Source organism: Prionailurus bengalensis, chromosome A1 (genome assembly GCF_016509475.1).
Source record: "Prionailurus bengalensis isolate Pbe53 chromosome A1, Fcat_Pben_1.1_paternal_pri, whole genome shotgun sequence".
Lineage (NCBI taxonomy): Eukaryota > Metazoa > Chordata > Mammalia > Carnivora > Felidae > Prionailurus > Prionailurus bengalensis.
Genome location: NC_057343.1, coordinates 110,435,425 through 110,501,997, shown reverse-complemented (window position 1 = coordinate 110,501,997; position 66,573 = coordinate 110,435,425). Strand labels below are relative to the sequence as shown.

At 40.2% G+C, this 66,573-nt stretch overlaps 1 protein-coding gene across 1 annotated transcript; it reads left to right on the top strand.

Moving 5' to 3' along the window:
* Positions 1-27,295: 27,295 nt before the first annotated feature.
* Positions 27,296-55,635, top strand: ZCCHC10 (zinc finger CCHC-type containing 10). Its single transcript, XM_043587752.1, has 4 exons — positions 27,296-27,570; positions 46,148-46,312; positions 53,032-53,073; positions 53,723-55,635. Exons 1-4 carry the CDS (start codon positions 27,311-27,313, stop codon positions 53,988-53,990), a joined length of 735 nt encoding a protein of 244 aa, XP_043443687.1. The 5' UTR covers positions 27,296-27,310; the 3' UTR covers positions 53,991-55,635.
* The last annotated feature ends 10,938 nt before the right edge of the window (positions 55,636-66,573 follow it).

The following is a 66,573-nucleotide window of genomic DNA, read 5'->3' as shown; positions in this document are numbered from 1 at the left end:
TCTCAGTCCCACCGCGGTGGTTTTTTCGCTCAGCCGTGCCTCACCATTCTGTAGGAACCTACGTGACTTAAATCTTGAACTCTCCAGCACATTCCAAGCACCTGTCCTGAGCTAAATGCGAGGGACACGGATGAATGACACGCTACCTAGGTCCGTTCAGACCAGCTACTAAATGACAGGATTAGTCGAGGCTAAGGAATCTCACTTTAGAGCCCCTCATTTCCGCAGTGTTTCAGATTGAGGACGGGAAGCCAGCGTGCCATCGGAAACCAGCCCTGTACAATAAGCATTTCTGATGAATTGATTGAAGAGATCTCAGCAGTGGAATCTGGACCTCCAAGTCTTCAGTAATGTGTTGGGATTTTTTTTGGTCAATATTTATTTCATGTCTTTTCCTTAAGGGTGTTAAGTGTGTAATCTTTCAAACCGCCCCCCCCCCCAAACCTGACTCCAAAACTGGTCACAAGGATAACCAAAAAAAGTAAAAGGGATGGAAGTGGAAATTGTTATGCACAAAGTGGTGGAGACTAGGACTTTGCAGAAAAGCAAAAGTCTGCTTTCAAGTTGTTAACAAAAACAGCAATAGAGTCTGGGTTGCTGAGAACTACAAGAATTTCTGTATTGTTGGAACCTAGCCTGAGTAGAAGATCTCAATCTCAAAGCTAGAACAATTGGACCATTTAATGAATGAGCCAAGAAGAAAGTACATTTTCTCAAATCTGCACCCCACACACACGCACACCTCAGTCTCCTGGAGCCATGCCCAAAGGCCAGATTGTTTGCCTTTACACTTGCAAATTGCCGCACAGTTCTTACGTTTTGGCTAAACCAAATGGGCTTTGTCTTTAAAAACTAGTACTGTGGGAGCGCCTGGGTGGCTTCCTCGGTTGAGTCCGACTTCGGCTCCCGTCATGGTCTTGCTGCCTGTGGCTTCCAGCCTGGCGTCGGGCTCTGTGTTGACAGCTTGAAACCTGGAGCCTGCTTCGGATTCTGTGTTTCCCTCTCTCTCTGCCCCTTCCCCAGCTCACACTCAGTCTCTCTATCTCTCAAAAATAAATGAGCATTAAAAAAAATTTTAAAAATAAAAAGTACTGGGTGCTACCTGGGGTGGGAGGTTGAAGTAGTGGGTAATGGGAGCAGAAGCAGCAAGTTTTTTTTTTTTTTAAGTTTATTTATTTATTTTGAGAGAGAGAGAGAGAGAGCAGGGGAGGGTCAGAGAGGAGAGACAGGATCCCAAGCAGGCTCTGTACTGTCAGCACAGAACCCAATGGCTGGATCCCACAAAAGGTGAGATCATGACCTGAGCCACCCAGGCAGCCCAGAAAGAGCCTTTCAACAAAGAGCAGAGATGAACAGATACTCTACACCCACGTTCATAGCATTATTCACAATAAGCCAAAAGGTGAAAACAAACCAAATAACCACTGATGGAACAATGGATTTTTAACATGGTGTATGCATGCAATGGAATATTATTTAGCCGTAAAAAGGAACAAAACTGTTTTACATGTTACAACATGAATGAACTTGAAAAAACATTATGCCAGGGGCACCTGGGTGGCTCATTCGGTTGAGGATCCGACTTCGGCTCAGGTCATGAACTCACAGTTTGTGGATTTGAGCCCTGCATCGGGCTCTGTGCTGACACCTCAGAGCCTGGAGCCTGCTTAAGATTCTGTCTCCCTCTCTCTCTGCCCCTCCCCAACTCGTGCTCTCTCTCAAGAATAAAAATGTTTAACAAAAAAAAATTTTTTAAACATTATGCCAAATGGGGCGCCTGGGTGGCGCAGTCGGTTAAGCGTCCGACTTCAGCCAGGTCACGATCTCGCGGTCCGTGAGTTCGAGCCCCGCGTCAGGCTCTGGGCTGATGGCTCAGAGCCTGGAGCCTGTTTCCGATTCTGTGTCCCCCTCTCTCTCTGCCCCTCCCCCGTTCATGCTCTTTCTCTCTCTGTCCCAAAAATAAAATAAAAACGTTGAAAAAAATTAAAAAAAAAATAAACATGCCAAAAGAGGTAAATATGAAGCATCCTCACATTATAATTGCCTTTTATGAAGAGAGACTACCTTGGCATTCTTGTCCAGATGATGAAGCTCAATAATTGTTTGTGTTGCTTCTCATATGTATTTATATTGGAATGAATGTTGAAATAACATTCTAGTGAAAATCAAGTTTGGTATGTTTATTTTGAAGTAGTATTGGGGGAGTTGTTGATTTTTTTGCATCTATACCACTGGTACTTTGGGTTTTTTTGTTTTTTTTTTTTTTCAACATTTTTAATTTATTTTTGGGACAGAGAGAGACAGAGCATGAACGGGGGAGGGGCAGAGAGAGAGGGAGACACAGAATCGGAAACAGGCTCCAGGCTCCGAGCCATCTGCCCAGAGCCTGACACGGGGCTCGAACTCACGGACCGAGAGATCGTGACCTGGCTGAAGTCGGACGCTTAACCGACTGCGCCACCCAGGCGCCCCATATACCACTGGTACTTTGAATAAAAGCTTTCAGTAGTTGCTTCCTTCATCAGAGAAGAATCCTTGAGACTGGTATACTTACTATTCCCCTGCATTAGAGAACACGTTTTCTAAATGTTGGGTGAAATCTTCATAGTTGTTACTCAGTCAGAATTTGTGTTTAACTCCTATATATCTAAGGACCATTCTGCAGTTTTTTTGTGTGTATACTTAAAATACATAGGTAAATGGTTTTCTTCTTTTTTTTTTTAACATTTTCCAAAATAAAAACAGCCCTTTATAACCATGAAAAGTAAAATAGAATAAAAGATATGCCAAGTAAAAGAAGCCAGACAGGAAAGGACAAATTTTGTATGATTCAATTTATATGAGAAAACTAGAGGCTGCATTCAGAAAAACAACTTGAACAATGGAAACCTGCTTAAGGTAAAAGGGCCCACAGTGACCCTGGGCTGAATACAAACATGTCCTTTAGCGGACCCACATCAAAATATCCATAAGCCCTAGTTGACCAATAGGTTACTTATACCTGGGCACAAGTACCAGAAAAGGAAAATTCTACATGTTCTCATGCCTCCTTATCTTCCCATTTTAACTATCGCCCTCCACCCCCACTGCCTTTTGGCAGACAGTCTCTGCTTTGCTGTCCTGCCCACCACTTCCCTTTCAGTGTATTCAATAAACTTCTATCTCCTTTGCTCTGCCTTGGGTGAATTCTTTCACCGACCATGCCACAGGCCTCTTCCTGAGTAGGTTGCCCCACATTTGGTGGCCCCAATCCAATCAGGAGACCCCTCAAAAACCAAAATAGGCAAATTCATAGAAACAAAATAGAATAATGGTTAGCAAGGGCTTGTGATGAGGGGGGAATGGAGAGTTACTGTTTAATGGGTACAAAGTTTCAGTTTGGGATGGTGAAAAGTTCTGTTGATGGATGTAGCCACACAACAATGCAAATATACTTAATGCTACTTTTTGGCATTTGTATATTTGTATACTTTGTATACTTTAAGATGGTTAAAATGTTAGTTTTATGTTTTGTGTATTTTACCACCATAAAAAGTAAAAACAACAAAAAAAGGTTGACCTTGGGGAGGTTGGGTGGCTCACTCAGTTAAGCATCTGACTTTGGCTCAGGTCATGATCTCACGGTTTGTAAGTCTGAGCCCAAGCATCAGGCTCTGTGCTGACAGCTCAGAGCCTGGAGCCTGCCTCAGATTCTGTGTGTCTCTCTCTCTCTCTCTCTCTCTCTCTCTCTCTGCCCCTCCCCCACTTGCTATCTCTCAAAAAATGAATGAACCTTAAAAAAAAATTTTTTTTAAAGGGTGACTTTGACCTTCCTTTTTCTTCTATTTTTCTCCTACCTAGGAGGATATCAGTGACACCAAGAACAGTATTGGCCTTTGTAATGACAAAAAGTCTTCTGCCTGTCTGCTCTGGATTGTAAGCACTGGGCAAACAGAGGCGAGACTGCCATAGGCTGAAGTGATTTTCTACCTAAACTATCACTAGGTCTGGGTTATGGACTGTCTCTGACTTCCTTCCTGTGGGAGACCTCCCCGAGCTTTAACTAAACTGGCAAAAAAGTACTACATCCATAACTTTTTATGTTCCACCTTCATATCTACCTACCTTATTTGCCTTGGCCCTGCTTTCAGTTTAAAATACCATGGGCCCTATCTATCTTTTTAATGATTTGTCCTTCTCAAAATAAAACATAACATCAGTCACAGAGAGTACTCATCCTGCTATAAATAGTTTCCTGGATCATCCAACTTATAGTTCAAGAGGCTATTCTCGGATATTTAAGTAAATGAAGTCAGAAAAAAGGTATTTAAGAATTCCAAAGAATCTAAAATGACAAGTTTCCAAGAATCACAATTGTGAAGGAATGAAGTTGCCAAAACATTTCTTGTTGGAGGCATTGTGGTTGAAGCACAAGTTACTTTGATTCAGCAAAGCATCTTGAGAATTTTAAAAGAAGGAAGTTGTTGCATTCTTTTCTCTGGTACAATGATCAAATTTGGTTCTAAGCAATCAAGAAGATGTTTGTTTTAAATATACAGTGTTCATTAACTGCCCACCATGACACAAGAAGTTCTCAGTTGGGAATTCATCATCTCCCCTGCCAAGTGTCTAACGGAATCCTGTCCTACACTCTGGGGGAGCTTCTGGAATTCTTTCCTTCAGGAGGAACCTACAAGCTCTGATAATGGTATTTTCCAGCCCCCTTTATATCACAGTGAGTGGACCAGTGCCTTAACCAAACCAGTACTCCTTTCTTAAACTCTAAAATTCTAGTAACTCCCTAATAGTGGTAATTACATCATCTCTAGATCCTACACCATGTGCCAGACATTGTGCTGAGTGATTTGGATATCATAATTCAATTAATCTTCATAGTAGATGAATAGAGGCTATTCTGGGATGTTAGGTAGATGGGTAGATCTACCCATTAGGTAGATGTTACTTTCCTGTTTAATAGATGAGAAAACAGACCTGAGACCAGGTTAAGGAACTGGTGACACAGCTTTCAAAACTCCTGACATCAACATTGGTCTCCTACAACTATATCACTCTTTTCTTTCAGTACATGTTCTTTGTAAAGTCTTATTAAAGTAAACATGGAAACACAAAAGAGTAAGAAAAAAGATAAAAGAGTAAGAGAAATGATTCAACAAGTATCATTCACTGTTTACATTTTAGAACACATTTCTTCCTTTCAGTATTTTTGTTACATACGATGGTTGAATTGGGTTGTGCCTTTTTAACATTAGGTTAACCAGCCTCTCCCAAACTGTGTTCCATGGGATAGTGTTCCATCAGATAATAGATTAATATTGATAGGGTTTTGGGGTGGTGGGGGTTCAGGGCTGACGGTCAAGAAAGAATTCTTGAAGAAGTCTTTGGTGCAAAAAGGTGATTTTATTATAGCACGGGGACAGGACCCATGGGCAGAAAGAGCTGCATTGGGATGACTGGTTATATACTATGGAGTTGGGGGAGGTAAAAGGCAAAGGGAAGGCCTCCAGAAGGACTTTGATATGCTAAAGAGGACTCCTAAGATCCCTGAGGCCTTGCTATTTTCAAGCTAAGGTGGTTTTTCCTCTAGTAAGGCATTAACATTAGGACAGTAGGGGTTTCCTTGAGAAATGTTATACTCTGTAATTTGTCAATGGACTGCAGGTTATACAGAAATTCAGGGGCGCCTGGGTGGCTCAGTCGGTTGAGCGTCCCGACTTGGGCTCAGGTCATGATCTCACAGTCTGTGAATTCGAGCCCCGCATCGGGCTCTGTGCTGAGAGCTCGGAGCCTGGATCCTGCTTCAGATTCTGTGTCTCCCTCTCTCTCTGCCCCTCCCCCGCTCATGCTCTGTCTCTCCCTGTGTCAAAAGTAAATAATAAAATAAAAAAGAAATACAATGTTACCTGCCATTTCCTTCTTGCCTTTGTTCTCCATATCACTATGTGGGAGGGTGATGTTGGGGATCCAGGAAACTGAGTCTATAGGTTTCTGGAGATAAGGCTATTGATAAGATTACCTTTTTCTTGTAATTTACAGATATTTGTAAACTGATGGAGACTCATGCCCTACATGACTGTGATCTCTATCAATTAACCATTTGTTTTCTTTCCTTTCTTTGTTCTTGGGGAGCCAGGAGTGCCTGAGGAATATCAGACACATCCCACCTGGTTATGGGGGGGGTGGGGGGAGGTGGGTGAAAGTGCTAGCTTGTGCTTTGTTCTCAGCGTGCCTTATGCTCCCTCATCAAATATTACCACTTTAAAGACAATGAAAGTCCTATAGAAAATCTGTTTAACTTTGTTTAATCACAAATACAGTATAAATATAAGAAATACTATTTAGGGGCACCTGGGTGGCTCAGTTGGTTAAGCGGCCGACTTCAGCTCAGGTCGTGATCTCGCAGTCCGTGAGCTTGAGCCCCGCATCAGGCTCTGTGCTGACAGCTCAGAGCCTGGAACCTGTTTCAGATTCTGTGCTTCCCTCTCTCTGACCCTCCCCCGTTCATGCTCTGTCTCTCTCTGTCTCAAAAATAAATAAACGTTAAAAAAAATTTTTTAATAAAAAAAAAAGAAATACTATTTAAAGAATAGTAGAGCACAATTTAGTCTCCTTTTATCCTCAAGAATTTTCCCTTTTTAAAAAAATTTTTGTTATATTATATATAAACAAATTATATATAGTTATATTTTTTAAAGAAAGAAAGAGCAAGCCAGGGAGGGGCAGAGAAGGAGAGAGAAATCCCAAGCAGGCTCCATGCTGCCAGTGCAGAGCCCAACAAGGGGCTCATGAACTGTAAACTCATGAACTCATAGACTCATGAGCTGTAAGACCATGACCTGAGCCAAAACCAAGAGTTGGACGCTCAACTGACTGAGCCACCCAAGCAGCCCCTCAAGCATTTTTCTAATCTTAATGTGCTTTTGATATAAAAACTACCATTAAAATTCACTTGTAAGTCCAAATTGTCTGAAATTTTAGGGTCCTTCCTCACTCTATCAAACCATCTGCTTATATAGTAGCACCATGATCTCATTCTGAAGTCCTTCCCCAAACCCCCACTTTTTTGCCCTTATTTGGTCTGATTACAGTTATTATATGGCTTGCAGTGTCATTATCAATCCCAGTCCTTTCCCTCTGTATAAACTCAAAATGCTGGATGAACTTTGCACAGATTTCTGCAGGCTACACAAGCTGATATGATCATGAAAATTTAACTCCTTTATCTAGATCCCGTAATCAACAGTAATTTTTCTGGCTTGGCTCACAACTTCCTTATCCATTGACTCAAGCCTCTCCTCAACCAGTGCAGATTCAGTCTTCTTCCACTTCTAGTAGCTGACATTCCAGCTCCACCCCAAAGTGCTCCCTGTTGAACTGGTCTGCTGAGAGCAGAAACATGACTCTGACCACACAGCCCAACTGTACGGGGCCTTCCTGTTCCTGAGCATAGAGGGACCCCCCCCAACCCCCACCCCAGGGAGCTATCTTGCCATAGTAACAGCCACCATCTCATTTCCACAAATTACAAATCTTTCTTAACAAGATCTTTAATTTTAACAATCAAATTCATCAGGACACAGTGTATACTATGCTAGTGTCCCTTCAGCTGAATACAACCCATTTGTCAAGACAGATGCCCTTTGCTTCTTGCACTAAGACTCAGAGAAAATGATTTTTAAAGGCCCTGTGGCCTCTGATAATAATTCACTCTTCAGGTTTCCTGATTTAAGAGGAATCTGGAGCATAGAGTGTGAATACTTATAATTTGATTAAGAATCACTGTTACGGGGCGCCTGGGTGGCTCAGTCGGATAAGTGTCTGACTTGAGCTCAGGTCATGATGTCACGGTTCATGAGTTCAAGCCCCGTGTCAGGCTCTGTGCTGACAGCTCAGAGCCTGGAGCCTGCTTCAGATTCTGTGTCTCCCTCTCTCTGCCCTGCCCTCACTTGTGCTCTCTCTCTCTCTCTCTCTCAAAAGTAAAGAAATAAACATTAAGAAAACTAAAAACAACAACAAAAAAGGAATCACTGTTACTATGAACACCATTAGTTACTAGGAACAAGCTCATGTGGCAGTCTGCCCATACATTGCTTCATAACCAGAGGGGGACCATTTATTTTCTTGTTGACGTGTAGTTAATGTTCCAATGCAATGTGAGTTCAAAATCTAAATATATCACAGGCGATTACAGTTTGACACTAAACGCCAGCAGCGCAAGCCCTAACTCAGAGGAGAATGACTAACATGTTTTCCTGGCGACAGCACAGGCTTCCATCCTATGGTCAAAGGCAGCAGCAGCAGGCTAAAACAAGAGTGGAGATGATATGAGCTCACTAGAAGCATCAGAGTTTCCTTTCCAGACAAGACGAAGACAAGTCTGGGAAAGGTGACCAGAAGAAGCTTCCATTATGGAGATATTATGAAATAAAAAGCATAATAAGGACAATTGTGTATTCTTGAAATACTTTGAAAGAATAAGGTACGCACCAGAGAATAGAAATGTGATTAACCAGTCATTCTTCAAACTGGATGACCAGCCCTTTTAGAATACTATTTAGTCCTGAAATACAGCTATATTTTGTGTCATTTCCACTAAAGGCAGAAGTTTATTTTTAAAGAAAGAGCAGTGGCTTAGAGCTTCTTCTCTAAAAGTGAAATGCCCTTCCAAAGTCAAGGGAACACAGTGACAATCTGGCATCCCTACATAAATGAACATGAAGTATAACCACGCAAATGAGGGGAAGTTCATGAATGTCTTCACCACCCCCACCCTCCATCTTGGCAGGCAAGTGAGCCCATGCACATGCACCTGTGTACAGAAACACATGTGTACATGGACACACACACACACACACACACACACACAACATTCCACATTTACTCTGACTGCTTAGGTGAGAGTCTTGCCCTAGAATTTTCAATGGAATTTTCTAAAGCATGCAACACATTTTCACTGCAACATTTCAAAGTGGCTGCTATGTGAGAAGCAGGGGTAGCCACATGCCCCTCATCTGTGAAGAGTAGCTCTCTTCACTAAAGGTGTGATTGCTGGGTAGCAAATCCATCTTGTCAGAACTGGAATTAAAAGCAAGGACTCAAACAGATATTTGTAGAGCAACCTTTACAGCAAGAGGGAACACAATATAATGAAGCAGTAAAAACTCTGATATTTGTACCAGAAAAGACAAAGATAAACCGAAATAAAAGTCCAGAAACAAACCCATGTATGAAAATTTAGCACAAGACACATGGTATTTCAAACTAGTTGTGAGGAAGGTGATTTGCAGACATTAGCTAACCGTTTGGGACAAATTTTTATTTTATTTTATTTTTTTAAGTGTTTATTTTTGAGAGACAGAGACAGAGACAGAATGTGAGCTGGGAAGGGGCAGAGAGAGGAGGGAGACATAGAATACGAAGCAGGCTCCAGGCTCCGAACTGTCAGCACAGAGCTGGTCACGGGACCCGAACCCACAAACCGTGGGATCATGATCTGAGCCAAAGTCAGATGCTCAATTGACTGAGCCACCCATGTGCCCCCAAAATTTTAGATCCCTACCTCAAACCACATATAAGAACAAATTCCTGATAAGTCAAATATTTAAAGGTTTATAAGTTAAATTTCAAAATAAAAACATGTATTTACCAGAAAATAAAGGTGATTATATAACATATACACTTACGCAAACACAGGCGCATATAGTGAACTTTTGTAAGCAGAACACCAAAAGACAAAAACAGTGAAAGCAAAGATAGAAAACACAATGCAAAAAAGACCATAAACAAAAGTAAAGTGAATAAATATAAAATTAAGAAAGGTTACCCAGATTTAGAGATAAGGCCAAAAGATTACTGCTTGCACTTTCAGTAACATTTTAAAACAATGTTTACCGAGCCTACCTAAGGGATCTATGATTCTCTAGAGAAAATGTAACTTTGTTTGACTTGCCATTTTTTGTTGATTAGGGCCCAGACTGTAAAATGAGACATTAACTTAAAAGGAGATTGATAAAGTGCAAATGGTGTTTGGGGGGGGGGGGTAGGCAAATGATTTCTGTTTAGTGGAAAAGATATCTCCAAAGATAATGCTTTTATTTCCCTGTAGAATAATGACAAGTTTTGTATTTAATTTAGCAATGTGACCTCAGTATTTTTGCCTTCACTTCAGTCTCGTGAGTTCTTCAATGAATCAGCTTTCCGATCCTACTGGTCCCCTCATTTATGAGCTATATATCATTGACACATTTTTAAATTTTCAAAAACTATACTTTGTCCAGAAAAAGCTAAACATAAAACTGCCAAATGATCAAGCAATTCTATTCCTACTTATACACATAAAGGAATTAAAAGCAAGGATATCAACCAGATATTTGTAGAGCAATCTTTATAGCAGTATTATTTACAATAGCAAAATGTGGCAACAAGCCAAGTGTCCATCAACAGGTGAATAGATAAACAAAATATAGGCTATACATATAATGGAATATTATTCAGCCATAAACCAGGGATGAAATGCTGAGACACACTACATTATGAATAAACCTTGAAAGCTTTATGCTAAGGGAAATGACCCAGACACAAAAGAACAAATATTGTATGATTCCACATACATAGGGTACCTAAAAGAAGCAAATTCACAAAAGTAAAATAGGGACTACCAAGGGCTGTGAAGAGAAGCAAATCCATAATTTTTTTTTTAATGTTTATTTATTTATTTTGAAAGAATGTGCGTGTATGAACAAGGGAGGGTCAGAGAGAGAAGGAGAGAGAGAATCCCAAGCAGATTCCGTGCTGTCAGTGCAGAGCTCCCTTCAGATCCTCTCTCCCTCTCCCTCTGCCCCTCTCTGGCATGCTCTCTCTCTCAAAAATAAATAAACGTTTGTAAAGTAGAGGGAAAGAGAAGGAGTACAATAGACTGTTTTAGATTCTGCAGCCCTACCACCTTGGCTTGAGTACCACTTACACCATAATCGCCTGAGTACATTTAGGCAAGTAGCTTAACAGTCTCTAAGCCTCAGTTTCCTCCCCTGATAAATGGGGGAAATAATAGGCCCTACCTCATAGGGTTGATGTGATGATTAAACAAGACAGTTAATATAAAATGAGCATTGCTCGGGGCACCTGAGTGGCTCAGTTGGTTAAGAGTTCGACCCTTTTTTTTTTTAATGCTTTTTAAAAATTTATTTATTTTGAAAGAGGGAGAGGTAGAGAGAGTGAGTGGAGGAGGGGCAGAGAGAGAGGAAGACAGGATCCCAAGCAGGCTTTACACTGTCAGCACAGAGCCTGACACAGGGTTCAAACTCACGAACCATGAGATCATTACCTGATCTGAAACCAAGAGAGAGATGCTGAACTGACTGAGCCACCCAGGCGCCCCAAGGGTCCAATTCTTGATTTCGACTCAGGTCATGATCTCACAGCTTCATGGGTTCAAGCCCTGCATCAGGCTATACACTGCCAAGGTGGAGCCTACTTAGGATTCTCTCTCTCTCCCTCTCTCTGCCCCTCTCCCACTTGGAGCATGCGCTCACTCACTCTCTCTCAAAATAAATAAAGTTTAAAAATAAATAAATAAATAAATAAATAAATAAATAAATAAATAAATAAATAAAATGTGCATTACCTGACACATAGCAATTTATCAAGAAATGTTAGAGGGGTTCCTGGCTTGCTCAGTCCCTATAGCATGCAGCTCTTGATCTCAGAGTTGTAAGTTTGAGCCGCACGTTGGGTGTAGAGATTACTTAAAAGTAAAATCTTTAAGGGGCACCTGGGTGGCCCTAGCCACCTAGCTGGAGCTAGGATCTCTCTCACTGGGGAACTTTGGAGTAGGAGGTGCCTCTGAGGACACCCATACTGGACACCTGCCACCCACTGGGCATTAACACAGACACTTATCAACATATGCTAGAGAAGCAGAGACAATGAACAAAGAGCATGTAAGTTAAACATCGAGTCTTCATCTCAGGGTCTTGATGTCAGCAGGGTTGTGAGTTCAAGTCCCATGTTGGGCTCCACAGTGGGTGTGGAACCTCCTTTAAAAAAAAATGTGGGGGGGGGGTTCCTGGGTGGCTCAGCTGGTTAAGCATCCAACTTTGGCTCAGGTCATGATCTCACAGTGTGTGGGTTTGAGCCCCATGTGGGGCTCTATGCTCACAGCTCAGAGCCTGGAGCCTGCTTGGGATTCTGTGTCTCCCTCTCTCTTTCTGACTCTCCCCCTACTTGTGCACTGTCTCTCTCTCTCAAAAATAAAGCATTAAAAAAATTAAAAAGAACACTAACTTTAACAAAAAGCTTTAAGAAATAAAAAAGAAATGTTAGGGATTGTTGTTATGATAGTTATTCTAACAGGATATTGCATGAGATTTTTCTCACTTGTCCCAGAAATGGTGATTAGGGCCCACAGACGAAAACCAAAGTGCTCACTAATCCACACCCTTAAGAAAATTGCCAGCCAAGATGGAGCCAGTCAATTCCCCCAAGAGAGTAGGCAGAAACAGCCAGCCTGCTTCCCATTCCAACCACCCCAACCCTCCAGTCTCTGTAGGAGAAGTGGGGAGGAGTGAAAGGGAGATGAGGAATTTGCTTTGTGGAGAGTACAGAATCACTTCAAGGTGAGAAGAGATTTCCTGCCAGTAGGAGAGAAGTGGAATGTGCTGTCTCAGAAAAAGACAAGTGAGACAGAGAAGTGCATGTGAAGAAGGGAAATCTCCATTCTACGCCTCTGTTGGCCATCTGCCAACACAGTGCACTAGCCAATTTCCTTCTGTGAACAAGGGAGGGACAAATAGAACAAAAGAGAAGAAAATTGGGGAGAGCTAGCTACCAGAAGGTACCAGGAGAGTAAAGCAGTGTGTCACGATAAGGGAATGTATATTTTCCCCGGATCTACTGCACAATGGAATAGGTGGCTGAACCTGACCTATCTCATTAGACCCCACCCAAGAAGACGGCTAGCTACAAGAGGGGACCCGTGAAGCAAGAGGCAACAGTTGAGAAGGAATGGTCAGGCTGGAGCTAGGATCTCTCTCACTGGGGAACTTTGGAGTAGGAGGTGCCTCTGAGGACACCCATACTGGACACCTGCCACCCACTGGGCATTAACACAGACACTTATCAGCATACGCTAGAGAAGCAGTGACAGTGAACAAAGAGCACTACATACTCAGGCAAGTATGAAAGCTTTTGAGAAGAGATTTCTATGACTTTCAGCTAAACGTATCTTGATATACTTCTTCCTCTGCAGAGCATGTACTGGGTGCCCTCAACTTGCAACTTACATATTTCAAGCTCAGCCCTACACAAGGATGAAAACTGTAGACCTTCAATTCTTTTTTTTTTTTTTCAATGTTTATTTATTTATTTAATTTACTTATTTGAGAGACAGACTGTGAGCAAAGGAGGGGCAGAGAAAGAGGAAAATACAGAATCCAAAGCAGGCTCCAGGCTATTAGCTGTCAGCACAGAGCCCGACGCAGGGCTCAAACCCACGATCTGTGAGATCATAACCTAAGCTGAAGATGAACGCGTAACCGACTGAACCACCCCAGTGCCCCAGTTCTTTTTATTTTTGTTTTAAGTTTATTTATTTATTTTGAGAGAAAGCAAGTGGGGGAGGGGTAGAGAGAGAGGACGACATAGGATCTGAAGCAGGCTCTGTGCTGACAGCAGAGAGCCCAATGAAGGGCTTGAACTCACAAACCATGAGATCATGACCTGAGCTGAAGTCAGATGCTTAACTCACTGAGCCACCCAGGCGCCTATTCTTTTTTTTTTTTAAAGATTTTATTTTTTTAAGTTCATTTATTTTCAGAGAGAGAGAGAGAGAGAGAGAGAGCGAGCATGGGAAGGGCAGAGAGAGGGAGAGGGAGAATCCCAAGCTGACAGCACAGAGCCTGACTAGGGGCTTGAACTCAGGAACCATGAGATCATGACCTGAGCCAAAATCAAGAGTTGGACACTTAACTTACTGACCCACCCAGGCACCCCTCCAAGATTTTATTTTTAAGTAATCTCCACACCCAAACTGGGGCTTGAACTCACAACCCTGAAATCAAGAGTGGCACGCTCCACCGACTGAGCCAGCCAGGTGCCCCATAGACCTTCAGTTCTAATATAAAATTTCCAGGTGAGAGATCCTAATTGCTTCAGCCTGGATCAGTCCAGCTAGTTCAGTCAAGTATAACTGAGAATACAGGGTCACTAACACCTAGTCTCAGAGGACCATCACCATGAGGTAGAAAGACACCCCAAAAGATGTCTCACAGTGTCGATGTAGCGTAAGAAAATGTTGTGCCCCAGAATACTAGAGAGCTGAGGAATCCAGACAGGCTTGAGTAGGCTTTGAAACCAACATTACATTGGTGGAGAGGGGAATGGGCATTTACTATTCATCAGTTTCTGGAGTTTCACAAGGTGATGTGTAAGAACTGTGGGTTTTGGAAGGGGCAGAGGGGTCTTGATCTGAGATGAAGTCAGGGAGGTCAGTGATTGCCAGAGAGAGAGAGAGAGTGGGGTCACCTTCCATTGAAGCCCATAAATCAACCATAAATCACAAGATGCTTGGTGTGATGGGATTTCTGGTGGGCACCTGCAACGGGAATGCAGCTTCACACATCCAAATATGACCTGGGGTAGGAACAGAGACAGAGACGCCTAAGAGGAATCAAACCGTTAAATACAGAGGGTAATCTGTGAGTTACCCCAGAGCCAGGATACTGGAGCCAAGTTTACTAAACAATCTGAGGGCACTGAAGGTTATAGTTTTACTGGCAAGTAAGTAAATAAATGAAACCATGAAGATTTCACTAACAGCAGCATGATTAAATCACTTGTGACTAAATTAAATCCAACTAACTACATGCTGGGATTATGATCCTTCACACGAGGGGGTTTTTCTCTGCTAGGTTTCCCTATCTGCAATTGGTCTGGTCAAATGGAAAGGTGAGGCATTTTAAAACCCTTTTGTGTAGTTTAGACTCTAAGATTTCCGGTCCCTATTTGCTTCTTTGGGCAACAGCTGGTCCAAGGAGTCAAATTTCCCTGGGACCTTGTTAGAGTGAGCTGTTTTCTCCCTACGCTCATTCATAACCATTGAGGCCTTACAGCTCCTCAATAGTAGAAACAGAGCATTCTGTGATTCCTAAATCACATTAAGCCCAATTTGGCCTTGAAGTAGAATAGGAAAACGGCAAGTACCTTGAAAAAAATTGACAAAAAACGAAAATAGTAAGTAGAGGCGCCTGGCTGGTTCAGTCAGTGGACCATGCCGGTACTGCTGATCTCAGGGTTGTGGGTCCGAGCCCCAAATTGGGTGCAGAATTTACTTAAAAATAAAATCTTTAAAAGGAAACACAGAATGAGTAACTTGAAATCTTACTAAAGGCTCCTTACTATTTGTGGTTTCAGTTTTAAAGCATCGATTGAAAAGAGGGAAGGGTGATTTTTCTGAGGATGGAAACATAGGATATCATTTGAGACGCCACAAACTGTTTCCAGTTCTAGAAAAAGGATTCATGGTAATTTACCAATACTATTACTATAGCGCCACTATTTAATTTTGAACAAAGGTTGTGTTTTCTTTGGCTTTGAGGAAAAATTCTCAAATTTAGTTCCACTGGAGTTAAACTGTCACCGTTTGCCCACTGTGGAGCCATTTTTTTGCTCTGCCCAGTACCCCTTCTCTTTACCACTCTGACAACAGGGGTGGGCCTAACCCAAGATGAATCATTCACAGCACTTCCTCCCACGGGGCCACAAAGATTGAACCAGAGAGAGGCAGATGAGTGTGAGACTTGGTGGGGAACTTTGTTTCTCTCTTCTCCATCTTGATAATGTTGAACTTTACCTAAGCCCTGTGTTCCTAGAAAATAGAAACGGTTAAGAAATTCCCCTGATTCATGTTCCAACTTATGGCAAAGAACCACTCTTCCTCATGTGACTTAGATAAGCCCCCCAGGTGGTCCCCCTGTTTACCTATGATAAGGCCAGACTAAAACTCTCCAAATTCCTATTCACATTGTCTCATAAACGATCATGTGAATTGTCTGTTCCCCTGAAACTAACTAGACACAAACATTTCCTGTTGAGCTCCCTGAGACCCCTTGATTACAAAAACAATTCCAACTATAAAATCACCCCACTGGGAAGTTGCCTACTCCTCCCTAGAAAAGTCTCCAGACAAAACTACCCTGCTGAGGCACTGATTTTCAGACCTGGGATGCTCTCCCTATTGTAATAGCCTAAATAAATCCAGTTTTCTTATTGTTCAGTATTTGTCTTTGACAGCCTGTGGAATTGTAAGGAAGTTCCCACAGTTCCAGTGGCCACATTCCCACCCATAGAGAGGGGTCTGAGGGAATGAGGCTATTACTCAGATGAAAGCAGACACTAGCTTGGGGCACCTGGGTGGCTCACTGGTCAAGCATCTGACTTTGGCTCAGGACATGATCTCGTGGTTTGTGGGTTCGAGCCTCACATCAGGCTCCGTGCTGACAGCTCAGAGCCTGGAGCCTGCTTCAGATTCTGTGTCTCCCTCTCACTCTGCCCCTCCCCCACTCACTCTGTGTCTCTCTCTTCAAAATAAATAAAACAAACAAACGAAAAAGGTAGACACTAGCTTGTCTCATAAAAGGCATCCCATCCCTGGTTCAAGGCCTAGCTGCCTAGAGCTTCCCTGCTTTGGCATCTACCAGTATTTATTCCTTAAGTCCTCTTTTTTACAATGTTCTTTTTTTTTATTCTTGTTTCTGTCCCTTCCAACCTGAATAGCCCTGACTGATAAATCCACCACATTCAAAATTCACCTTGCAAGTGCAGTAAGTATATTCATATAAGAATACTGGAGATTAAAATTCATTTGAAGATTTATCAGTGATAAAAAGCCCTTCACATGAATGTTAACTAGACTTACTGTGGTCTTTTTGCAATACCTATCTTCCTCAACTCATCATAGCGTTAAGTCCATAAGACTACATCCCAATAAACCCATTGTAAGTTAACAATATTGTAAGTCAAACATTTACTGAATACACCTAACCTACAGAACATCATACCTGGGCCTTGCAGACCTTAAATGTGTTCAGAACACTTACATTATCCTAGAGTTGGACAAGATCATCTAATATAAAGCTATTTTTTTTTTTTTTACTTTTTTAATGTTTATTTTTCAGAGAGAGAGAGAGAGAGAGAGACAGAGCACGAGTGGGGGAGGGGCAGAGAGAGGGAGACAAAGAATCCGAAGCATATTAAGACAGAATATCATAATGTACATTGCTAAAGTGGGAAAAGATCAAAATTCAAAATCTGAAATACAGTTTCTATGGAATGCATACCTCTTGCACACCATCATTAATCTGAAAAATTGTAAGTCAAACCACAGTAAGTCAGAGACGTTCTGTATATATAAATATGGAATCATTACGCTGTATACCTAAAAGAAATGTTATATGTCAATCATACCTCTCCACTAAAAAAAAGTCTTGCTTGACATCTATTTTAATTTTATTTATTGATTGATTGATTGAGAGAGAGAGAGACAGCAAGCATGCATGTGGAGGGGCAGAAGGACAGGGAGAGAAAGAATCTCAAACAGCCTCCAAACTCAGTGCAGAGCCCAACTAGAGGCTCAATCTCACAACCTCATTACCGAGAGATCATGACCTGAGCCGCAATCAACAGTTGGGTGCTTAACTGACTGAGCCACCCAGGTACCCCTGATATCCATTTTTATTCTTTATTTTTATTATTATTTTTTTAAGTTTATTCATTTCTTTTGAGAGAGAGAGAGAGAGTGAGTGGAGGAAGAGGAAAGACAGGGAGAGAGAATCCCAAGCATGTTCCAACTCTTAGTGCATAGCCCTATGTGGGGCTTGAACTCACAAACCAGGAGATCATAACCTGAGCCCAAATCAAGAGTTGGCTGCTTAACCAACTGAGCCACCCAGGTGCACCTGACATCCATTTTTAAATGGCTTCATGAAACTTCACTGAAGGAATGGAAAAGAAACAGGTTAGTACTTTTTAAAAATTTTTTTTATGTTTATTCATTTTTTTTCTTTTTTTTAAATTTTAACATTTATTTATTTTTGAGACAGAGAGAGAGAGAGACAGAGAGAGAGAGACAGAGAGCATAAAGAGGGGAGGGTCAGAGAAAGAGGGAGACACAGAATCTGAAACAGGCTCCAGGCTCTGAGCTGTCAGCACAGAGCCCGACGCGGGGCTTGAACTCACGGAGTGTGAGATCATGACCTGAGCCGAAGTCGGGCGCTTAACCGACTGAGCCACCCAGGCGCCCCTATGTTTATTCATTTTTGAAAGACAGAGAGAGACAGAGCACAAGCAGGGGTGGGGCAGAGAGAGAGGGGGACACAGAAGCTGAAGCAGGCTCCAGGCTCTGAGCTGTCAGCACAGAGCCGACGCAGGGCTCCAACTCACGACCGCTAAGATCATCACCTGAGCTGAAGCTGGACGCTCAACCAACTGAGCCATCCAGGCGCCCCAGTTAGTATATTTTAAATGCAGAGATAGAGCATGAATGTTTTATCACAAAAATCATCCTGGTTTAACAATGAACAGAAAGATATCTTACCTAAAATGGGCAAGACTTACAAATGGTAATACTTGGAAATTTGAAGCAAATCTTAATCTCCAAAGATCATTCACAATTTACCAAAGTCTCAAAAGGCTGATAAAAACTAGATAGTGCAAAAAGAAAGTCTTTATAGCAAATTTACTGACAGCAAGTACAAGGGTCTGCTGACAACTCCAGACTCTGCACTCAATCTAAACTGACATTATACAAAACGCTTCTCAATATTAAAAAAGGACTTTTAGGTTGTATTTGCTTTTTGAGGAGAAAAGCTATCTTACAATTCTTATTCATAGCACAAAGTATAATTACTATTTTCTTTCTGCTTGACATGCCACATAAAATGAATCTTGATTTGATATTTTTCTGATTAGCATTGGAGTGAAAAGTGAATTAGAGGCATTTATTTTCAAGTATTTTTGAGAGTGAGTTTTTTTACTAACACTGGTAACTTGAAAAAATAAAGCTTATTTCAGAAGTTTTATCTATCACACAGAAGAGCATTTAATACAATAAAATATTACTTGCTTCACATTTTTTAAAACTTAAGATATACATTCAAATACATTAATAAATTTTTCAAATGTTCAATCCATATATGCCTAAGGACCTGTAGGTAAATTCTGTGTTTTCCTATCTGTTTTGCATTCACCAAAAGTAAGCTTTGTAAAGGTAAAAAACTTAAGAAATAATTTTGTCTAGGGGCACCTGGGTGGCTCAGTCGGTTAAGCATCTGACTTCAACTCAGGCCATAATCTCACAGTTGGTGAGTTTGAGCCCCACATGGGGCTTTCTCTCTGCTGTCAGCACAGAGCCCACTTGGGATCCTCTGTCCCCCTCTCTCTCTGCCCCTCCACGCTCTCTTTGTCTCTCCCCCGAAAAATAAATCAATACTTTTTAATTAAAAAAAATAATTTTGTCTACACTGAATAGAGAAAGTAGGTCTAATGTGAAACTCAACTTTTCAAAAAGTAAATACATTCTTCAGGGAAAGTGACACTTTTTGGAGATGCTAATGCCTGGGTGGCTCAGTGGGTTGGTTAAGCATCTGACTTCAGCTCAGGTCATGATCTTCAAGTTCCTGAGTTCCACCTCACAATGGTCTTGCTGCTAATAGGTCGGAGCCCACTTCACATCCTCTATCCTCCTCTTTCTGCCCCTCCCCTGCTCATGCTCTGCCTCTCTCTCTCAAAAATAAATAAACATTAAAAAAAAATTGAAATTCCCCAAACATATATTGTCTGTGACAATTTAAAATGTGTTACAGGGGCGCCTGGGTGGCTCAGTCGGTTGAGCTTCCGACTTCGGCTCAGGTCATGATCTCGCAGTCTGTGAGTTCAAGCCCCTCGTCGGGCTCTGTGCTGACGGCCCGGAGCCTGGAGCCTGCTTCGGATTCTGTGTCCCTCTCTCTCTGCCCCTCCCCCACTCATGCTCTGTCTCTCTGTCTCAGAAATAAACATTAAAAAAAAATTTTTTTAAATAATAAAATGTGTTACAATTAGTTAAGGGTCAGTTATGGATATAGGAAATAGCTATATTTCCCAAAAGAAAACTGCAAACATCTCTTTCTGTATATAGTGGAAGGTAATACACATTATTTTTTCTTAATCTCTCTGTCCAAGTTTTTCCATAATGACAATGGATTACTTGTGTTTAAAAAGGAGTGGTGGTGTCGGGGTGGCTCAGTCATTTAAGCATCTGACTCTTGATTTCAGATCAGGTCATGATCTTACAGTTCCTGGGTTCGAGCCTCACACTGGGCTCTGCACTGACAAGCCCCACATCGGGCTCCACATCCACGTTGAGCGTGAAGCCTGCTTGGGATTTCCTCTCTCCCTCTCTCTCTGGACCTCTCTCCAGCTCACTCTCTCTCTCAAAATAAATAAATATATATATTTTTTTAAAAGAGTGGTTTCAAGACTCGTAAATTCAAACTAGAATAAAGTCATTTTAGTCTCAGGACCCACATTGTCAGGAAAGTGCAGTGGAGGGGGTGGGAAGCCAGAGAAGTTCAGTGAATAGGGATACGTCAAGAAGAAATATTAGAGCATCATCATTCTGAATTTCATATGAACTTTAATAAAACATTCACCATATATTTGACTTGTCAATCAAAATGACTGGATTTAGAGTACAGAAGTTTATCACCATCACCAGAAAAGGGAGACAGAAAGAGAGCTGAGATGATGAGTTTCATTTCAGCTAATTTCCTTTTGGTTTGCTATATGCCATTTCTAAATGTTAGGTCACTGTAGGCCTTCACAAAACACTGTGACCTCTCCCACTCTGTCTAGCTGTGAACAATTTACAGAAAAGATCTTGTCGAAAGGTCCTATTACAGGAAAAGTACAGCTTTTGTTTTTTTTCTGCTCAGGATTCATTCCTTAAGGTGTTCCTCTGATCTTCTTCCTTCTGGTGGGCTGCTAATTGTGGGACCCCACCCCTGACTAGAAGGATGGACACATGTCAGTAAGAAGCCAGGCAACCTCTTACAGGGAACTTTACTGTTGACCTAAGACGGGAGGCACACAGACACTGTAGGGGATTGAATCCAATCATCTGCTGGCAATGAGCTAAAGAAGTAGAACACAAGTTTCCCTCTAGCAAGATCTGGACTTTTTTGGTTCAAGACCCTTTCAAGGCTGGGGGTGCAATTTCTCCTTCTATACTATGATCTAGCTAATAACACACTGTCAATAAATTATTTGTGTATTAAGCCAAAGTTTTATTTCTCACAGTTGAATCCTCAATGATATAAGGGAATAAACCAAAATAAACCAAACTGGCTAGAGGGGCGGGAGAGGTATGTAATGGAAAAAGTTCAGGGCCAGGGGCTTTGGATAAATCACTTAACAAAAACATGTGAAGCTTAGCACAGTGGCGGTATTGAGTCAATGAGATTTAACAGGGGCATAATTATTTCTTTTTTTTTTTTTAATGTTTATTTATTTTTGAGATAGAAAAACACAGCATGAGCAGGGAGGGGCAGAGAGAGGGAACTAGGGCTCGAACTCATGAACAGCAAGATCACCACCTGAAGTCAGGCATTTAATCAAATGAGCCACCCAGGCACAATTGTTTCTAACTGAAAAATTTCCCCAATACCCTGCCTTCAAGACTTGAAATGAAGATGCCTGGGTCTCTCAGTCCCTTCATATGTAAAGTGGGGATAAACCCAAACTCTGGTGATAAAGTCAAGTAACTCTATGGGGGAAAAACACAAAAACCCAACTTGAACAATCTTTTTTTTTTTTTAAGTAGGCTCCACGCCCAACATGGGGATTAAATTCATGACCCTGAGATCAATGGTGCCTCTTAATCACAAAAGGGATTTACTAAAGAGAAGCTCTGATAACCCAAAGAAAAAACAATAAAGTCTGCATAGTTATTCTTCTGTCTCTCCTCTCTGCTCCTCTCAGCACATCATTCACCTTCCTTTTCCCCTACAGCAGATAAATTTAAATTACAAGAGAAAGGGAGTGCCTGGGTGACTCAGTGGATTGGGCATCAGATCATTATCTCAGGTCCCAGTGTTTCAGCTGAGCATCGGGCTCTATGCTGACAGCTCAGAGCCTGGAGCTTGTGTCCGATATTGCGTCTCTCTCTGCCCCTCCCCCGCTCACGCTGTCTCTCTCTCTCTCTCTCTCTGTCTCTCTGTCTCTCTCTCTCTCAAAAATAAACATCAAAAAAAATTTTTTAATAAATAAATTAATTAATTAATAAATTACAAGAGAAGGAACCAGCAAATCCTGGACTCACAATCACACAGCTTTATGAGCACTCCATGAAGCCATGTCACAGCAGAGTATTATATCAAGGCCCAAAGACTGTGAGGAGCCCAAGCATCTCTGTCTGAAGATAAGAGAATGTGACACAACTTTTGAGTACTGTATTTAGTTTTCAAGCCATCTTGGAAACTGGGAATAACTGAGGAAGGCAGCTCTCACCGGATTCCAGGGAGCTACTGGCACTGTTCTCACCCCCATGCCCAGAGGCGGATGGAAAAACCATCCTTTTTTCATTCCAGGAACCAGAGCCTCATACCCACCGAATCCCAGAAGCCCTCCTACCAGTCCTCTCGCATGGCCACTCCTCTTTACAAAACCAATAGTCTCCCAGCTCTGGATCTCTCTCTCATTTAGCCAATTTAGTCAAATTCTCTCTCCCTCTCAAAATGGCTACTTTTGTGGTATGCAAAAAAGCATATGAAGGGAGAGCCCGCATATGACTTTGCCCCAGGATCCAACTGTACAACACTGAGGTTTCTTGAATAGTTAGAATAACTAGTTGTAAAATATAAGGATTAAAAAAAAAAAGTTTTTTTTTAAACAATAGCTACCAATCTTTAAGGAAAAGACCGATTCTAAATTCCAGGAAGGGTAGGGTCAGTTTTCTCCCCTCTTCAGATCCTGGTGGGGCTAGTTTGCATTTCACTCAAAATGAAAACACTGAGCAACTTCTGGTGCAGACCAGTTACATAATGTGCAGGGCCCAGTGCAAATTTAAAATGCGGGGCTCCCTGTTCAAAAGCTATTATGAATTTTAAGATGGCAGTAGCAGAGCATTAAACCAAATGTGGGATTTTTCTAAGCACGGGGCCCTGAAATGTGTACCATTTGCCCATGAAACAGGCCCTATTCTGCTGGTCAGCTCTCCAATCACAGGTGCTCACTGACAGGTCAGGGTCAGAGCAGGGAACAACCATCCTGCCCCAAAGCAACCCAGGCCAGAGAGATGCAACTTTCCTTCCAACACATCCCTTTTACATCCATCCCTCCCCCAGTTCTTTGAGACATCTTATATAACTGGAAGACACTTGGGGAGGCTTTCCTAGAATAAAGTAATAGTCTGCCACAAGAATAGTAAAATATTCATTCTTGCCAGATAGAAATTACTTGCAGCTTTCACAAGTTTTTAATTCCTTCAGCTGGTATCCATTAAGGTTTATAAAGCTCAGCATCTGAATTGTAGCCTAAATTCTCTGAACAAAGATGAGGATCCCTCAAGCCCATGAGCCTCAATGGGAAACAACTACACTGGCTTTCTCTTGCCACTGAAAAAGCAAGTTATTATTGTATTTTGTGTGTGTGATGTATGTGACCCCTATGTTGAACTCTCAAGACGCCTTTTTTTCTTAAGTTTATTCTCATTTATTTTGAGAGAGAGAGCTAACAGGGTAGGTGCAGAGAGAGGGAGAGAGAGCGAATCCCGAGCATGCTCTGTACTGCTAGTGCAGAGCCCGAGATGGGGCTGGAACCCACAAACTGTGAGATTATGACCTGAGCCGAAATCAAGAGTTGGACGCTTACCCGACTGAGCCACCCAGGCACCCCATCTCAAGAGGCTTGTAATTAATTCTTGGGCTTTCCCAATGTGCAACCAAATCATCACAAATAATGCCATTTGGAGCACACCTGGGTAACTCACTCAGTTAAGTGTCCTACTCTTGACTTTGGCTCAGGTCATGATCTCACAGTGGGAAGGAGCCTCGCATCAGGCTTATGTTCACAATGCTGAGCTTGCTCAGGATTCTCCCTCTCTCTCTCTCTCTCTCTCTCTTTCAAATAAATAACTGTTTTTAAAATAGTTCTCCTTATGTTACATCTTATTCTGTCTCTTGTCTTTTCACATTTGCTATAATGAAGTTTCTTTTAAAATCAGCTGACAGATGAATCTTATTTGGTGGGAAACTTGAAAATTTGAGAATAAAACCTTTCTAGGGAAATAAATCCCTAGGAACAATGAAGAAAAGTGGGGACAAAGAAAGATTAATTAGGAGGGACTACCTTATCAGATATCAAAATGTCTTACTGAACCATGGAAATTAAAACAATGACACATCCTGGCACAGATAGATCTTGAGAAGAAAACAGAATGCTCAAACAAACTAAACTTATACCTATTTAGTATATGAGAAGTAGTTTTTCAAATCAATAAGGAAGTGATAGATTTAGTAAATGGTATCTCAAAAACTAAAAATGAGGATAAAAAAGTGTTTATTTGAGGATAAAAACGCCTGGGTGACTCAGTTGGTTGAGCATCCGACATTGGTTCAGGGCGTGATCTCACAGGTCGTAGGTTCAAGCCCCGTGTCAGGCTCTGTGCTGATAGCTCAGAGCCTGGAGCCTCCTTTGGATTCTGTGTCTCCCCCTCTCTTTGCCCCTCCCATGCTTACAGTCTGTCTCTCTGTCTCTTTAAATAAAGATTAACAAAATTTATTTTTAATAAAAAAATTTTTTACTTGAGACAGAGAAAGAGAGGGGGAGGAGCAGAGAGAGAGGAAGAGAGAGAATACCAAGCAGGCTCCACTCTCAGTACAGAGCCCCATACAGGGCTCCATCCCATGACAGTGAGACCATAACCTAAACCAAAATTAAGAGTTGGACACTTAACCGACTGAGACACCCAGGCACCCCACTATAAATGAGGAATAAGGATATAACCATAAACATAATGAAAGAATTACAATAAAATATTTTATTTTTTATTCTTTTAAGCATTTTCTATACCCCAATGTGGGACTCTGACAACCCCGAGATCAAGACTCACATGCCCTACCAACTAAGCCAGCCAGGTGACTCACAGAACATATTTTAATAATTTTGGGACATATAAGGCCATTCTAAGTGTTAGTCAAACCCAGGAACCCATAAGGAAAAGATTGTTAAAAATGCCTATTTAACAATTTAATGTCTCAGTACATGGTAAAAGATCACAAAGTTTAAAGACTACAAACAAAATAATAAAAGTATTTGTAAAACATAAAATGAAGTGTCTTTACGTAAAATATTAAAAGTTTCTACAAATCCATATTAAAAAGATCAATATCCAATAGAAAAATAAGCAAAGAGGGGCACCTGGGTAGCTTAGTCAGTTAAGCGTTGCCTCTTGGTTTCAGCTCAGGTCATGATCTCGTGTTTCATGGGGTCTAGCCCTGAACTGGGCTCTGCGCTGACAGTGCGGGACCTGCTTGGGATTCTCTCTCTTTCCCTTTCTCTCTGCCCCTTCCCTGCTTGCGTGCTTTGTTTCTCTTTCTCTCAAAACAAATAAACTTAAAAAAAAAAAAGAAAAGAAAAAAGAAAAAATAGAAAATGAAAAACAAGCAAAGAATCTGATTGACAATTCATGAAAAATAAGTCTCCAATAATCATATGAAAGGTACTTAATCTCATCAATAATGATAGGTAGGAAAGAGTTTAAAAGTTTGACCATTCAGGGCTCCTGGGTGGCTCAGTCGGTTAAGCTTCCACCTTCGGAGTATGTCAGGATGTTGCTGTTGCCTAGTTTGAGCCCCGCATCAGGCTCTGTGCTGACAGCTCAGAGTCTGGAGCCTGTTTTAGATTCTGTCTCTCTGCCTCTCCCCCCAACTCACACTCACGCTCTCAAAAATAAACATTTAACAACAACAACAAAAAAGTTTGATCATTCTCAGTTCTAGTGAGGAAATATGTTTGGGTAAAACCTATTTAAAAGACAATAGGTAATACCAATCAAAATTTAAAATACACATACTCTTTGACCCAGTGATTCTAGAAGATCAGATTACAGAAATAGAAGAGTGCCTGAAAATCTGTTCATCCCATCTTTTTGACAAAAGATCTAATTGTGTATCAATAGGGTACTGGTTGGATAAATTGTAGAATGTCCATGTAATCCAAATAACTTAACGTAGAAAAAGAATAAATTAAATCTGTATGTACTGACATGGGAAAAGACATCCAGAAGTCTACTGAGAATTGAACAAAGCAAGCTGAAGAACAGAACAGATAGTAAGATTCCACTTTGTCAAGAACAAGATGTGCTCAAAGGTTAAGGGTATCTATCACCTTCTCTAACTCTCAGTGCTAAATCACTCTTTATCCCCTTACCCTGAATTCTTTAGAGTATTTATGCTCTTTGGACATTGTCTCGGCTTATTGTTTGTAGAAAGCTCCATGTGTGCAAAGACTTTACCTGTCTAAGGCTCTATCCTCAGTTTTGAAAACATTTTAGGTGCTTCATAAATATTAATTGAAAAAAATGAATGAACACCCAGAAACGTGCATACATACACAGCTCAAAAAGTTATATGTTTCAAAGAATGTAGATTTAAGGGAATCAAATTTCCATGATCTGACACTAAATGCTAAAATAATTAAATTTAGTACCTTTTTCTACGGCGCCTGGGTGGCTCAGTCGGTTAACCATTGGACTTTGGCTCAGATCATGATCACACCGTTTGCGGGTTGGAGTGAGGCATTAGGTTAGTTCTGTGCTGACACCTCAGAGCCTTGGAGCTTGCTTCAGATTCTGTCTCCCTCTCTCTCTGCCCCTCCCTGGCTTGTGCTCAGTCTCTCTCTCTCTCAAAAATAAATGTTAAAAAAAAATTTAAATATATTAGTATCTTTTTCCGGTGGACAAAGTAGCTTTAGTTACATAATTTCATTTGGTCCTAATAAAATCCCTGTGAGAGAGTAAAGATAGAATTAACATATATTTGCACTACAGTCGGTCTTTCAATTTATGGTTCCAATGTTGCTCAAGTCATTACTTTTTATTTTTTTTAAGCCCATTCCTTTTATTTTGCTCTCCAGACTCGTTTCTGAACACTGCACACTTTTATTCATATATTTATGTGTGTGTGTGTGTATAATATATATTATAATATATATTTCCCTTATTGGAGAATGTTTCTCCCGGCTTCTCCACGCAATATACCTGTACTCATTCTTCAAGGGCCTGTTCATGCAAGACAACCGGCATCATCCTTCTTTCTTAAACCAGAGACCTACACAGGAAACAAGACACACACCTACCCACCCACTGCTTACCCCAAAGGCGGCCACAGAGGCCCGCGAGGCCGGACTGGCTCCGCCCACGCAGGCGGCCGCTGGGGGTTCGAAGGGCCCGCCCCTTCCGAGGAGCTTCCCAAAACCCAGCGCGGCAGTCCGCAGCCGCGCTAAGATGGCGACTCCCATGCATCGGCTCATAGCTCGGAGACAAGCGTAAGTGAGGGCCCGAGTAGGGCCGCGGGGCGGGCTGGGGGCGGGGAGAAACGCGTCAGCCGGTGAGTGAGCAGGGGCCGGGATGGCGGGCAGGTATCGGATCCTCAGTGTGGACAGGCGGAGGGTGGTCGTCTCTCTCACTTGTTGCTGCTCCGCGGGGGCTCGGCCCAGGCGATAAGTTTGGTGTCCACGGGCTAGTGATTGCGTGGAAGACGGCTGCGTAAGGTCCCCGGGGCGGGACCTAGGCTGCGAGGTGGGATAGGTGCTGTTCTGAAGGGAGCCTAGCGTTTGGTTTCCGCAAAGGGAATGCCCAGGAGTTGGGCACTAAGTGGTATGTGCCCCTTTGCCCACCCAGCCGCCCACCCCACGCGTGATCCGGGAAGCCTGAAGCCTTGATTCGACACCCTCCAGTCTCACCGACGTAAACCTTCAACTCCCTGTGAAGTCTCCAACCCAGCTGGCTTTTCCTGCCCTCTTCCTATCGCCTTCCCCAGGAACCCTGACTACAACGCCGATTTTTCTCCCCAAGTTATCTTCTCACTTTCTGCCATTCATTCTCTTCAGTAAATATTAATTTATTTTAATTAATATTTATTAAAATATTATGCCGCTCTCTGCCAGAATTTGGGTCTAAAGAAATGGAGGTGTTCAAGACCGGAAATATTGCTTTCAGGAAACTTATATTCCTTTGGTGAAAAGAGTGGAACAACTAAACATTTTAAGTAAATATAGGTGATGATAAGAGCTTTGAAGGAAATAAGAGGTGATGGAAAGAAAGGTCCAGTTTAGGTTGGTTGGACTGAAAAGGAATGCCTGCAGAGGTAGCATTTGAACAGAGATCAAGTGTGAGAAAAGAGATGCTCATGGGGTGGCTCAGTCCTTTGAGCATCTTGACTCAAGATTTCAGCTCAGGTGGTGATCGAGGGTCAGGATTGAGCCCTCCTTGGGCTTCCCTCTAAAAGTGGAGCCTGCTTAAGATTCTCTCTCTCATCCCCTCCCTCTCTCTGTCTTAAAAAAAAAAAAAAAAAAATTAGAAAAGAGCCAGTCATGAGAGGATTTGGGGAAAGACCATCCAGAAAGTGACAATTGCTTTGAGACAGGAAAGAACTTTAATTTTTAAGAACTAAAAGCTGGCCACTGTGGCCATTGAGCGAGAGTCAGTGGCACAAGAGGTTTGCTGTGAATGCATAATGCAGGAATCATCCCAGACACCCCTCTCTGGTAAAGCCTTTTTTCTCTTCTTCCAACATGTACACCTGAACTGCCATTTTTTCATTCTCTTGGCATTTCATGTTGTTACCATTTGCAAGTCCATAATTTATCACTCATAGTTAGCTTGCATATTTATCTGTTTCTCTTTACACTTCTGTTTTTTATTATTTTTTGTTGTTCTTCATGAATTCCACCTGTCACACCTGAGGAAGAGTTCCTTGAGCTTACACCTAGGGAGTCAAGGTAATATGCCTCCTGGAGGAGAAGGCTTTGAAGTCAAACAATTCTGAAGTCAAGAATAGAGTGACTATAACTAGGGTCCTTTATATCTGTCCAACTTTAAGTTGATGGCATCTCATTGTCTAGATTGAATCATGTCTATGGGATTGCCATGCTTTGATTAGCAGATCTCATTCTTTTACCAGCACAATTGGATGGATCTTTATAAATCAATGATGAGCTAGATAGGTAGGTTAGGTAGTGAATGCTAGATTGGTAAAACCAACCAATATCCACTTATATGAAGTGAAAGACTTAGTATCTAAAGAATATTGTTATTTCTTATTTAAGAAGTGTCAGAGAGTTTAGTAAATGTTGTTTTTCTGTGGAACGCCTGTATTTGGTAAATGAGCTATACAGAAGTAAAAGACTTATCTTTAGAAGTAAAAGATTTATCTTTAGGAGTTTCTAATCTTTTGGGGGAAGAAAATAAATGGTGTATGATAAAAAGCGGTCATGGTATAAAGACCAAGTCCTCAGGGAGTTGGAGAAGGAGACCTTTAGAAATTAGGGAAGTCCAGTAGAGTTTAGGGAGTATTTGGGGGCAGAAAGCAGAAGAGTAACCATTATTTTTCATTTTATCTTCATCAAAAAGTTTTAATTTTGTTTATAAAGACCATATATTCCGTAATAACATATTTTAAAGTATTTTTAGTATTTATTTAGTTAGGTGAAGTGAGAAAGTACTGTTGTCATTCTTTTTAAGAGTCTTTGGACTAATAGAGGAAAAATAATTCTTGTGGATGTTGAAGAGATGGTACTGGAATTCAGTGGAAAGTTTAACAGAAAAAATGACCCCAGATAGTGCCCTGTTGATCCTAATTGAGAGGATATTAGTTGGACTAATAAAAAAAAAAAAAGCCTACATTTGAACTTCCCATTCAGCAGAGTTAACTTTAAATCAATTGAAATGAAATCATTTTCACTTTGTAAATTGTAATTACATCTACTTATATGTAAGTAGATTTGTAGAACCTTGCACTATCTCGGATCATTTCTTCTGCTAAACCTTCCACTGAATTCCAGTACCATTTCTTCAGCATCTGTGAGAATTATGTAACTTTGGCTTGGGTATGAAGTACATACTTACCTCCTGAATCAACCTGTTACATTTTTCTATCTATCAAACAGTTTATTTGAGCTGAAAGGAAAATAATATTGATGAAGCTAAACCCTGCTCCCTTCTAACTTTCTAGCTTTGGACCTAAACTGTGATTTTAGTCATGTAAAAACCCTAGATGTTATCCACTTGAATTGCTATCATGTCAAGCTTCCCTGCCTCGTACTTGCATTGATTTTCTGGACTTCAGTGTCAGACTTATTTTTACCCTTGTTAAATTTCATCTTGTTAAATTTCACATTGAGTTCTAGCCTGTCAAGACCTTTTTAGATCCTGATTTGGTTATTCTTTGTATTATCTATCCCTCTTAGCTTTGTGTCAGCTATAGGTTTGATAAACATGCACATCTGTATTCTGTTCTCATCCAAGTCATTTATAAAATGTTGAACACATCAGGGGCACCTGGGTGGCTCAGTCAGCTAAGCGTCCGACTTCGGCTCAGGTCATGATCTCACTGCTTGTGAGTTCCAGCCCTGCTGTCAGGCTCTGCTCTGACAGCTTAGAGCCTGGAGCCTGCTTCGGATTCTGTGTCTTCCTCTCTGCCCTTCCCCTGCTCATGCTCGCTCTCTATCTCAAATAAACAGTTAAAAAAATTGTTTTTTTAATGTTTAGCAAATTCAAACTAAAGACCAAGCCCTCAGGCCATTGCTAGATACTCCACTATACATTTACTTCAACCTATTAAACAGTACTCTTTTGTCCATAATGCTCAACTGATCTATTTCCTAGATGCCTTATTGAAATACATATACCCAGAAACCAATAAGAGTATTAGTCTGTAATGATTTGATACTTCGTGATCGAGCTTCTCTTTTTGAATGGATTTAATAAATCCAGCCAGAATTTTGCCTGGAATAGATGTCAAGTTCACTGGCATAGTTTGTGGAATCTACCTTTCTCTCCACTTTGAAAGTCAAAACAGCATTTGCCTACTCTCAGACTTTCAGCACCATTCATGTATGCCAGGGTTTCTCACATTACCAGTAGCAGTACAGTCATGTCACCTGGAAAATCTGGTATGTTGGGGAGCAGTCACTTGGGCCATGTGACTTAAACACATTCAGATGGATAGAAGGGCCCTGTTACCCACCCCTCACTATCTTGGGATTCAGTTCTACTCTTTTCATTCTACATATAATTGTGTTTGAGTTAAGAATGAAGAAAAATAAAAATAATCCTTCTTGTTCTCTTAGCCTATAACATGACATTGGTGACCAATTTGCCTAGCACCCAAAATAATGAGTCTGTCCCTTTTGGTTTTGTGTGTTTTATTCCACACCCTCCACGGCCCCCCCATCCACCCTCCCCCCAGTTCTTTGTGCTTTAGATGTAACTGAAACACAAAACAATTTTGATGTTCTTGACATTTTTCACTACTCTCAGCTTTTTTCGGTAGGATATTTATTTATTTGTATGAGGTTTAGATATTTCTCTTAGGCCTTTAGCACTCTTATGTACTCATTAGTTATATGTTACTTGAAAAAATATCTTGATTTTTTTTTATGATTTCACAAGCATTCCATGTTCATTGTAGGAAAGTTAGAGAATACAGATAAAGAAAAAATGTATTATAACCCTACCCCAAAGATAATAATTTTATACACTTTTTTTTAAGTTTATTTATTTATTTTGAGAGAGACAAAGATAGTGTGAGTCAGGGAGGGGCAGAGAGAGAATGCCAAGTGGGCTTCGGGCTACCAGCTGCAGGGCCAGGCACAGGGCTCGAACTCACAAAACTGAAATCAATACCTGAGTGAAACCAAGAGTTGGATGCTTAACCGACTGAGCCACCCAAGCACCCCAACCATTTTTTACATTTTAATGTATAACCTTTTAGGTCATTTTTTAACATTATAAATGGCCTCGTAGTGTTCTTTATGGATAAACAATAACTTTCTGGCCATTTCCATTGCTGTTGGATAGTTTACTCTTTTTTTTTTTTCTTGAGAATATTTGACACACAATGCTACTTTAGTTTCAGGGGTACAACATAGTGATTATAGTGATTCCACAAGTTTATACATTATGCTGTGCTCACCTCAAATGTAACTACCATCTGTCAAGTTTATCTTATAAACCATATTATACTTCCCATAATAAATACACAACTAAATTTTTGCATATATGTATCCATTATTCTGGATTAACTGGTAAGAACATTTTTTTAAGTGTATTTATTTATTTGGAGGGGGACCAGGGAGAGGAGAGAGAGAATCCCAAGCAGGCTCTGTACTATCAGCACATGGGGCTCAGTCTCACAAATTGTGAGAATATGACCTGAACCAAAGTCAAGAGTTGGAATGCTAACCGCTGAGCCACCCAGGTGTCCCAGTATGGGTATTTTTTTTAAAAGTCAGGTTTACTCAAAACACATGAACATATGGGAAGGTGGGGGGAAGAGAAGAGAGGGAAACAAACCACAAGAGACTCCTAATGACAAGAGAACAAACTGAGGGTTGATGGAGTCACATGCTCTACCAATTCAGCCAGCCAGGAGCCCCCAAAATTCATCCTTCTTAATGTACAGTTCTGTGAGTTCTGACAGATAACTATAGTCTTGGAAGCACCACCAAAATCAAGATATAGAAAAATTTCCATCATGAAAAATTTCTTCATGACCCCTTGTAAGTAAGCGCTTATCAGCCTCTGGAAACCAATATCGCTGTAATTTTATCTTCTCCATAATGTTGTGTGCAAATAGAATCAGTCTGTGGCCTTTGAGTCCATCATCTTTCACTTGGTTAATTCCTTTGAGATCCACTAAAGTTATTGCACATATTAATATTGCATTCTTTTTTTTTTTCATTTTTATTTATTTTTGAAAGAGAGAGGGAGAAACAAGGGTAGGGGGAGAACAAGTGCGTTAGGGGTGGGGGGGGGGGTGCGGGGAGCGGTGGCAGGGACAGAGAACCCAAAGCGGGCTCTGTGCTGATAGCAGAGAGCCCAATGTGGGGCTCGAACCCACGAACCATGAGATTGGGACCTGAGCCAAAGTAATATGCTTAACCAACTGAGTCACCCAGGTGCCCCTTTTTTTAAATTATTGCCAATATATCCCATTGTATGGATATACAAGTTTGTTTATCCATTTGCCGGTTTAAGGACATTTTGATTGTTTCCAGTTTGGTGTTCCTTTTGAATACAACTGCTATTAAAGGTTCATGTAGTCTTTTGTGTAAACTTAAGTTTTCCTTTTTCTTTCATAAATAGCCTAAGAGTGGATTGCTTGACCATATAGTAACTAGTAATTTTATGGGAAATCTTATTAGAAATTGGCAAACTTTTCAAAAGTTCATATTTTTGCACATTGCATTCCAATTGTTCTGTACCAATTGTTGAAAAGACATTTTTCTCTACTTGATTTTTTTTTTAAGTTTTTAAAATTTATTTATTTTGAGAGAGACAAAGACAGTGTGACTGGGGGAGGGGCAGAAAAAGAGGGAGAGAGAGAACCCCAAACCGGCTCTACGCTGCCAATGTGGATCCCAGCGTGGGGCTTAATTCTACAAAACTGTGAGATCATGACCTGAGCCAAAACCAAGACTTGGACATTTCAACCAACTGAGCCACCCAGGTATCCCCTCCACTGAATTTTGTTTATACCTTTGTCAAAAAAACCGCTGCCCATGTATGTGTATGGATTGTATTCTGTTTCATTGATGTATTTGATTTTGTAAACACCACCCTGTGGTGATAACTGTAGCTTTATAATAAGTCTTGAAATCAGGTAGTGTTCTAATTTTGTTCTTTTTCAGTCATTGCAACTATTGTAGATTCTTTGTATTTTTGTATGCATTTTAGGATCAGGTTATCAATTTACATAAAAGAAACTGCTGAGATTTCAGTTGGAATTGTACTGAATCTATAGATCAGCTTTTGAAGAATGGATACCTTAACTGTTTTGAGTTTTCTTATGCATTAATCTGTGTGTGTATGTGTGTGTATTCATCTTTTTTAGGCCTTTAACTTTGCTCACCGATGTTTTATAGTTCACTGTAGAGGTGTTGGACTTTTCATCAGATTTATCTCTATGTATTGTAATAATATATTTTTTAATTTCAATTTTCCAATTGTTTCTTGCTAGTATATAGAAATACAGTTGACTTTTAGGGGCACCTGGGTGGCTGAGTCAGTTAAGTGTCCGACACTTGGTTTCTGCTCGGGTCATGATCTCATGGTTTGTGGGTTTGGCCCCTCAGTTGGGCTCTGCACTGACAGTGCGGAGCCTGCTTGGGATTCTCTCTCTCTCCATTTCTCTCTGCCCCTCCTATACCCTCTCTCGCTCAAAATATATAAATAACCAAAAAAAAAAAAAAAAAGAAATACAATTGACTTTTGTATATTGACCTTGTATCCTGTGACCTTGCTAAACTCATATATTCTTGTAGCTCTGTTTTAGATTCTTAGGGATTTTTTTAGGTAGATAATGACCATTTATACTATCTTTTTTGTTTTTTTTGGTATGTACATTTTTAAGATTTTCTTGTAGTTACCAAATGGCCCTTCAGAAAGTCTGTGCAACTTAGATTCTTACCAGCAGTTAAGAATGTATATCTTGGGGGTACCAGGGTGGCTTAGTTGGTTAAGTGTCTGTTGATTTCAGCTCAGGTTATGATCTCACAGTTCTCTGAATTTGAGCCCTGCATTGGGCTCTACACTGACAGTGCAGAGCTTGTTTAGAATTCTCTCCTCCCTTTCTCTCTGCCCTTCCCCTACTTGTACTCTCTCTGTCCTTCTCAAAATAAATAAATAAACCTTAAAAAATGAACGTATATCTTACCATATGTGGAGTGCCCATTCTCTACCTCTGCCAACAATAGGTCAATATAGCAGGCATGTCCTACTATTTTAGGTATCAAAGAAGGTCATTTCATATAAAAAAAACAAACAAACCTGTATAACTAGAACACTGCTTTGGGCTTCAGCTTAGGGTATAGAAATGGAATATTTTTTGAATAGAGTATTCACATGGGTAGAAATAAATGCTAATCTTGTTTACTTTAAAATTAAAGGTCTGCCTCATTCAGCATTCTGTGGAGATCAGTATTTTTAGGGGTGGTTAATTAATGGTTAGAACATGTCAATCATAGATGGGCCTTAGATATTTGTGAATGTTCTATTTATAACAACAGAAAACTACACATTGCTGGTGGATAATATTTTTAATAGCTGAGATCTTAAGTTATAAGTTTATTAATTTGGGGAAAATAAACTCTGAGTTGGAGAATACTTTATTTTCTTGATTCTGAGAGGTTTCCTTACACTACCAATCATATTTTCATTGTTAGGGAATACTGTGAAAGGCTTTGAAATGGATTTCAAAAAAAGATTACTAGATGTCGTGTCTAACCCACTCTTACTGGTTGTGTGACTCTGTGAGAGCCTATCCATCACTGTCTTTGAGCTATTTTATAACTTTGTAAGTTGTAGAAAATTGATAGGAAAGATTCTTACCCATACATATATGTTATGATTGATTCTTGCAATGTGACTGTTGACTAGTTTTTAACTGTCTGTAAATTCATTTCAGCATTCTTTTTTTTTTTTTTCTAATGTTTATTTATTTTTGAGAGAGGGCACATGCACTTGAGAGCTGGGGAGGGGCAGAGAGAGGGAGACAGGATCTGAAGCCAGGTTTTGTGCTGGCAGCAGAGGGCTCAATACGAAGCTCAAACCCACCAACGGTGAGATCTCAACCTGAGCCTAAGTCAGACTCTTCACCAACTGAGCCACCTATGCACCCCCATTTCAGCATTCATGATCAAATTCTCTTTTGAACCAGTTACACCATCTTACTAGTTCCTTTATTTTTTTTAATATATGCATTTTTAATGTTTATTTTTATTTATTTATTTATTTATTTTTAATTTTTTTTCAACATTTATTTATCTTTGGGACAGAGAGAGACAGAGCATGAACGAGGGAGGGGCAGAGAGAGAGGGAGACACAGAATCGGAAACAGGCTCCAGGCTCTGAGCCGTCAGCCCAGAGCCTGACGCGGGGCTCAAACTCACGGACCGCGAGATCGTGACCTGGCTGAAGTCGGACGCTCAACCGACTGCGCCACCCAGGCGCCCCTTTAATGTTTATTTTTGAGAGAGAGAGACGGAGACATTGCGAGTGAGGAGGGGGGAGAGAGGGAGACATAAAATCCCAAAGCAGGCTTCAGGATCCAAACGGTTAGCCCAGAGCCCAACGTGGGGCTCCAACCCACAAAGTGTGAGATGATGATGACCTGAGCCAAAGTCAGATGCTCAACCGATTGAGCTGCCCAGGCACCCTGTTACTAGTTCTTTTATTTATCATTAAACCTTTGACGTGTGTTTGTTTTGTGTGTATTTGTTTTTTTGCTTGTTTTCAACAGTTTATTCACAGGCTGTTTTGTATGTATTTGTAGGAGAGTCATGATTATACACTTAAAAAAATTATTTTTAATGTTTATTTTTGAGAGAGAGAGAGAGAGAGAGAGTGAGTAGGGGAGGAGCAGAGCGAGAGGGAGACAGAATATGAAGCAGGCTCCAGGCTCTGGCAGCACAGAGCCTGATGCAGGGCTCAAGCTCACAAACCATGAGATCATGACCTGAGCCAAAGTTGGGCGTTTAACAGACTGAGCCACCCAGGCACCTGATACACTTTTGTTTTCTTAATGTTTATTTATGTTTGAGAAAGAGTGCATGAGAGCTGGGGAGGCGCAGAGAGGGGGGAGGACAGAGGATCTGAAGTGGTTTCTGTGCTGATAGCAGGGAGCCTGATATGGGGCTTGAACCCAAGAACCATGAGATCATGACCTGAGCCAAAGTCAGACACTCAACGTACTGATCTAGGTGTGCCCATGATTTTACACTATTTACAAATTGTCTTTAATGTTTCTGAATATATTATTATTGGGGTGCACTTTACAATTATTTGTTATGTGTTAAATGTGTTAATGGTTCTTTTTGCCTCAAAAGCTAATATTAAGTCCATAGAATGTTTTATGGTTGATGATTTTAAAAGTTTGCTATGACATTACATGTTCAGATAAAGTCTGAAATTATCATCATGGCTCTGGAGGTTGCTTGCTGAAATTTAAGAACTATTACTAATCAAAAATCTGGGTCTTTTTTATTATCTTTTAATACTATATCTACTGAAATAGTCTTAGTTCTTTAATTGTAACATTAGTCTTCAGATTAGGATTAAATTTTGGACAGATGCTAAAACTAAATTATCGTCAAGATTACAGAACCTGGTCCACAATGCAGGAATTAACTAATGAAAAGCCCACTATAAGCAATATATGTCCTCTTAAACACTTACCTATTTCAGTAATCGTTTTACAGACATCTACTGAGCACCAATTATGTGTTCTCCAGGGATAAAAAAGGTGACTGCTCTAGGTCAAAATTAAGAACCCAGCATCTCATCATGCAACCATGTTATGAGAAAATTTAAAGTGCCATGTATCATTAATCCAGATACAATATATAGATTGGCAATAATAACTCCCAATTAATTGTGTGTTACTTTATACCAGATGCCTTACTGCTTGCTATGTATACATCCTAGTCTATAGAGTGGGGATAGTTCTTTCAAACTCACTGAGTTGTTATGGAGAATAGATGTGATTATTCATAACTGATACTTAGCTAAATTCCTGGCACATGATGAATATAAGCCCTGGTTATGGTGTCATCTAATTCTCACAATAACATAGTAAAAGTGGGTATTATTGCATTTTTTAGAAGAGGAATCTAAGATTCCAAAATCAGTTTGCTGAAGAGCATACAGCTATGTAGTGAAAGAGCCAAGATTAAAAAAAGATGTTTTAATGTTTATTTTTAAGAGAGAGACAGAGTGCAAGTGAGGGAGGGACAGAGGAGGGGGAGACACTGAATCCGAAACAGGCTCCAGGCTCTAAAGCTGTTAGCACAGAGCCTGACATGGAGCTCTAACCCACAAACCATGAGATCATGCCGTGAGCTGAAGTTGGACATTTAACTGACCAAGCTACCCAGGCACCCCAAAAGCCAAGATTTTCTAAAGCCTTTGTTGTGAAATAAAGCACATGTACAAAAAAGTTCAAACGACATAACTATGCCACTTAATAAATTACTATAAAGGAACATTCTACTTGATTACCGATGTGGAAATGTTTGGGTTTGGAGTGAACAGTCAAAAAAGAATTCTTGAGGGGTGCCTGGGTGGCTCAGTTGGTTAAGCGTCTGACTTTGGCTCAGGTCATGAGCTCATGGTTCATGAGTTCAAGCCCTGCTTAGGGCTCTGTACTGACAGCTCGGAGCCTGGAGCCTGCTTTGGATTCCCGCTCTCTCTGTTCCTCCCCCGCTCTCACTCTGTCTCTCTCAAAAATAAATAAAGATTTTAAAAATTCTTTTTTTAAAAATAAAAAAATAAAGTAAAATTAATTAAAATTAAATAAAAATTAAAAAAAAAGAATTCTTGAGACATCTTCACTGCAAAAAGGTGGTTTTATTAAAGAACCTGTGGGCAGAAAGAGCTACACTGGGCTTGTGACAGGTGACTGCTTTTAAACTTTCAAGTTGCAAGAGTGTTAGGGACAGCAAAGTCTCCAAGGAATTTTGAAAACAAGGTTTCCAGGACCCTGAGGGTGCTAGCTGTTATTAGGAAGAGGTCATTTATTACTGTTTAGTAAACCCTCAGTCATGAGACCCTTCAGAAGATGTATATCAGTAGGCCGTATGCTTGAAGGGTAATTGCTGACATATATCTTGGGGAGTAGAGATAAAGGAATTTCCTAAGGAATTTCTTACATGTTTAAAGTAGAATCACAGGATCCTGAGGGATTGGAATAATGTTAAGCTAAGATTGCCTTTTGCCCTTAGTAAAGTGTCAACATCAAGGCAGCTGAGCTACCCCAGGAAGGTCACTGTTCCTGCTTGAAGGACTTGTCAATGGGTTGTAAGTAGTAAGGAAATTTAATTTTTTTCTTTTGCCTTCGTTTCCCATATCAGTTACCACCCAGATCAGGTAATAAAATTGCCAGTCTACCAAAAGCCATTAAGGCCTTCCCACTCATGACCTTCTTCCTCCTTCCCAAAGGTAATCCGTCACCTAACATTTATGGTAATATTTTCCTTGCTTCTCTTTGTGCTTTTACCATCTAACTATATGCACTGGAGTTTAATTTTGCCTGTGTCTGAACTTTGTACAGAATCAGACAATTTGGATTCTTTTGAATAATGTGGCTTCTTAAATCTCTGAAGTTTGTTCATTTTTTTTTGTTCTTATTTTTTTATGCTTTTATTTTATTTTTGAGAGAGAAGCACAGTGAGAGTGTGGGAGGGGCAGAGAGAGACAGAGACAGAATCTGAAGCAGGCTCCAGGCTCTGAGCCATCATCGCAGAGCCTGACACAGGGCCTGAACTCACAGACCACGAAACCATGACCTGAGCCGAAGTCGGATGCCCAACCGACTGAGCCACCCAGTTGCCCCTGTTCATTTTTAATATTATGAAGTATTTCACTGTATTCTGTACCATAAATTATCCATTCTACTTGGATGTTATCTCCAGGGTTTTTTTTTTTTACATTTATTCATTTTTGAGAGACAGAGAGAGACAGAGCACAAGCAGGGGAGGGCAGAGAGAGAGGGAGACACAGATTCTGAAGCAGGCTTCAGGCTCCCAGCTATCAGCACAGAGCCCTACATGGGGCTTGAACTCACAAACTGGGAGATCATGACCTGAGCCAAAGTCGGATGCACAACCCACTGAGCCACCCAGGCACCCCTCCAGTTTTGAGGAAATTACAAGTCATGCTGTTATATTCTTTAGTTCTTCCTCTTCCCTTCTTGAACAAGTCACCCCTAAAGCCATTAAGTAGTGTAGAGCAAGATAGGCCTCCATGCACAGGGTTGACTTGGCATTGGAGTATTGGACCTGAAGTGGGTAAGGAGGGCATCTACATAGATGTGTGAAGTGATCTCTAGCATCAGCAGGGTGTGGAGGGCATCCAGTGGGGGGAAGGGCCACTGCAGGGTGTCAGATCCCTAAAGTGGGGGGAAGGTCCAGTGTAGGGTATCAGATCCCAAGCAAGGTGAGGAAGGTGTCCACACAGAGGAGCAATTTAGCATAAGTTATCACCCTAATGGAGAAAATATCTACACAGGGAAGGGGAAGTATAATTTGGTATGAGGTGTCAGAGCCTAAGTGGAAAGAGAAATGTGACTCTAAATATCATCATGGCTCCATCAGTCTGATTGCAGGCTGGGACAAGGAAAGTAGATGTGCCTAACATTTTTTGTTGTACCAGAGAGCAAGAAAGTATCCCCAAAATGAAGAAGTCATGTCAAAAGGACACAGAACCCAGCTTGAAAGGATTCCTTTCCACTGACCACATCTAGGACAATCTGAGTATCAACATAAATCATGTAACAAATTATACCTTATTGAATAAGATAGAAAAATATGAGTTCATACTGATAGATGAATAAATGAACTAAAAACTTAGTGGGCAAGATATTTATGTACTTTGAAATACCAACCCACAAAATACTTATTGTTATATCAGTTTTCACTTACAGTTGTGTGACAAATCATCCCAGAACTTAGTGGCTTCTTTTTATTTATTATTTTATTTTAATGTTTGTTTATTTTTGAGAGAGACAGAGTGCGAGCTGGGGAGAGGCAGAGAGAGAGAGGGAGACATAGAATCTGAAGCAGGCTCCAGGCTCTCAGCTATCAGCACAGACCCTGGTGTGGGACTCAAACTCACGAACTGTGGAATCATGACCTGAGCCAAAGTTGGATTCCTAACCAACTGAGCCACGAAGGCGCCCCCTAATTTTTATTTATTCATTTTGAGAGAGAGTGAGAGAGTGCACATGCATGAGCAGAGGAGGGGCAGAGAGAGAGAGGGGGAGAGAGAGAATTCTAAGCAGACTGTGCACCATCATCACAGAGCCCACCATGGGGCTCGATCCCACAAACAGTAAAATCATGACCTGAGCCAAAATCAAGAGTTAGACGCTTAGCCAACTGAGCCACACGAGAGCCCCAGAACTTAGTGGCTGCAGTTATCTGAAGGCTTGATCAGGACTGGCAGATCTGTCTCCCAAGATGGCTCGTTCACAGGGCTATTGGCAGGAGGCCTCAGTTCTTCACCACGTGGGCCTCCCTAGAGGCTGCTTCAGTGTCTGCATGACATGTCAGCTAAGTGACTTAATCTTCAAAGTCACACCATCCTGATTTATTCTGTTAGAAGCAAGATGCTAAATCTAAGCCACCCTTAAAGGTAGGGAATTAGGGCTTCCCTTTTTGAAGTGAAAAGTATGAAAGAATTTGTGGACATCATTTACAACCACCATAATTACAAAAGTACAAAAAGTAACTTTAGAATGTAAACTCTGGTCAACCCTCCTTAATCAAGGAATCAGAGTGCATATCATCAGTAATAAGACAAATTGCCATCTTGTGTCACCTGGTAGGAATATGGTGAGAAGGACACAGCCCATTTCTGTTACATTCCTGCCAAGAGGCATGGCTTGAATCTAATCATGTAGAGATCTCAGATGTGGTAGTTGACCTCCAAGATAACCCCCAATGATCCCTGCCTTTTGGCATTCACACTCTTGTGCAGTCTCCTTTCAAGTTATTCTAGGGTTGGTCTGTGTGACCAACAGAGTACAGCAAAGGTGATGGTATGTCATTTTCAAGATTAGGTTATAAAAAATTATGACTTCTTTCTTAAGTTGCCTTGGTCACTCCCTCTGGGGAAAACCGTGTTGTAGGCAGCCCTATCTGTGGAGAGGTCAACAGGCAGGGAACTGAAGCTTCCTACTGATAATCGCATGAGTGAGCTTGAAAGCTACTCAAATTGAAGCACATTCTACAAAATAACTGACCTGTAATCTTCAAAATTGTTAAGGTCTTAATAAGCAGGATACGACTAAGGAACTCATTAGACAGAAGGAAATCAAATAGACTTTACAAAGGCAACATAGATGCTGAATTGGATTTTGCTATATAGAACATTGTTGGGACGTTTGATGTCCCTTAAATGTAAGGGTCTGAAGATTAAATGGTAGGAATGTATCTATTTTAATTTCTTGACTTTGATGGTTACTTTGTTACCTAGAAGAATATCCTAGTTTATAGAAAAATGCAATGAAATATTCTGAGTTGATGAGTCATCAGTTTGGCAGTTTACAAATGATACAGGAAAAATAGTTCTTTGAACTGTACTTAGAAGTTTTCTATAAGGGTATGATTGTTTGAAAAGTTTTAAGAGCTACATAAAGGAAAGCAATATTTTTATACATGTTATCTGGTATAGCTGTGCATTGAATTCTGTTGTATAAATACTTATGAGTGGAACTACTGGATCATAGAGTGTACATCTCTTTAACTATAGTATATATGTTTTTCAAAATGGTTGTACTGGTTTGCATTCATACACACAATGGATATGTGTTCCTCTCGCTATGTATCTTTGCTAACATTTGTTATTCTCAGTTTTTAATTTTATTCTTTCTGGTACGTACGTATGCCTTGGTATCTTTGAGCATTTAATATGCTTTTCTTTGATTAGTAAAGAGCAACTTTTTTTAAGTTTATTTTAATTAATTTTGAGAAAGAGCAAGCGGGGGAGGGGCAGAGAGGGAGAGGGAGACAGAATCCTAAGCAGGTTCCATGCTGTCGGTGCATAGCCTGATACAGGGCTTGAACTAACAAACGGTGAGATCATGACCTGAGCCAAAATGAAGAATCAGACGCTTAACCGACTGAGCCACCCAGGCACCCCTAAAGAGCAACTTTTTATATGTTTATTATTGATTTGTGTTTCCCAGGCCCATTTTTGTGCAGTCTTCCCATTTTCCACTTCATCTTATTTTTCTATGATGTGTCATTTTCTTGGTGATTTGTAACATCTTCTCCAACTTCTTGGCTTCCCTTTTTTTTTATTATTTATTATTTTTAAAATTTTTATTTATTTTAAAGGCTTTTTAAGTTTATTTATTTATCTTGAGAGAGACAGGGACAGCACAAGTTGGGGAGGGGCAGAGAGAAGGAGAAAGAGAATCCCAAGCAGGCTTCGCACTGCCAGTGCCGAGCCCGATGTGGGACTCAGTCCCTTGAACCGTGAGATGATGACCTGAGCCGAAACTAAGAGTTGGATGCTTAACCTCCCGAGCCCCCCAGATGGCCCTTCCCCTTTTTTCTCTCTAAATTGTTTTTTAAGTTTATTTATTTATTTTGAAAGAGAGAGTGCACGTGCATGAGAGAGTGGGGGAGGGGCAGAGAGAGAGGGAGAAAGAATCCCAAGTAGTCTCTGCACTGTTAGTGCTTGGCTTCCCTTTTTACTCTCTTTATATTATATTATATTATATTATATGTATATATACATATGTGTGTGTGTGTGTGTGTGTGTATATAATTTATTTATTTTTATAGAGAGAGAGAATCAGCAGGGAAGGGGCAGAGAGGAGGAGAGGCAAAGGATCAGATGCAAGCTCCTTACTGACAGCAGAGAGCCCGACTCGCGGCTCGAATTCATGAACCATGAGGGCTCAAAGTCACAGACCACGAGACCATGACCTGAGCCAAAGTGCGACACTTAACCGACTGAGCCAGCCAGATGCCCTTTTCACTTTTTGTTCATTTGTTTGTTTATTTTTTTTTTTTCTTCAAAGTTTTTTATTTATTTATTTATTTTTTTATTTTTGGGACAGAGAGAGACAGAGCATGAACGGGGGAGGGGCAGAGAGAGAGGGAGACACAGAATCGGAAACAGGCTCCAGGCTCCGAGCCATCAGCTCGGAGCCTGACGTGGGGCTCGAACTCACGGACCGTGAGATCGTGACCTGGCTGAAGTCGGACGCTTAACCGACTGCGCCACCCAGGCGCCCCTGTTTGTTTATTTTTAATCTCCTCACCCAACGTGTGGTTCAAACTCACGACCTCAAGATGATGCTCTTCCAAATGAGTCAGCCAGGTGCCCCTCCAAGTCACCTTTTTTATACCATCTTGTAAAACATGTATTCTTTGACCAGTCTGTAATCAATGTTTGTATATGGTAGAGAGTAAGTCTCATTTTTTCCATATGTATAACCAGTTGTCCCTGTACACTTAATAACCTTTCTTTTCTCCCACTGCTGTCTAGTGCCATGGTTGTCATAAAATAAGTATTCTTACATACATTAGTCTATTTTTGGGCAGTCTGTTTTGTTCTATGGCCTTGTGTATCTTTGCTCCAATTTCATATTTTTAATTGGTATAGCTGTATCATTAAGTCAATGACTTTTAATCTAAGTCTTCTCCCACTTACTCCTTTACAAGAGCATTTTGTCTATTCTTGGCCTTTTCCATATACATTTTAGAATAAGTTGGTTAACAAAACAAACAACCTGTTTTGATTTTCATTGGCATTGCTTTGAATCTATTGATCAGTTTGTGGAGAATGGACATTTTGAAATTACCAAGTTTTCTTGTGAACATGGTATATTTTTCCATATAGCCACTTACTTAGATGTTTAATTTCTCTCATAATGTTTATATTGTGCAAAGAACTCTTGTACATATTTTCTTTGTATCTCTACGTATTTGATATTTTTCAGGAAATTTTAAATATCACCTTTTAAAATGTCATCTTAACTGTTTTTGTTATAGAATCCTGCTGAATCCTACTTGCTGCTTGTTTTGGTGGGCTCTCACGAATGTTAATTACAGGGCGCCAGGGTGGCTCAGTCAGTTAAACATCTGACTTTGGCTCAGGTCACGATCTCACGGTTCATGAGTTTGAGTCCGGCATCTGGGGAGCTTGTGCCCACTTTGGGTGAGCAGGAGCCCCACTTCAGATGAATACAACCCTGCTTCAGATGAACATGAGCCGCACTCCTCTCTTTCTTTCTCTCTCTGCCCCTCACTCACTTGCACCCTCTTTCAACTAAAAAAAAAAAAGAATGTTAATTACATGTATATATGTATGGTCAGTTGGATAGTAGGAAACACTAACTTTCAACCTCAAATGAGTGAAATGTTATCTTCTAGAAAAGAATTCCATTCGTCTCCCTAGTAAACCTCCTTTATGTGGAATATTTTTATTAATAACGTATTTGTGGAATTGGGTTTTCTCTCATGTTAGGTAAGTACCTACATAATACCCTCAATTTTACCTCCTGATTGGCAAAGCCTAAAATTTTTGCTATCTGACTCTTTACAAAGTTTGCTGACCACAATCTGAAATCTTGCTGATCTTGTGAATTCTTATTATTTCAAAATACTTTATCTGTAGATTCTTTGGATTTGCCATGTACATAATATGTCATCAGTGAGGAATGAACATTTTATTTTTTCCTTTCCAATTCTTTTCATCTATTTGACTTTACTTGGTGCATCTTAATCCAATTTCAGGGATTATAGGATTGGGATTTTTCTTTTTCTCCTAGATGAGTAGAAGCTGAGCTGTATTCTATGTACAGTTGGTTTATTCTCAGGGTATAAATCTTCAGAGACCTAACCCTGGATACATAGCTTATCTCCGTGGCTTGTTATAATGAGGTTTACCCCGCTGAGCAAACACTTCCAGCTCGAGTTGACTTAAATACAGAGCTGACTGCTGTGGATTTCCATTTTCTTCCATATTTTGGCTTGGTTAGATTCTTCACCCCGTTGTTAGTTCTCTGATGCCTCAAGCAGATTGTTAAAAATGTTTTGACTGTCTTTTCTATTTCTGAGCTGAGGAGTTGGTCTGAGTTACCTAGTCTGCCATTACTGGAATGGAATTGAGGAATGAAGATTTGAATGGAGTTCTAACTCCCAAGGTCCATGTTCTTCACTACTTAGTGTCCTGCCTTCTAATTAAATCTGACATAATAAACAAAGTATAAAATTATGTTTATATTTGACCTTAAAATATTTACATTATGTGTACTTTTAAGGATACAAAATGTCAAGTCAAAATCTTAAGTCCTGTATTCTGTTTTCTTTCTGTTCTTTTGCTCTGCAGTGAAGCAAATAAGCAACATGTAAGATGTCAGAAATGCTTAGAATTTGGACATTGGACTTATGAATGCACAGGAAAAAGAAAATACCTACATAGGCCTTCAAGAACAGCAGAACTAAAGAAAGCTTTAAAAGAAAAAGAAAACAGATTAGTATTATTACAACAAAGGTAAGTGTACATGTGGGAGTTTTTTTCTTTTTTCTTTCTTTTTTCTTTCTTTTTTTTTTTTTTTTTTAAGTAGGCTTCAGACCCAATGCAGAACCCAGTGCAGGATCTGAACCCACAACCACAAGACCTGAGCTGAGATTAAGAGGCACACACGCAACCAACTGAGCCACCCAGGCACTCTCCAAAGGAGTATTTTTATTTATAGAATTTATTAAACAACTAAATGTCCCATGGTGGTTATCCAGATTTAGATGATAGTATAGACTAACATTTAATGAGTGCTTACTATGTCCTAGGTGCTATATAAGCTCTTGACACCTATTAGCTTATTCAAGCATCACATCTGTACAATTAATGTACGTACTATTATCCCCATTTTACATGTGAAGAAACTGGAGCCTGGAAAAGTTCAGTTACTTGTCAGTGTCACACAGTCAGTAAGTGGAAAGATTAAGTGTTAAACCAGCCAGGCCTTGTTCTTAATCATTGTACTTTATTGTCTTAACTGCCAGTGAAATGACAGCAGGCTATGAGGTAGGTTATATGAGCCATCAACCTGAAAGATAAAATGGCCAGTTGTTATTTTACCAGCAAATTGAGTTTATTCGGGAATAGTAAAGGCATTGCAATCCGGGACAAACAAACCATGGCAAACCATAGGCAGGTCCAGGGAACAAAGGAGAAGGGCTTGCTTTTATTGGGGAAAAGAGGAAATTGGGAAGGGCTGTTTGTGTTTTAAGTTCATTTATTTATTTTGAGAGAGACAGAAACAGTGCAAGTGGAAGAGGGGCAGAGAGAGTGGGAGAGAGAATCCCAGACAGGCTCCTCACTGCCAGCCCAGAGCCCGAAGTTGGGCTTGAACTCACAAAACAGTGAGATCATAACCTGAGTCAAAAGCAAGAGGCAGATGCTTAACCGACTGAGCCACCCAGGTGCACCAAGAAGGGCTGTTTTAAACAAAAGTCCATTGGAAGAGAATAAGAGATCAAGATTCTCATTGGACGACTGTGGCAGTTTCTCCTGGCTGTTGCTATTGCTAGACAAGAAGAAAACTGTCCTTCCTCCTGCTGGAATGGTAAAAGTAAGCTACTTCCTACTGAAGAATGCAAGGTACTATTCTTCATGTTGGGGTCTGCTGTTAATGACGAGTGGTAGTGTGTGAGAACCCCCCTTTAGAGCTTCCTAACTCCATTTTTTATCCAGTTCCCTTTATTGTTATAGAGTCGATATGGAAAGACATCCAAGATACTTAAACTAAGTAAATAAATAGGATAGAAAACAGTATATATAATATGCTATCATTTATGTTAAAAAAGGAGAGAAGGAATAATGAAATTTTTTTGGAAATATAAAAGAGTCATAATTGAGGCTCCATTCTAAAAAAAAATTTTTTTACGTTTGTTTATTTTTGAGAGATAGATAGAGACATCACAAGCAGGGGAGAGGCAGAGAGAGAGGGAGACACAGAATCCAAAGCAGGCTCCAGGCTCTGAGCTGTCAGCACAGAGCCCGACAGAGGGCTCGAACCCATGGACCAGGAGATCATGACCTGAGCTGCAGTTGGACACTCAACCAACTGAGCCACCCATGTGCCCCATAGTGGCTCCATTATAGAAGGAGAACTGGGTAGGAGGGACCTGGAAATGTGTTACTTACCCTTTTGTGTCCTTTGAATAAAGCTTTTAAAATTGCTTTGAGGGGCGCCTGGGTGGCGCAGTTGGTTAAGCGTCCGACTTCAGCCAGGTCACGATCTCGCGGTCTGTGAGTTAGAGCCCCGCGTCGGGCTCTGGGCTGATGGCTCAGAGCCTGGAGCCTGTTTCCGATTCTGTGTCTCCCTCTCTCTCTGCCCCTCCCCCGTTCATGCTCTGTCTCTCTCTGTCCCAAAAATAAATGAAAAACGTTGAAAAAAAAAAATTAAAATTGCTTTGAAATAAGTAAGTAAACATGTTTTAGAAACTGAAATGGGAAGGTGTCAGGTGTACTCAGTGCTACAGATGAGAAGCAGCATCTTCATAAGGACTGTTAGCCATATAATAGTGTCTTAAACACATGGACTTTCAAGGTAGCAGTCTCCCAGTTTGTGGAAATGAATGCTCCTCAAGGGTTATGCAGGAATAGATAGGTAATCAATGTCTAGGTCATCAACATTCATACATACTTTTTCAAAACTAAATTTGTATAAGAACTTGCCTGCCAGTTCTCCTTTTCCATTCTCTTTCTTCATGTGTGAAAACATTTTTCAAAATAGTGGTATATGTACAAAGTGAATAGCTCTAATTATTAGGAGCAAATTCTTTTGTAATTTTTTTCCCCAGGAAACCTGAAGGAAGACCTAGTTGATCTGCCAATTTAAAAGTATATTTTAATTTATTATTTTTTTAAATGTTTATTTATTTATTTTGAGAGAGAGCACAGCAAGCACAAGCAGGGGAGGAGCAGAGAGAGAGAGAGAGAGAGAGAGAGAGAGAGAGAGAGAGAAAATCCCAAACAGGCTCCGTGCTGCCAGCACAGAGCCCGACACATAGCTCAAACTCACAAAACATGACGTCATGACCCGAGCTGAAATCAGGAGTCAGCCACTTAACCAACTGAGCCACCCAGGTGCCCATAAAAGTGTTTTTTAATCATACATTTTTGTGACTCATGGAATACAACATTGGAGGAATTCAAACAGTGACATTGCTACAACAAAACTCTATTCCCAACTGTTGAGGTTAAGAAGGTTTCTTAGGGTCAAATCTATACAAATTAAATATAGGAATTGAATTAATGCTGAACCTTGTTGGAATTTAGCAGTAAGATCCATGGATACATTAAGTGGAAAAACACTCGATGTCATTAAGAGATGCATTTCCAATAAATTTACTTTGATGTGTAATAATTATTAAAATTTGTAATGTATTGGGGCACTTGGGTGATTCAGTCAGTTAAATGTCCAACTTTTGATCCTGGCTCAGGTCATGATCTTATGGTTTCATGGGTTCAAGCCCCGTGTCAGGTTCTGCACTGGTGGCCTGGAGCCTGCTTGGTATTCTTTCTCTTCCTTTCTCCTTCTCTCTCTCTCAAAATAAATAAACTTTAAAATTTATAATGTATTTCTACATTGTTTTAATCAATTGTATTATCAGTAATGGTTGCTCAATTCAGAATTTTTAAACACTTTTAAAGTCTTAGGATCATATGCAATTAAAAAATACAATTTTAAGTTAGGTCTCTGTTTTTATTGCTGAGAAATACCATAAGTGATCACTAAAAATCTTTGCCATAAAAATATATTAGGATACTTTCTATAGGGAAACGAGAATAAAAGTACAAGTTCAGGGGTACCTGGCTGGCTCAGTCAGTGGAGCATTTGACTCCTGATCTCAGAGTTGTGGGTTTGAACCTCATGTTGAGTGTGGAGCCTACTTTAAGAAAAAGAAAACAAAAAGAAAAAAAAGTACAAGTTCAGTGAGGAAAAAAGACAGTGTAAAAGTACCAACTGTTAAAGATAAGCTTGTTCATAATTTTTGAGTGAATTACAGTAGGTATCAAATTATTGTGGCATTTACTTTCCATTGGATACAATTACCAAATGATATAATAATTTTCTTTTAAAATTATATATATGAGATGAGTCATTACACTTTTCGTTAATATTAAAACTTGGATTTAAAAAAGGAAGAGGCAAAAAAAGTTTTTCAAATTCTTTATTAAGAATGTAAGAGGGCTGCGCCTGGTGGCTCATTTGGTTAAGTGTCCAACTCTTGATTTTGGCTCAGGGCATGATCTCAGTTCATGAGATTAAGCCCTGTGTCTTTCAGCTCAGAGCCTGCTTGGGATTTTCTCTGTCCCTCTCTCTCTCTCTTCATCTCCCCTGCTGGCATATGTGCTCTCTTTCACACACACAAAATAAATAAACATTTTTTAAGAAAAGAATGTAAGCAAAAGGGAGGCACCTGGGTAGCTCATCAGTTGAGCATCTAGCTCTTGTTTTCAGCTCAGGTCATGATCCCAGGGTCATGGGATTGAGCCCTGCGTCAGGCTCTGCACTGAATATGGAGCCTGCTTGGGATTCTTTCTCTCCCTCTCTCTCTGCCCCTCTCCCCTGCTTGTGCTCTGTCATTCTCTCTCTTAAAAAAAAAAAAAAAAAAAAAAAAAAAAGAACGTAAGCAAAAAATGTTTGAAGAGCCCTGTCCTAAAAAAATATAGGGGTGCCTGGGTGACTCAGTCAGTTGAGCCTCTGACTTCAGCTCAGGTCATGATCTCAGGGTTTGTGGGTTCAAGCCCTGCACCAGGCACACTGCTATCAATGCAGAGTCCACTTCTGATCCTCTATCCCCTTCTCTCTCTGCCCTTCCCCTGCTAGTGCTCTCTCTCTCCAAAACAAACATTAAAAAAATTTTTAATAAAATAAAGTATAATAGTTACGAATAATTTCAACATTTACTTTGTTTTTCTAGTTGTATGGTATGAATATCTTGTTCTTAAAAATACATAAAACTAGGGGCACCTGGATGGCTCAACCAGTTAAGTGTCTGACTCTCGATTTCGGCTCAGGTTATGATCTCATCATTGGTAAGAGCCAGCCCTGCATCGGGCTCTGTACTGACAGTGTGGAGTCTGCTTGGGATTCTCCCTCTCTCCCTCTGTCTACCCCTCTGCCCCTCTCAAAATAAATAAATGTTTAAAAAAAAATACACAAAACTACATGAATTTTAGATATGGCTCTATTAGATAAAACCTGCTGATTTTTGGTTCACTGATAAAATGATGAAAGTGTATGAATCTCAGTGATCATGAATTTTTCTGGTGTGATTGATAAATGTACTCCTACCACTTACTTTACCATGAAAATAATAATTGTAGTAATTCCATTATGTGAGACAACTTTACATAAATATATATTTATATTCAAAGACTCAGAAAATAAGGATACAAACGTTATCTAGGAAATACAGAGAAGTCAAGAATATAAAAATGTTAAATTTACAGGACAGTGCTATAGTAATAGAAGTAATTATGTAATTTGAAAACCCGATAGAGCATGTATTTTTGGCAGAAATATAGCAGCAAACCATTTGTATATTTCATTCAAAAATCATCAGACTTTGTTCTTTATAAATAACATGAGTAGGGGCGCCTCGGTGGCTCAGTTGGTTAAGTGTCTGACTTCAGCTCAGATCATGGTCTCATAGTTCGTGAGTTTGAGCCCTGCATCGGGCTCTGTGCTGACAGTTCGGAGCCTAGGGCCTGTTTCAGATTCTGTCTGTCTGTCTGTCTGTCTGTCTCTCTCTCTCTCTCTCTCCCTCTGCCCCTCCCCCTCTCACGTTCTGTCTCTTTCAAAAATAAATAAACGTTAAAAAAAAAGTAATGTGAGGGAACACAGTCTTGAAGTATTAAGTGTCTGGTTTTAATAATAGTAAATAACAATAACTGGAGGTGCCTGGGTGACTCAATTGGTTAAGTGTCAGAGTCTTGATCTCAGCTCAGGTCTTGATCTCGGGGTCATTAGTTCAAGTCCTACATTGGGCTCCACGCTGGTTGTGGAGTGTACTTAAAAAAAAAAAAAAAAAAAACTAACTAAATAAATCAAATAGTAAATAACTGAACAATTTAGAGGACATGCAGAAAAGGAAATGGCTATTTTATTTCATTTTATTTTTTTATTAGAGACAGAGTGAGTAGAGCAGGTTCTATGCCTAGTGCAGAGTCCAACACAGGGCTCCATCCCATGACCCTTGGATCATGGCTGAAATCAAGAGTCATACGCTCAACTGACTAAGCCACCCAGATGCCCTAGAAATGGTTATTTTGTTTTATTTTTAATTTTTTTAAATGTTTATTTATTTTTAAGAGAGACAGAGACAGAGACAGAGCATGAGGAGGGGAGGGGCAGAGAGAGAGGGAGAGAGAGAATCCGAAGCAGGCTCCAGGCTCTAAAGTGTCAGCACAGAGCCCCATGTAGGACTTGAACCCATGAACCATGAGATCATGTCCTGAGCTGAAGTTGGAGGCTCAACAGACTGAGCTACCCAGGTGCCCCCAGGAATGGTTATTTTATAGACATGTTTTAATTACTTATTTTTGAGAGAGAGTGAGAGACAGTGTGAGCAGGGAAGGGGCAGAGACAGAGGGAGACACAGAATCTGAAGGAGGCTCCAGGCTCTGAGCTGTCAGCACAGAACCCAAGGCCGGGCTAAGCTCATGAACCATGAGATCATGGCCTGAGCTGAAGTCGGAGGCTCAACCGACAGAGCCACCCAGGCGCCCCCAGAAATGGTTATTTTAAATTGAAGGTTGCTTTCCTTTTTTTTTTTTTTAATGAAATAGTCATTTATAAGATAATTCTGAAAACTCAAATTATAGTTGGTGTTTTACTGTTGTTTTGTTATTCCATAAGTAGTTGGTTTAGCCATGTCAACCTTAGCTCAAAACTAAAAAGAATCAAATTGGTGCACTCAGTCCTGTTAACCACCAACTTACCTGGCTTCTAAGATACAGTTGATAATATCTGTCTTACCCTTTAAGTACTGATTAAGTTGACTGCATGTATCATATGCAGCCTATAGTAGGAAACTAACTTATTGCTTATAACAAGAAAATACTGGAGTCAGTATTTGTCATGAAAGATAAAGTGTTTCTCCAATGTAAAACAGTTTTGGGGATAGCTGAAGGGTTTGCCTGAGCTGTGTGTAATCACTATTAACAGGAGCTTTTTCCCCCCTCATGTTTATCAGCATCGGAGAAACTAATGTAGAAAGAAAGACGAAGAAAAAAAGGTAAGTGTGCCTTTAGGAATATTATGTAGATAATAAAGAATACTCATTGGAGGGATGAAAAGAGTGATTTTAAAACACTTGTGATAAAATTTGGATCTGAAATCTCTTGTCTGTAATTCGTGATTAAGTATCATCCCTTTTTCCTCTCTTTACCTGACTGGCATTTATTGGCTTCATTTCTCCTTTTTCTCCAACTTTCCAGAGTATACCTGGAAGTAGTAAATAATTTCTCTTAGAAATCTCTCTTATTCTATTAGAATAGGAAATATTATTAGACTGGTAAAAAAAAAATTGTTGACCAGCTATATATCTGGTGAGAGTAAAGATTATGAAACATTTACCATGCTCTCCAAGGCTTAAATAAACCCAACAATTACACTGCAACTTTATTCTAACATGATTCATTGTTGAGTATATTCAGAGTAGGAACACTGCTCTTGAACTCCATCCAGGAGAGTTACGTTATTAAAGTAAAACCTGCGGTTGCTGCGGGATTACTAGTCACACAGTCCCCAGCGCATCACATCTAGGGATCCCGTGGTAGCCAGGCTTCAGTGTATCCATATACCTCGTTCGCCCATGAAATTGCTTTTTAAACATTCTGTGAAGGGTCAGCTTCCCCTGCATGTAACTGTTCACTGTCTAACAGGTCTAAGAGTGTCACCAGTTCCAGTAGCAATAGCAGTGACAGTTCAGCCAGTGATTCTTCATCTGAGAGTGAAGAAACATCTACCTCATCCTCCTCAGAGGACAGTGACACCGATGAAAGTTCCTCCAGTTCATCGTCTTCATCCTCCTCCACGAGCTCCTCCTCGTCCTCTGATTCAGACTCAGATTCTAGCTCTTCCAGTAGCAGCAGCACCAGCACAGAGAGCAGCTCTGAGGATGAACCACCAAAGAAGAAGAAAAAGAAATAGAATCGCTCCGTCCCTATTGGACTGCCGGACTGAACACATCAGTGTGATTCTCGAAAGGGAATTTAGATCGTGTTAAGGCCAAACAGGTTAACCAGTCAACATTTCTAGAGTTTGGAAGTTTCTAAATGTTTTACACATCATAAGAGCATAAAGAGTATTAATAACGGATTATATATGTATGTGTGTGTGTGTGTGTATGTATATATATATATACATATATATATATATATACACATATATATATATAAGACTTTTTTTATTTTAAGGGTAAATCTCGTTTTTCTTTTTTATCTTTAATATATATCTCTAAAACTTAAAGCTGAATCCAGTAAATCTGTTATCGTGATGAAACTTTTCTTTTCTCCCTGTGAAATGAATGCCACACTTTGTTACATGTTAGTGCTACGTATCAGACATGTTTTCAGGGTAATGAACCACAATGTCTGGCAGTGAATTTCTCATGCTTTTGGCTGTGTTATTATGGAAGATTTACTACCTTGTTACTATAAACTTAGAGGAGTTTTCCTCTTAATAAATGTGCTCGATTTTTATGTTTATGTTCAGAAGGTTATTGTGACTTCTTAAATGAAAAGCTCAAGGAACCTATTAATATATTTATGCCTTTTCAGTCGTACAAGTGTCCACTTACTGTGTTATGTCATTCGTTTTCCTCTGGTTCTTAGAGTTACTCTTGTCTGAGGAAAATCAATCTAGAGGAACCTAAAAAGGAACCAAAATTCTGAAAGTACTTAGGAGTCCAATCTTGGTGCCTTTTGATAAGTTGTGTGTATCAGAAAAGAGTCACTTAAAAGTTTAATTTAAGTAAAGTGATATAAATATCTTTGTGTGTTAATATGCTGTAAAAGGTAGGAGAGGAAAAGGAAGAGGAAGAAAGGTAATTTTTACCAAAACTTAGGGTGATGTTGGTTGCCTTTTATTAAGTTTTTCTAAGCATTCATAAAGATTGCCTTTTATTATTTTATTATTATTTTTGCCATTGTGATTTGACAGTTCATGGCAACTGGTCATATCTGGCTATCTACTGAGTAAATACAAATGACTTGGATTAATCTCATGTGTTTACATAGCATAGACACCGTTGAAATGTAGCATGTAAGATTAAAAAGAAATACTGCACAATATTTCTTAAAAGTGATATACTCTGCTGTGGTGAAATTATTTAGTTGTGCATGACATCATTCTATGATGTCTTTTAAGCTTTTTGGAAAGAGGTATCGTTTGTAGAAAAATCTTGACTTGGGCTAAATAAGGGTTTTTAAAACTATGAATGTTGTCTTTTTTATATTTTTATGAGAAAGTAGAAAACTGCTTTTGAAAAAATGAGCTTCTATTTAAGTGTTGAAATACACATATGTTGTAAGTTTAAGGAGCCTGTAACTCCTTGTATGTTTTATAGAACCAGCTGTTTTCAGTGATTGTAAATAAACTCTCAAAACATCATTTCAAAGGCTCCATACAGAACATATCAATTGACAGGTAGATTTAATAAATTACTAATTAATCCCATTTTACAACGGTAGTCTCTATAAGGGCATTTTTAGCAGTTAAAGAACTTGGAAGAGAAAAGAAAAGTGTACTTAGGTTGCAACACTTGCAATTAAATAAAACTCGTTTGTGCTCACGAGCTCAAGCATCTATTATCTCTTTGCTGTTTTACTTAATGCTACCTCTTATTCCTTTGGAGGGTAAGGACATTTAAGCAAATTCTAATTATTTTTATTGTTGTAACTGTTACAAGGTGTACCTGGAGAAGTACAGAAGGCAGGAATTCTATTCTTTTCTAGTCATACAGTTCATTCAAAACAGAATCAGTGGCGGGGCACCTGTGGGGCAGGGTCGGTTGAGCATCCGACTCTTGATGTCCACTCAGGTCATGATCCAAGCCTTGTGGGATTGAGCCCTGTGTTGGGTTCTGTGCTGAGTGTAGAGCCTGCTTGAGATTCTCTCTTTCTCTTCCTCTGACCCCCGTCCCAATACAAATAACAAAAACAGAAAACAGAATCAATGGCAAGGTAGAGTCTAACTTCCGAAGAGTTTCTCCATATCCTGCCTAAAAGCAAAAATTTGGAAGTTGAGTCCCTGACGTATGTCTTTTTTTTTTTTTTTAATTTTTTTTTCAACATTTATTTATTTTTTGGGACAGAGAGAGACAGAGCATGAACGGGGGAGGGGCAGAGAGAGAGGGAGACACAGAATCGGAAACAGGCTCCAGGCTCTGAGCCATCAGCCCAGAGCCCGACGCGGGGCTCGAACTCATGGACCACGAGATCGTGACCTGGCTAAAGTCGGATGCTTAACCGACTGCGCCACCCAGGTGCCCCTGTCTTTTTTTTTTTTTTTTTTTTTAGTGTTTCTTTATTTTTGAGGGAGAGAGAGAGAGAGAGTACGAGCAGGGGAGGTGCAGACAGAGAGGGAGACACAACATCTGAAACAGGCTCCAGTCTCTGAGCTGTCAGCACAGAGCCCGACGCAGGGTTCAAACCCACCAACTGTGAGATCATGACCTGAGCTGAAGTCAGATGCTCAACCAACTGAGCCACTCAGCTCTCCCCCACCCTCAGCAAATGCCTTAAATGTAACATTTCTCAACCACAACCATATCAAGAAGAGTCATTAGATCATAGGTTTTCATTCCACAAACATTTCATTAGTACTTTGTCCTGGAATTAAAATATAGTTGTAGGCTACACATTAGCCCTGGTAATGGGGGGGGAAAAAAGTGCAGAGAAGGTATACTTCATATTCATAGGTTTGCAGAAAAATTGCAAAAATGCTGTTGACATATATACCTCACCCCGCTTCCCCTTATGTTAGCATCTTCCATAACCATAGTTCACCAGCTTTTTTATTAATGTCCTTTTTCTGTTCCAGAGTATGACCCAGAAAATACAGTTAGCTACTAGTCAGTCTGCTACTGTCTATAACAGTTCCTCAGTATCTCCTAGTCCTTCATGCCCTTATTGTTTTAAAAGAGTGTTTTATCAAATTTTTTTTTTTTTTTTTTTTTTGTCTGATGTCCCTCAGTTTGGGTTTATTGATGTTGTGACTGAATTAAGGTCGTACTTTTTGGAAGAAAATGACAGCAGTGAAGCTGTCCTCCATCTGCCCTGTCACAGGATTTCTAGTGTCAATATGTCTTATTTATTATTAGTGATGTTGATTTGGTTATTTGCTTAAGGTGGTTTCAGTCAGATTTCTTCATTGTAAAGTTACCCTTTTAGTAAACAGATATCTTGGGAGAGATACTTGTGAGACCAGACAAATTGTTACTCTATACTCACCTACTAGTTTTAGTGGATCTCATCTACAATTATTCCTGTGATGTTTTGCAAGTGGTGATGTTCTGTTTCCCTCTCTCCTACGCTAATTGGAATTCTCTAAGATTGTGCTAGCTGTCTCTTCTCCACCATTTTTTAATCTTTTAATTTTTTGAAAGTGCAATTGGCTTTATTAAGTAATTCATGAATTGATTATCATTCCATCTAGCAAGTAGAGAGATGCTCCTCTCCCATTTATTTGATTTTTTTATACTGTGTACTCAGATGTTTATTTTGTCCTGTGAGTTAAAATCCAATAATACCATTGTTTCTTTTGTTGTTCACATTGTTCCTCCTTTGGCTATTAGGAGAGCTCCTTCACTTTGGCTCCTTTATTCTTTAAACAAATCCTCATTGTTTCTTTGCTTGTTGGTTGGCTTTTGGTATTTCCTTACATCCTGGAACCACAAGATGTTCCATGTTTGATGTTCCAGTTCAGGTCTCCCTGACCCACCTTTGGAACCAACCACTTCTCTAAGAGGTCTGCCCTGGTTTTTGATTGAAGAATGGTGTTTAGAATCCAGGATCTTGGTGCTATCTTTCTAGGTTTTCTGGATTTTGAGTAACAGTGTACTAAGGTAGTTAGACAACACATGGAATCTTGCCATTAGCTGGAAGAAAGAAGGAGCCATCACCTTCAACATTTCTCCTCTAGCTTTACTTCTCTAGGACTTCCTCAGGAGCGATGCTTTCTCTGACAACAGATGGAAGAGGCAAATTCTTTAATTAAAAATCGTCATTACTGCATCCTTTCCCCCACTATAATATATCTACATTCAGACATGGGCCAAATACCTGTTTTCTCACACCAAGCTGAGCTGTTGGCAGGGGAAGAAAAATGTTATATATATGTATGACCGTACTGCCATACCTCAGCTCATGGGGCCTTAATTGGAAGAAGTTGGCCCAAAGCAATATGTCAAATTGTATGTTTGTATGCTGCCCTGCAGGTTTTTACACCCTGGGCAAATTGTGCCAGAAAAAGATTTAGATGTGGGGTGTGTGTGTGTGTGTGTGTGTGTGTGTGTAAAAGAGAGGGGGGAAAGGAGAGAAATGCATCATTAAAGAGGAAAAGAGAAAGGAAAGCCAATACGATACATGGGCTGCAAATGTTAGATTAATTTTAGGAAGGGGTACAGGTGGAAGTTGAAGTCCTAGAAATTGCCAGTGTTCTTGAAAAGTCTTTTATGTAACCTCAAGGGTACTTGTGCTGGCCACTCAAGGTAATCCGTAATATCAACCATAAACATAAGTAGACAATCATAAACAAATAATAACACTTCAATAATGGTTTCCTTGGAGTTCACTCTCTAGTCGGGGAGACCAGACACACAGAAACCTGAACAACGAAGAGGGCTTTCAGTTAAACATGGAAAATTGAACCCATGTGTTTATTACCATTCCTCTGAAATCCAACTAAGATGGCATCAAAAAACAGAAAGCATAAACGCACAAGGCAAAGAGAAAGGGAGAGAAGACGAGATGAAACACAAGAAATGACAATTCTTTCAGAAGCTGTAAAATTGATGGAATAACGGCTACCGATTTAAACCAAGCAAGGCCAAAGCACAAGCCGGCAGTAAGAGAAAAGCAACAGGAAGCAAGCTGATTTGTACCGCGGAATTCTGGAAAGTCTCCAAACTTGATGGCACCATACACTTGTCAGCCAAGGTGCAGGCAAGGCTTGAAGACAAAAACACCAGTGGAAAGTTTATGTGAGAATCTGAATCTACACTCCTCTCCTGTTCGTGCTGTCTTGGTGGTTTGTTTTATATTTAATCCCTTTATTGTGAGATTTTATGAATACACAGTAGTGAGCCCCAGTGTTCAACCTGCCATGATTAATGATTAAAATGGTTATTATGTTAATTTAAAATTAGAGATGATACAAGTTGCCATATGCTAAGAGCTACTTGGGGTGTAGATAGTAAGTACTATTAGACCACAATGATAAATTCCTAGCTACATCTTACTCTCCCCCAAAATTTCTGGACAAAACAAGAATGAAAATCCATAGAATTGCTGAATAACTTTTTTTATATGGACATTGTGTTGCACATTCGATAAAATGATTACCCTCCTTAGGAAGTCCTGAGAGTACTCCGAAAAGGTGGTTTCTGTACTAGGCAAATCCATAATAAAGTCTGGGATCACAGAACATGTAAGCCAAGGCCATTACATATTTGCACAAAGAAAGCATCGGTAACTAGCTCTCTTGAAGGGAATCATGAGTATGTGGACAAAGGAGAAAATGCTCATTCACGCAAAATTTAACAGCTATTGCTAAGTACCTGTCTCTGTCCTCCAAGGATTCACAGGCTATTAATTGACAATTACAGGTATTGCTTAAGTGATAAAAAGAAGTTTCTTGAGAGCTTAGAGTCTGAAACATTTGCTAGGAGAGTTTGGATAAGCCTTTCATAGGAGGTGTATTTGACTGAGAAAGAATTGGTGGGCATGGCTGGAAGTCTGCGCTTGTGGACACCAACATGGGTTGAGGCTATATGGGAGTCTGGGGGAAGGGATTGCTATATTCCCAAGGCTTATCTATCATACTAAGGAATTTGTGTGTTATCTGGGAGATGGCAGGAGAGCCTCACGTTAAAAAAAAAACAACACAAAACATTTAAAATCTCAAGAATGTCAAGATTAGAAGTAGAGGATTAAGTGACTTGATCTATAAGCCAACCCAAACCCCAAGACTCCACTAAGAACCAAATTGTGACCTGGGCACCTGGATGGCTCAGTTGGTTGAGCATCCAACTTTGGCTCAGGTCATGATCTCACAGTTTTGTGGGTTTGAGCCCCACGTCAGGCTCTGTGCTGACAGCTCAGAGCCTGGAGCCTGCTTTGGATTCTGTCTCCCTCTCTCTCTGCCCCTTACCTGCTCCTGCTCTTTCTATCTCAAAAAGAAATAAACATTAAAAAGCAAAACAAACAAACAAAATTGTGCCCCAAATTCTGTAATCTCTGTTTGTGATGGTATAACTTTACTTTTGGATCTGGTATTATTAATGTAATTCTAGGAAGAAATCAAAATAATATTAGATCCTTCAGAAAATATCAAAAAAGGAGAAAAGAATAGCAGTAGAACTAGGAAGGAAAAATTAGTACAGAAATAAGGAAGAAATTAATAAAATCCATGATGTTAATGGTGTGGGTAAATATATATGTATGTGTGTGTGATTAATACTCAATTATATAAAATACATTGCTTTATTTCATTAATTGATCAGCTTGTAATAAACATTTAAATGCTCAAGAAAAATTGTTTCTTCACATGTTATTAGATTTATTGGTGTAATATCTTTAGCTTTAAGTTAAAAGAATGAGAGATATTATTGTAGGCGTCCAGAAGAGAAATGAGGATCACTCCTGGGGACTTTGGTCATCAGAGTCACTTGATACAGTGACTTGTCCCCACCACTAATGCCAGACAGAGTACACCCCCTTATAGGAGCTCTACTGTGTGATTTGTGTGCTCTTGCTTATAATTTATGCAAATTCAAGACATTTATACACACCCAGCCTATTAACAATGAGAGCAGAAAGGAGGCGACAAATGTGACAGAACTTAATGATCAACAGATTGCAGTGGAGGGGTGTACCTAGGAAAGTTTCCAGATCTGTTGTTTGGATAAATATTGAAACAAAAATATCCATTTTGGTACAGTTTTATTATTAAAACTATAATGGCAGATATAACCTTCACAAATATAAACCAACTTGAGCAACAGGAGAAAAGTCAGACTATTTTATTACCATAATGGAATACTACAGTTTTTCAAAATTTTAAGATCTGGGTATCTGAAAGTGTTGTCTCTAGACTTTCATGGTTACTAAATTGCTAACAGCTCTCATATTTGGATGGTAAGATTATAGATGACATTTTTTCTTTCCAGTTTTTCTTTACAACTTTAACATGGATGGAGCTAAAGAGTATACTGCTAAGTGAAATAAGTCAGTCAGAGAAAGACAAACACCGTATGATTTCACTCAAATGTGGAATTTAAGAAACAAAACAAATGAACAAAAGGGAAAGAGAGAGAGAGAGAGAGAGAGAGAGAGAGAGAGAGACAAACCAAGAAACAGATTCTTAATTATAGAAAGCAAACTAAAGGTTACTAGAGCATGGGGATGGGTGAAACAGGTGAGGGGATTAAGGAGTTCACATGTCCTGATGAGCACTAGGTGATTATTATAAAAACTTAAAAAAAACTTTCTTGAGGTGCAGTTGATAGAATAGTCTGCATATATTGAAAGTGTATAATCTGACACATATACAGTCATAAAATCAACACCACAAGCAAGATCATTAAAACTCACCCCCAAGCTTCCATGTGTCCCTTTGTAATCCTTCCCACCAATTCCACCCAGTTTACTCTATCACCCTGCCCCCAATAATCCTGGATAGATTTAAAACTAATGACATCAATAATCTCATTAAATATGAATGGTCTAGGGGCGCCTGGGTGGCGCAGTCGGTTAAGCGTCCGACTTCAGCCAGGTCACGATCTCGCGGTCCGTGAGTTCGAGCCCCGCGTCAGGCTCTGGGCTGATGGCTCAGCGCCTGGAGCCTGTTTCCGATTCTGTGTCTCCCTTTCTCTCTGCCCCTCGCCCGTTCATGCTCTGTCTCTCTCTGTCCCCAAAATAAATAAACGTTGAAAAAAAAATATGAATGGTCTAAACACTCTAACTAAAAGGTAGAGATTATCAGATTGGATAAGAGAGCAAGTCATGCTACTGACCAGAAATGCACAAATAGGTATGCCAATACTGATAAACAGAAAACTAGAGAGTATGTATTAATGACAAAATAGATTTCAGAAGACAGAATATTACCAGCACTAAAGAAGGTCATTTTGTATGGCTTTGTGGTCAATACATGAAAAGGACATAACAATCCTAAATAATTATGCACCTTATAATAGATCTTGAAAATATATGTACTGGCACAAGAACAGACACTCATGTCAACGGAACAGAATAGAGAACCCAGAAATGGACCTACAAGCGAATGGCCAACTAATCTTTGACAAAGCAGGAAAGAATATCCTATGGAAAAAAGACAGTCTCTTCAGCAAGTAGTGCCGGGAAAACTGGACAGTGACACACAGAAGAATGAACCTGGACCACTTTCTTACACTATACACAAAAATAAAATGGATGAAAGACCTAAACATAAGATAGGAAGCCATCAAAATTCTCAAGGAGAAAGCAGGCAAAAACCTCTTTGATCTTGGCCACAGCAACTTCTTACTCAACACGTCTCCAGAGGCAAGGGAAACAAAAGCAAAAATGAACTACTGGGACCTCATCAAAACAAAAAGCTTCTGCAGAGCCAAGGAAACAATCAGCAAAACTAAAAGGCAACTGTCAGAGTGGGAGAAGATATTTGCAAACGACATATCAGATAAAGGGTTAGTACCCAAAATCTATAAAGAACTTATCAAACCCAACACCCACAAAACAAATAATCCAGTGAAGAAAAGGGCAAAAGACATGAATAGACACTTCTCCAAAGAAGACATCCAGATGGCCAACCGACGCTTGAAAAAATGCTCCACATCACTCATCATCAGGGAAATACAAATCAAAACCACAATGAGATACCATCTCACACCTGTTAAAATGGCTAACATTAACAACTCAGGCAAAAACAGATGTTGACGAGGATGGGGAGAAAGAGAATCCCTTTTACATTGCTGGTGGCAATGCAAGCTGGTGCAGCCATTCTGGAAAACAGTATGGAGGTTCCTCAAAAAGTTAAAAATAGAACTACCCTATGACCCAACAATCACACTACTAGGCATTTATCCAAGGGAAACAGGTGTGCTGTTTCGAAGGGACACATGCACCCCCATGTTTATAGCAGCACTATCTACAATAGCTAAAGTATGGAAAGAGCCCAAATGTCCACTGATGGATGAATGGATAAAGAAGATGTGGTATATACAATGGAGTATTACTCAGCAATCAAAAAGAATGAAATCTTGCCATTTGCAACTACGTGGATGGAGCTGGAAGGTATTATGCTAAGTGAAATTAGTCAGAGAAAGACAAACATCATATGACTTCACTCATAGGAGGACTTTAAGAGATAAAACAAATGAACATAAGGGAAGGGAAACAAAAATAATATAAAAACAGGGAGGGGACAAAACAGAAGAGGCTGGTAAATATGGACAACAAACAAAGGGTTATTGGAGGGGGTGTGGGAGGGGGGATGGGCTAAAGGGGTAAGGGGCACTAAGGAATCTACTCCTGAAATCACTGTTGCACTATATATATGCTAACTAATTTGTATGTAAATTAAAAAAAAGAAAATTAAAAAAAAGAATAGAAAATATAGGAATAAAACAGATAAAAATAAAATGAGAAATAGATAAATCCATAAGTATAGTCAGAGATGTCTTTTTTTAATTGTTTCTAATGGGATTTTTAATTTATTTTTGAGAGAGACAGAGTGCGAGCAGGGGAGGGGCAGAGAGAGAGGGAGACACAGAATCTGAAGCTGGCTCCAGGCTCTGAGCTGTGAGCCTGAGCCCAACACAGGGCCTGAACTCGTGAACTGTGAGATCATGACCTAATCTGAAGTCAGCCGCTTAACCGACTGAGTCACCCAGGTGCCACTAGTCAGAGATTTCGATATCCATACTCAATATTTGATAGAACAAGGAGACATAAAATCAGTAAGGATATAGAAAACTTGAACAACACAACCAACCAATTCAGTTGAAGTTGTATTTATAGAACACTCCACCCAACAATAGCAGAATACATATTCTTTTCAAAGTGCACCCAGAGTATTTACTAAGATATGTTTACTCAGGTAGTCTATGTTCCTAATCATAAAAAAGTCTCATAAATAGAAAAGGATTTAAGTCATGCAAGATATATACAAGGTGTTTCTGACCACAGTGGAATTAAACTAGAAATCAATAACAGAACCATTTTTAGAAAATCCCCCAGTGTATGGAAACTGAATAATACACTTCTATACAACCCATGGGCCAAAGAAGAACTCAAAACTCCTTTTTCCTCAAAAGGAAAATTAGAAAATATTTTTAACCAAAGGTGAAAGCAAAATATACTGGTATTTGTGAGATGCCTCTAAAACAGTACTAAGGGGAAATTTATAGCACTAAATATTAGAAAAAAAAGAAAGTTCCTAAATGAATGAGTTCAGCTTGCACCTTAAAAAACCAGCAGGGACAGGGCACCTAGGTGGCTCTGTAGGTTAAGCACCCGACTTCAGCTCAGGTCATGAGCTCACTGTTGGTTTGTGAGTTCGGGCACCAAATGGGGTGAGTTTGAGCCCCGCTTCAGGTGAGTTTGAGCCCTGCTTCAGGCTCTGAACTGACAGTGCAGAGCCTTCATGGGATTCTCTCTCTCTCTCTCTCTCTCTCTCTCTACCCCTCGCTCACTCCCGCTCTCTCTCTCTCTCTCAAAAAGAAAGAAAGAAAGAAACTAGAACAAAAATAACTAGAAGGAGGACCTGGGTGGCTCAGTCAATGAAGCTTCCGACTTCTGCTCAGGTCATGATCTTGAGGATCGTGGGTTTGAGCCCCACATCAAGCCCTACATCGGGCTCTCTGCTGTCAGTATAGAGCCCGCTTTGGATCCTCTGTCCCCCTCTCTCTCCGCCCCTTCCCTGCGCACATGCTCGCTCTCTCTCTCTCTCTCTCTCTCTCAAAAATAGATAAATAAACTTAAAAAAAGAAACTATAAAAAGAGGGACACCTGGGTGCTCAGTTGGTTGAAAATCTCTTTTTTAAAAAATTTTTTATGTTTATTTATTTTTGAGAGACAGAGACAGAGTGTGAGCAGGGGAGGGGCAGAGAGAGAGAGAGATGCCGAATCTGAAGCAGGCTCCAGGCTCTGAGCTGTCAGCACAGAGCCTGAGGTGGGTTCAAACCCACAAACTGTGAGATCATGACCTGAGCTGAAGTTGGACGATTAACCGACTGAGCCTCCCAGGCACCCCTGGTCAGGTATTCTTTGAATATACCTAATATGACTTGAATGCTTTTACCCTTATTGGGACTTCTTTTATGATCTGGAATATAGACTATCTTGGCAAATATGACTTTGTGGATGTTCTGAGTGCATTCTGAAAAGAATATGTATTCTACTAGTGGGTGGAGTCTTCTATAAATGTGAAGGTACAAAGTTTATGTATGTAAAAACTGAAAATGAGGGGCGCCTGGGTGACTCAGTCAGCTGAGCGTAGACATCAGCTCAGGTCATGATCTCGTGGTTTGTGGGTTCAAGCCCTGCATCGGGCTCTGTGCCGACAGCTCAGAGCCTGCAACCTGCTTTGGATTCTGTATCTCCCTCTCTCTCTGCCCTTCCCCTGCTGGCTCTCTCTCTCTCTCTCTCTTTCTCTCTCTCTCTGTCTCTTAAAAGTAACAAATAAACATGTAAAAATTTTTAAAAAACTGAAAATGAAATTGAACCAATATAAAAAAATTAGATTTTGTTGTTCATTAGTGGGTTTTTCCCCCTGTGTAAACTGCTGAAAATCACTACAAACATCTGATGAAAATTATGGTTTGGACTGGTATAACCAGCCTTTAAGATGGTTCCCAATGATCCTCATTTCCTGTTTTTATGCCCTTGTATAGTCCCTTCCTACACTGAATCAGGGCTGATCTAAGTAACCAGTAGACTAATACAAAAGTGACAGTGTGTGACTTCAGAGGCTAGGTCATAAAAGGCACTACATCTTCTGCCTTGTCTCTTGAAACTCTCAGTCCATGGCATAAGGGTACTCAAGCAGCCTTGTAGAGAGACCCCAGTGGAGAGGAACAGTCCTCCAATCAACAAGTGGCAGTAACCTACCAGTCACGTCTGATCCTCCAACCCTAGTTAAGTCTTCAAATGATTGATTACCACCTTTCAAGAGGCCCCCTAAGCCAGAACCACCTACCAAAGCCACACCTGCATTCCTGACCCACAGAAATTGTGAGAGTTGATAGTTACTGTTGTTCTAAGCCATTAGGTTTATTTCTCAATGTTTATTGACTGTTGAGAGAGAAAGAGAGAGAGAGAGACAGAGTACAAGCCGGGGAGGGACAGAGAGAGAAGGAGACACAGAATCCAAAGCAGGCTTCAGGCTCTGAGCTGTCAGCACAGAGCCTGACGGAGGGCTCAAACCCATGAACTGCAGGGTCATGACCTGAGCTGAAGTTGGATGCTCAACTGACTGAGACACCCACGGGCCCCTAAGCCACTAAGTTTTG

Coding starts and splice junctions, on each gene's coding strand:
- ZCCHC10 (XM_043587752.1), top strand. CDS start 27,311: ATGCAAGACAACCGGCATCATCCTTCTTTCTTAAACCAGAGACCTACA. Junction 27,571..46,147: donor CTCATAGCTCGGAGACAAGC/GTAAGTGAGGGC, acceptor TTTGCTCTGCAG/TGAAGCAAATAAGCAACATG. Junction 46,313..53,031: donor TTAGTATTATTACAACAAAG/GTAAGTGTACAT, acceptor CATGTTTATCAG/CATCGGAGAAACTAATGTAG.